Source organism: Nerophis lumbriciformis, linkage group LG11 (genome assembly GCF_033978685.3).
Source record: "Nerophis lumbriciformis linkage group LG11, RoL_Nlum_v2.1, whole genome shotgun sequence".
In the NCBI taxonomy this organism is placed as follows: Eukaryota; Metazoa; Chordata; class Actinopteri; order Syngnathiformes; family Syngnathidae; genus Nerophis; species Nerophis lumbriciformis.
The window spans coordinates 50146026-50218114 of NC_084558.2; the positions used below are offsets into that span (position 1 = coordinate 50146026).

General features: G+C 40.7%; 1 protein-coding gene across 3 annotated transcripts; it reads left to right on the top strand.

Annotated features, from left to right (window-relative positions):
• The first annotated feature begins 566 nt into the window (after positions 1-566).
• LOC133610163 (TNF receptor-associated factor 2) lies at positions 567-40196 on the top strand. 3 transcript variants are annotated; one of them, XM_072914165.1, is made up of 11 exons: positions 567-707; positions 20374-20589; positions 20666-20744; positions 23245-23343; positions 27979-28140; positions 28209-28283; positions 28348-28422; positions 31638-32192; positions 32255-32432; positions 38866-39014; positions 39077-40196. In XM_072914165.1, the coding sequence occupies exons 2-11, from the start codon at positions 20402-20404 to the stop codon at positions 39293-39295; spliced, it is 1779 nt and encodes a 592-aa protein (XP_072770266.1). In that variant the 5' UTR covers positions 567-707; positions 20374-20401; the 3' UTR covers positions 39296-40196. The 3 variants fall into 3 exon arrangements, with proteins under 3 accessions (XP_072770266.1, XP_072770267.1, XP_072770268.1); XM_072914166.1 differs by having other exon boundaries at positions 28221-28283; XM_072914167.1 differs by having other exon boundaries at positions 28033-28140.
• The last annotated feature ends 31893 nt before the right edge of the window (positions 40197-72089 follow it).

The window sequence follows — 72089 nt, forward strand, 5'->3', positions numbered from 1 at the left end:
AAGATCCTTTATGTGACAAGAACATTCTGCTGTTTTTAAGTAACAAAAAAGCAACTTTAATCAAAGATCATATGTGTGGCAAGAACATGCTGCTGTTTTTAAGGACCTATGTCAAAAATGTAACTTTAGTCAAAGATCCTTTATGTAACAAGAACATGTTGTTTTTAAGGATCTATGTCAAAAATGTAACTTTAGTCAAAGATCCTATGTGTGGCAAGAACATGCTGCTGTTTTTAAGAACTTTGCTATCTGCCAAGTTTTAATCTGAACTCTCGTTCCTTTACGTTCCAGTTGAATGACGTAAAAGCACTTTTCGTGAGCAACACCACCATCTGGTGGACAATAAAGATAACTGCATGTGAGCAACGCCATTTCCGCCACATTCTCCACGTCAGCTGCAAAGAATCGCTCTTAAAAACATGCAAATGAGCCCGTTAAAGTAGGCGGGGCTTAAAAGTGTCAAATGATGCCTTTTGTGTGCGCGCCCCCGCCCGTGCGTGCGCGCTTGCCGAGCGGCGTGCGGGTCCCGCCCATCCCGTGACGTCACGGCCCCGTCGGCGAGAGAGAGAGCGAGCAATGGCGATGCTGGACAACAACAGGAGAGCCCGTCCGTGTCGTGTGGCGGGGGACTCTCCGTCCACGCACATGTGAATCTCCCCGTCTCCGCGCTGACAATGACGGCTCGGCGCCGCGCGAACTAGGACCGGGTAAGTCGCGACTCGTCGTGGCGCCTTTTTTTTTTCTTTTTTCCCCCTCCTCGCGATGATCGCTCTCGGGCTTCTTGTGCTGGATGATGGAAAAAGGGGCGTGGCCTTGGTAGCACTTCTGACTCCGAGGATGCTGATGGCTTAGCAACAAGGAGACAATGGCTGCGCGCGAGGAACCAGCGGCTCCGGATGTAAACAAAAGGCTGCGGGGCCTCAAGCCGGCCCACCCGAGGACGGGACGCGAGGTGGGGGTCACGCCCGGATGCAGGGCGCCCGCTTTCAAAAAGAAAGAAGGAAGACGCTTCCTCCATCTTTATTTTGAATTTACACACCACACTAGGGGGGGGGGGGGTCCAGCCTTATGGACTCTCCGACGTTCTAATGAAGGATCAGGTTTACTAGTGTTCTTAATTGTCACGCAGGTGTAAAAAGAAGTGAACCAGCAAGAAAAATAGTTTTGAGTCTGCTTACCTCGCCTATAGTTTCTGTCTTCACATTCCACCAGAAAAAATGACAACAAGCGAAGCTTTAATTGTGAAAAGTGCTTCGAATGATTGTGAACCAGATTTGGTGTCACGACCTGGGTCTTAAGTCATGTTTTTGTTATGTTCCGTCCTTTGTTTACATTCTGGAATGTTAGTCAAAGATCCTTTATATGACAAGGACATGCTGCCTGACTTTTTTCAAAATTGGAATCTTCGTCAAAGATCCTTTATGTGACAAGAACATGCTGCTGTTTTTAGGGACCTATTTCAAAAATGTAATGTGAGTCAAAGATCCTTTATATGACAAGAACATGCTGCTGTTTTAAGGACCTGTTTAAAAGATGTGATGTCAGTCAAAGATCCTTTATGTGACAAGAACATGTTGTTTTTAAGGACCTATGTCAAAAATTTAACTTTAGTCAAAGATCCTTTGTGTAAGAAGATGTTTTTAAGGACCTATGTCAAAAATTTAACTTTAGTCAAAGATTCTTTATGTAACAAGAACATGTTGTTTTTAAGGACCTATTTAAAAAATGGAACTTTGGTCAAAGATCCTTTAAGTGACAAGAACATGTTTTTAAGGATCTATGTCAAACATGTAACTTTAGATAAAGATCCTTTATGTGACAAGAACGTGTTGTTTTTAAGGACCTATGTCAAAAATGTAACTTTAGTCAAAGATCCTATGTGTGGCAAGAACATGCTGTCCTAAGGACCTATGTCAAAAATTTAACTTTAGTCAAAGATCCTTTGTGTAACAAGAACATGTTGTTTTTACGGACCTATGTCAAAAATGTAACTTTAGTCAAAGATTCTTTATGTAACAAGAACATGTTGTTTTTAAGGATCTATGTCAAAAATGGAACTTTGGTCAAATATCCTTTAAGTGACAAGAACATGTTTTTAAGGATCTATGTCAAACATGTAACTTTAGTCAAAGATCCTTTATGTGACAAGAACATGTTGTTTTTAAGGACCTATGTCAAAAATGTAACTTTAGTCAAAGATCCTATGTGTGGCAAGAACATGCTGTCCTAAGGACCTATGTCAAAAATTTAACTTTAGTCAAAGATCCTTTGTGTAACAAGAACATGTTGTTTTTACGGACCTATGTCAAAAATGTAACTTTAGTCAAAGATTCTTTATGTAACAAGAACATGTTGTTTTTAAGGATCTATGTCAAAAATGGAACTTTGGTCAAAGATCCTTTAAGTGACAAGAACATGTTTTTAAGGATCTATGTCAAACATGTAACTTTAGTCAAAGATCCTTTATGTGACAAGAACATGTTGTTTTTAAGGACCTATGTCAAAAATGTAACTTTAGTCAAAGATCCTTTATGTAACAAGAACATGTTGTTTTTAAGGACCTATGTCAAAAATGTAACTTTAGTCAAATTTTGGTTGCTAGGTGTGCTGATCATACACACCGGTTTCTGTTTATTGGTTAGTGTCCCCACCTGCTGCAGCCACTAATCACGCCCCCTTTTTGTACACGTCTCATTCTCGGCGACTGTTGATTTACTCCATGGTATGCTTTATTTTGAATTTACACACCACACTAGGGGGGGGGGGGGGCTTTGGATCGGTCCAGCCTTATGGACTCTCCGACGTCCTAACGAAGGATCAGGTTTACTAGTGTTCTTAATTGTCACGCAGGTGTAAAAAGAAGTGAACCAGCAAAAAAAAATAGTTTTGAGTCTGCTTACCTCGCCTATAGTTTCTGTCTTCACATTCCACCAAAAAAAATGACAACAAGCGAAGCTTTAATTGTGAAAAGTGCTTCGAATGATTGTGAACCAGATTTGGTGTCACGACCTGGGTCTTAAGTCATGTTTTTGTTATGTTCCGTCCTTTGTTTACATTCTGGAATGTTAGTCAAAGATCCTTTATATGACAAGGACATGCTGCTGTTTTTAAGGACCTGCTTAAAAATGGAATGTTAGTCAAAGATCCTTTATATGACAAGGACATGCTGCCTGACTTTTTTCAAAATTGGAATCTTCGTCAAAGATCTTTTTAGGGACCTATTTCAAAAATTTAATGTGAGTCAAAGATCCTTTATATGACAAGAACATGCTGCTGTTTTAAGGACCTGTTTAAAAAATGTGATGTCAGTCAAAGATCCTTTATAAGACAAAAACATGTTGTTTTTAAGGACCTATGTCAAAAATGGAACTTTAGTCAAAGATCCTTTATGTAACAAGAACATGTTGTTTTTAAGGACCTATGTCAAAAATGTAACTTTAGTCAAAGATCCTTTATGTGACAATAACATGCTGTCCTAAGGACGTATGTCAAAAATTTAACTTTAGTCAAAGATCCTTTATGTAACAAGAACATGTTTTTAAGGACCTATGTCAAAAATGTAACTTTAGTCAAAGATCCTTTATGTGACAAGAACATGCTGTTTTTAAGGACCTATGTCCAAAATGTAACTTTAATCAAAGATCCTTTATGTAACAAGAACATGTTGTTTTTAAGGACCTATGTCAAAAATGTAAACTTTAGTCAAAGATCCTTTATGTAACAAGAACATGTTGTTTTTAAGGTCCTATGTCAAAAATGTAACTTTAGTCAAAGATCCTTTATGTGACAAGAACATGCTGTCCTAAGGACCTATGTCAAAAATGTAACTTTAGTCAAAGATCCTATGTGCAGCAAGAACATGCTGTTTTTAAGGACCTATGTCAAAAATGTAACTTTAGTCAAAGATCCTATCTGTGACAAGAACATGTTGTTTTTAAGGACCTATGTCAAAAATGTAACTTTAGTCAAAGATCCTTTATGTGACAAGAACATGCTGTCCTAAGGACCTATGTCAAAAATGTAACTTTAGTCAAAGATCCTATATGTGACAAGAACATGTTGTTTTTAAGGACCTATGTCAAAAATGTAACTTTAGTCAAAGATCCTTTGTGTAACAAGAACATGTTGTTTTTAAGGACCTATGTCAAAAATGTAACTTTAGTCAAAGATCCTTTATGTGACAATAACATGCTGTCCTAAGGAACTATGTCAAAAATGTAACTTTAGTCAAAGATCCTTTATGTAACAAGAACATGTTGTTTTTAAGGACCTATGTCAAAAATGGAACTTTAGTCAAAGATCCTTTATGTGACAAGAACATGCTGCCCGAAGGACCTATGTCAAAAATGTAACTTTATTCAAAGATCCTATGTGCAGCAAGAACATGTTGTTTTTAAGGACCTATGTCAAAAATGTAACTTTAGTCAAAGATCCTTTATATGACAAGAACATGTTGCTGTTTTAAGGACCTGTTTAAAAGATGTAATGTCAGTCAAAGATCCTTTATGTGACAAAAACATGTTGTTTTTAAGGACCTATTTCAAAAAATGCAACTTTAGTCAAAGATCCTTTATGTAACAAGAACATGTTGTTTTTAAGGACCTATGTCAAAAATGTAAATTTAGTCAAAGATCCTTTATATGACAAGAACATGCTGCTGTTTTAAGGACCTGTTTAAAAGATGTAATGTCAGTCAAAGATCCTTTATGTGACAAAAACATCTTGTTTTTAAGGACCTATTTCAAAAAATGCAACTTTAGTCAAAGATCCTTTATGTAACAAGAACATGTTGTTTTTAAGGACCTATGTCAAAAATGTAACTTTAGTCAAAGATCCTTTATATGACAAGAACATGCTGCTGTTTTAAGGACCTGTTTAAAAGATGTAATGTCAGTCAAAGATCCTTTATGTGACAAAAACATCTTGTTTTTAAGGACCTATTTCAAAAAATGCAACTTTAGTCAAAGATCCTTTATGTAACAAGAACATGTTGTTTTTAAGAACCAATGTCAAAAATGTAACTTTAGTCAAAGATCCTTTATATGACAAGAACATGCTGCTGTTTTAAGGACCTGTTTAAAAGATGTAATGTCAGTCAAAGATCCTTTATGTGACAAAAACATGTTGTTTTTAAGGACCTATTTCAAAAAATGCAACTTTAGTCAAAGATCCTTTATGTAACAAGAACATGTTGTTTTTAAGAACCTTTGTCAAAAATGTAACTTTAGTCAAAGATTCTTTATGTAACAAGAACATGTTGTTTTTAAGGACCTATGTCAAAAATGTAAATTTAGTCAAAGATCCTATGTGTGACAAGAACATGCTGTCCAGCCTTATGGACTCTCTGACGTTCTAACGAAGGATCAGGTTTACTAGTGTTCTTAATTGTCACGCAGGTGTAAAAAGAAATGAACCAGCAAAAAAAATAGTTTTGAGTCTGCTTACCTCGCCTATAGTTTCTGTCTTCACATTCCACCAAAAAAAATGACAACAAGCGAAGCTTTAATTGTGAAAAGTGCTTCGAATGATTGTGAACCAGATTTGGTGTCACGACCTGGGTCTTAAGTCATGTTTTTGTTCTGTTCCGTCCTTTGTTTACATTCTGGAATGTTAGTCAAAGATCCTTTATGCTACTGTTTTTAAGGACCTGATTAAAAATGGAATGTTAGTCAAAGATCCTTTATATGACAAGGACATGCTGCCTGACTTTTTTCAAAATTGGAATCTTCGTCAAAGATCTTTTATATGGCAAGAACATGCTGCTGTTTTTAGGGACCTATTTCAAAAATGGAATGTTAGTCAAAGATCCTTTATATGACAAGAACATGCTGCTGTTTTTAAGGACCTGTTTAAAAAATGTAATGTCAGTCAAAGATCCTTTATGTGACAAAAACATGTTGTTTTTAAGGACCTATGTCAAAAATGTAACTTTAGTCAAAGATCCTTTATGTGGCAAGAACATGCTGTCCTAAGGACCTATGTCAAAAATGTAACTTTAGTCAAAGATCCTTTATGTGACAAGAACATGTTGTTTTTAAGGACCTATGTCAAAAATGTAACTTTAGTCAAAGATCCTTTATGTGACAAGAACATGCTGCTGTTTTAAGGACCTGTTTAAAAGATGTAATGTCAGTCAAAGATCCTTTATATGACAAAAACATCTTGTTTTTAAGGACCTATTTCAAAAAATGCAACTTTAGTCAAAGATCCTTTATGTAACAAGAACATGTTGTTTTTAAGGACCTATGTCAAAAATGTAAATTTAGTTAAAGATCCTATGTGTGACAAGAACATGCTGTCCTAAGGACCTATGTCAAAAATTTTACTTTAGTCAAAGATCCTATGTGCAGCAAGAACATGTTGTTTTTAAGGACCTATGTCAAAAGTGTAACTTTAGTCAAAGATCCTTGATGTGACAATAACATGCTGTCCTAAGGACCTATGTCAAAAATGTAACTTTAATCAAAGATCCTTTATGTAACAAGAACATGTTGTTTTTAAGGACCTATGTCAAAAATGTAAACTTTAGTCAAAGATCCTTTATGTAACAAGAACATGTTGTTTTTAAGGTCCTATGTCAAAAATGTAACTTTAGTCAAAGATCCTTTATGTGACAATAACATGCTGTCCTAAGGACCTATGTCAAAAAATGTAACTTTAGTCAAAGATCCTTTATGTGACAAGAACATGTTGTTTTTAAGGACCTATGTCAAAAATGTAACTTTAGTCAAAGATCCTTTATGTAACAAGAACATGTTGTTTTTAAGGACCTATGTCAAAAATGTAACTTTAGTCAAAGATCCTATATGTGACAAGAACATGTTGTTTTTAAGGACCTATGTCAAAAATGTAACTTTAGTCAAAGATCCTTTATGTGACAACAACATGTTGTTTTTAAGGACCTATGTCAAAAATGTAACTTTAGTCAAAGATCCTATGTGTGGCAAGAACATGCTGTCCTAAGGACCTATGTCAAAAATGTAACTTTAGTCAAAGATCCTTTGTGTAAGAAGAACATGTTTTTAAGGACCTATGTCAAAAATGTAACTTTAGTCAAAGATTCTTTATGTAACTAGAACATGTTGTTTTTAGGGACCTATTTAAAAAATGTAACTTTAGTCAAAGATCCTTTATGTGACAAGAACATGTTGTTTTTAAGGACCTATGTCAAAAATGTAACTTTAGTCAAAGATCCTTTATGTGACAACAACATGTTGTTTTTAAGGACCTATGTCAAAAATGTAACTTTAGTCAAAGATCCTATGTGTAAGAAGAACATGTTTTTAAGGACCTATGTCAAAAATGTAACTTTAGTCAAAGATTCTTTATGTAACTAGAACATGTTGTTTTTAGGGACCTATTTAAAAAATGTAACTTTAGTCAAAGATCCTTTATGTGACAAGAACATGTTGTTTTTAAGGACCTATGTCAAAAATGTAACTTTAGTCAAAGATCCTTTATGTGACAACAACATGTTGTTTTTAAGGACCTATGTCAAAAATGTAACTTTAGTCAAAGATCCTATGTGTGGCAAGAACATGCTGTCCTAAGGACCTATGTCAAAAATTTAACTTTAGTCAAAGATCCTTTGTGTAAGAAGAACATGTTTTTAAGGACCTATGTCAAAAATGTAACTTTAGTCAAAGATTCTTTATGTAACAAGAACATGTTGTTTTTAGGGACCTATTTAAAAAATGTAACTTTAGTCAAAGATCCTTTAAGTGACAAGAACATCTTTTTTAAGGACGTATTTCAAAAATGTAACTTTAGTCAAAGATCCTTTATGTGACAAGAACATGCTGTCCTAAGGTCCTATGTCAAAAATGTAACTTTAGTCAAAGATCCTATGTGCAGCAAGAACATGCTGTTTTTAAGGACCTATGTCAAAAATGTAACTTTAGTCAAAGATCCTATCTGTGACAAGAACATGTTGTTTTTAAGGACCTATGTCAAAAATGTAACTTTAGTCAAAGATCCTTTATGTGACAAGAACATGCTGTCCTAAGGACCTATGTCAAAAATGTAACTTTAGTCAAAGATCCTATATGTGACAAGAACATGTTGTTTTTAAGGACCTATGTCAAAAATGTAACTTTAGTCAAAGATCCTTTGTGTAACAAGAACATGTTTTTTTTAAGGACCTATGTCAAAAATGTAACTTTAGTCAAAGATCCTTTATGTGACAATAACATGCTGTCCTAAGGACCTATGTCAAAAATGTAACTTTAGTCAAAGATCCTTTATGTAACAAGAACATGTTGTTTTTAAGGACCTATGTCAAAAATGTAACTTTAGTCAAAGATCCTTTATGTGACAAAAACATCTTGTTTTTAAGGACCTATTTCAAAAAATGCAACTTTAGTCAAAGATCCTTTATGTAACAAGAACATGTTGTTTTTAAGAACCTATGTCAAAAATGTAACTTTAGTCAAAGATTCTTTATGTAAAAAGAACATGTTGTTTTTAAGGACCTATGTCAAAAATGTAAATTTAGTCAAAGATCCTATGTGTGACAAGAACATGCTGTCCTAAGGACCTATGTCAAAAATTTTACTTTAGTCAAAGATCCTTTATGTAACAAGAACATGTTGTTTTTAAGGACCTATGTCAAAAGTGTAACTTTAGTCAAAGATCCTTGATGTGACAATAACATGCTGTCCTAAGGACCTATGTCAAAAATGTAACTTTAGTCAAAGATCCTATGTGTGGCAAGAACATGTTTTTAAGGACCTATGTCAAAAATGTAACTTTAGTCAAATTTTGGTTGCTAGGTGTGCTGATCATACACACCGGTTTCTGTTTATTGGTTAGTGTCCCCACCTGCTGCAGCCACTAATCACGCCCCCTTTTTGTACACGTCTCATTCTCGGCGACTGTTGATTTACTCCATGGTATGCTTTATTTTGAATTTACACACCACACTAGGGGGGGGGGGGGGGGGGGGGGGTTTTTGGATCCGTCCAGCCTTATGGACTCTCTGACGTTCTAACGAAGGATCAGGTTTACTAGTGTTCTTAATTGTCACGCAGGTGTAAAAAGAAGTGAACCAGCAAAAAAAAATAGTTTTGAGTCTGCTTACCTCGCCTATAGTTTCTGTCTTCACATTCCACCAACAAAAATGACAACAAGCGAAGCTTTAATTGTGAAAAGTGCTTCGAATGATTGTGAACCAGATTTGGTGTCACGACCTGGGTCTTAAGTCATGTTTTTGTTCTGTTCCGTCCTTTGTTTACATTCTGGAATGTTAGTCAAAGATCCTTTATATGACAAGGACATGCTGCCTGACTTTTTTTCAAAATTGGAATCTTCGTCAAAGATCTTTTATATGACAAGAACATGCTGCTGTTTTAAGGACCTGTTTAAAAGATGTAATGTCAGTCAAAGATCCTTTATGTGACAAAAACATGTTGTTTTTAAGGACCTATGTCAAAAATGTAACTTTAGTCAAAGATCCTATGTGTGGCAAGAACATGCTGTCCTAAGGACCTATGTCAAAAATGTAACTTTAGTCAAAGATCCTTTGTGTAAGAAGAACATGTTTTTAAGGACCTATGTCAAAAATGTAACTTTAGTCAAAGATTCTTTATGTAACAAGAACATGTTGTTTTTAGGGACCTATTTAAAAAATGTAACTTTAGTCAAAGATCCTTTAAGTGACAAGAACATCTTTTTTAAGGACGTATTTCAAAAATGTAACTTTAGTCAAAGATCCTTTATGTGACAAGAACATGCTGTCCTAAGGTCCTATGTCAAAAATGTAACTTTAGTCAAAGATCCTATGTGCAGCAAGAACATGCTGTTTTTAAGGACCTATGTCAAAAATGTAACTTTAGTCAAAGATCCTATCTGTGACAAGAACATGTTGTTTTTAAGGACCTATGTCAAAAATGTAACTTTAGTCAAAGATCCTTTATGTAACAAGAACATGTTGTTTTTAAGGACCTATGTCAAAAATGTAACTTTAGTCAAAGATCCTTTATATGACAAGAACATGCTGCTGTTTTAAGGACCTGTTTAAAAAATGTAATGTCAGTCAAAGATCCTTTATAAGACAAAAACATGTTGTTTTTAAGGACCTATGTCAAAAATGTAACTTTAGTCAAAGATCCTTTATGTAACAAGAACATGTTGTTTTTAAGGACCTATGTCAAAAATGTAACTTTAGTCAAAGATCCTTTAAGTGACAAGAACATGTTTTTTAAGGACCTATGTCAAAAATGTAACTTTAGTCAAAGATCCTTTGTGTAAGAAGAACATGTTTTTAAGGACCTATGTCAAAAATGTAACTTTAGTCAAAGATAATTTATGTGACAATAACATGCTGTCCGAAGGATCTATGTCAAAATTTTAACTTTAGTCAAAGATCCTATGTGCAGCAAGAACATGTTGTTTTTAAGGACCTATGTCAAAAGTGTATCTTTAGTCAAAGATCCTTTATGTAACAAGAACATGTTGTTTTTAATGACCTATGTCAAAAATGTAACTTTAGTCAAAGATCATTTATGTGACAATAACATGCTGTCCTAAGGACCTATGTCAAAAATGTAACTTGAGTCAAAGATTCTTTATGTAACAAGAACGTGTTGTTTTTAATGACCTATGTCAAAAATGTAACTTTAGTCAAAGATCCTTTAAGTGACAAGAACATGTTTTTTAAGGACCTATGTCAAAAATGTAACTTTAGTCAAATTTTGGTTGCTAGGTGCGCTGATCATACACACCGGTTTCTGTTTATTGGTTAGTGTCCCCACCTGCTGCAGCCACTAATCACGCCCCCTTTTTGTACACGTCTCATTCTCGGCGACTGTTGATTTAGTCCATGGTATGCTTTAATTTGAATTTACACACCACACTGGGGGGGGGCTTTGGATCCGTCCAGCCTTATGGACTCTCCGACGTTCTAACGAAGGATCAGGTTTACTAGTGTTCTTAATTGTCACGCAGGTGTAAAAAGAAGTGAACCAGCAAAAAAAAAATAGTTTTGAGTCTGCTTACCTCGCCTATAGTTTCTGTCTTCACATTCCACCAACAAAAATGACAACAAGCGAAGCTTTAATTGTGAAAAGTGCTTCGAATGATTGTGAACCAGATTTGGTGTCACGACCTGGGTCTTAAGTCATGTTTTTGTTATGTTCCGTCCTTTGTTTACATTCTGGAATGTTAGTCAAAGATCCTTTATGTGACAAGAACATGCTGCTGTTTTAAGGACCTGTTTAAAAGATGTAATGTCAGTCAAAGATCCTTTATGTGACAAAAACATGTTGTTTTTAAGGAGCTATTTCAAAAAATGCAACTTTAGTCAAAGATCCTTTATGTGACAAGAACATGCTGTTTTTAAGGACCTATGTCAAAAATTTAACTTTAGTCAAAGATCCTAAATGCGGCAAGAACATGTTGTTTTTAAGGACCTATGTCAAAAATGTAACTTTAGTCAAAGATCCTTTATGTGACAATAACATGCTGTCTTAAGGACCTATGTCAAAAATTTAACTTTAGTCAAAGATCCTTTATGTGACAAGAACATGCTGTCCTAAGGACCTATGTCAAAAATGTAACTTTAGTCAAAGATCCTTTATGTGACAAGAACATGTTGTTTTTAAGGACCTATGTCAAAAATGTAACTTTAGTCAAAGATCCTATGTGTGGCAAGAACATGCTGTCCTAAGGACCTATGTCAAAAATTTAACTTTAGTCAAAGATCCTTTGTGTAAGAAGAACATGTTTTTAAGGACCTATGTCAAAAATGTAACTTTAGTCAAAGATTCTTTATGTAACAAGAACATGTTGTTTTTAGGGACCTATTTAAAAAATGTAACTTTAGTCAAAGATCCTTTAAGTGACAAGAACATCTTTTTTAAGGACGTATTTCAAAAATGTAACTTTAGTCAAAGATCCTTTATGTGACAAGAACATGTTGTTTTTAAGGACCTATGTCAAAAATGTAACTTTAGTCAAAGATCCTTTATGTGACAACATGTTGTTTTTAAGGACCTATGTCAAAAATGTAACTTTAGTCAAAGATCCTATGTGTGGCAAGAACATGCTGTCCTAAGGACCTATGTCAAAAATGTAACTTTAGTCAAAGATCCTTTGTGTAAGAAGAACATGTTTTTAAGGACCTATGTCAAAAATGTAACTTTAGTCAAAGATCCTTTATGTGACAAGAACATGTTGTTTTTAAGGACCTATGTCAAAAATGTAACTTTAGTCAAAGATCCTTTATGTGGCAAGAACATGCTGTCCTAAGGACCTATGTCAAAAATGTAACTTTAGTCAAAGATCCTTTATGTGGCAAGAACATGTTGTTTTTAAGGACCTTTGTCAAAAATGTAACTTTAGTCAAAAATCCTTTATGTGACAAGAACATGCTGTTTTTAAGGACCTATTTCAAAAAATGCAACTTTAGTCAAAGATCCTTTATGTAACAAGAACATGTTGTTTTTAAGGACCTATGTCAAAAATGTAACTTTAGTCAAAGATCCTTTATGTGACAATAACATGCTGTCCTAAGGACGTATGTCAAAAATTTAACTTTAGTCAAAGATCCTTTATGTAACAAGAACATGTTTTTAAGGACCTATGTCAAAAATGTAACTTTAGTCAAAGATCCTTTATGTGACAAGAACATGTTGTTTTTAAGGACCTATGTCAAAAATGTAACTTTAGTCAAAGATCCTTTATGTGACAATAACATGCTGTCCTAAGGACCTATGTCAAAAATGTAACTTTAGTCAAAGATCCTTTATGTGACAATAACATGCTGTCCTAAGGACCTATGTCAAAAATGTAACTTTAGTCAAAGATCCTTTATGTGGCAAGAACATGCTGTCCTAAGGACCTATGTCAAAAATGTAACTTTAGTCAAAGATCCTTTATGTGGCAAGAACATGCTGTCCTAAGGACCTATGTCAAAAATGTAACTTTAGTCAAAGATCCTTTATGTGGCAAGAACATGTTGTTTTTAAGGACCTTTGTCAAAAATGTAACTTTAGTCAAAAATCCTTTATGTGACAAGAACATGCTGTTTTTAAGGACCTATTTCAAAAAATGCAACTTTAGTCAAAGATCCTTTATGTAACAAGAACATGTTGTTTTTAAGGACCTATGTCAAAAATGTAACTTTAGTCAAAGATCCTTTATGTGACAATAACATGCTGTCCTAAGGACGTATGTCAAAAATTTAACTTTAGTCAAAGATCCTTTATGTAACAAGAACATGTTTTTAAGGACCTATGTCAAAAATGTAACTTTAGTCAAAGATCCTTTATGTGACAAGAACATGTTGTTTTTAAGGACCTATGTCAAAAATGTAACTTTAGTCAAAGATCCTTTATGTGACAATAACATGCTGTCCTAAGGACCTATGTCAAAAATGTAACTTTAGTCAAAGATCCTTTATGTGGCAAGAACATGCTGTCCTAAGGACCTATGTCAAAAATGTTACTTTAGTCAAAGATCCTTTATGTGGCAAGAACATGTTGTTTTTAAGGACCTATGTCAAAAATTTAACTTTAGTCAAAGATCCTATATGTGACAAGAACATGTTGTTTTTAAGGACCTATGTCAAAAATGTAACTTTAGTCAAAGATCCTTTATGTGACAAGAACATGTTGTTTTTAAGGACCTATGTCAAAAATGTAACTTTAGTCAAAGATCCTTTATGTGACAAGAACATGTTGTTTTTAAGGACCTATGTCAAAAATGTAACTTTAGTCAAAGATCCTTTATGTAACAAGAACATGTTGTTTTTAAGGACCTATGTCAAAAATGTAACTTTAGTCAAAGATCCTTTATGTGACAATAACATGCTGTCCTAAGGACCTATATCAAAAATGTAACTTTAGTCAAAGATCCTTTATGTAACAAGAACATGTTGTTTTTAAGGACCTATGTCAAAAATTGAACTTTAGTCAAAGATCCTATGTGTGGCAAGAACATGTTGTTTTTAAGGACCTATGTCAAAAATTGAACTTTAGTCAAAGATCCTTTGTGTAACAAGAACATGTTGTTTTTAAGGACCTATGTCAAAAATGTAACTTTAGTCAAAGATCCTATGTGTGGCAAGAACATGTTGTTTTTAAGGACCTATGTAGTCAAAGATCCTATGTGTGACAAGAACATGTTGTTTTTAAGGACCTATGTCAAAAATGTAACTTTAGTCAAAGATCCTTTATGTGGCAAGAACATGCTGTCCTAAGGACCTATGTCAAAAATTTAACTTTAGTCAAAGATCCTTTGTGTAACAAGAACATGTTGTTTTTAAGGACCTATGTCAAAAATGTAACTTTAGTCAAAGATCCTTTATGTAACAAGAACATGTTGTTTTTAAGGACCTATGTCAAAAATGTAACTTTAGTCAAAGATCCTATATGTGACAAGAACATGTTGTTTTTAAGGACCTATGTCAAAAATGTAACTTTAGTCAAAGATCCTTTATGTAACAAGAACATGTTGTTTTTAAGGACCTATGTCAAAAATGGAACTTTAGTCAAAGATCCTATGTGTGGCAAGAACATGTTGTTTTTAAGGACCTATGTCAAAAATGTAACTTTAGTCAAAGATCCTTTATGTAACAAGAACATGTTGTTTTTAAGGACCTATGTCAAAAATGTAACTTTAGTCAAAGATCCTATATGTGACAAGAACATGTTGTTTTTAAGGACCTATGTCAAAAATTTAACTTTAGTCAAAGATCCTTTGTGTAACAAGAACATGTTGTTTTTAAGGACCTATGTCAAAAGTGTAACTTTAGTCAAAGATCCTATGTGTGGCAAGAACATGCTGTCCTAAGGACCTATGTCAAAAATGTAACTTTAGTCAAAGATCCTTTAAGTGACAAGAACATGTTTTTTAAGGACCTATGTCAAAAATGTAACTTTAGTCAAAGATCCTTTATGTAACAAGAACATGTTGTTTTTAAGGACCTATGTCAAAAATGGAACTTTAGTCAAAGATCCTATATGTGACAAGAACATGTTGTTTTTAAGGACCTATGTCAAAAATGTAACTTTAGTCAAAGATCCTTTAAGTGACAAGAACATGTTGTTTTTAAGGATCTATGTCAAAAATGTAACTTTAGTCAAAGATCCTTTATGTAACAAGAACATGTTGTTTTTAAGGACCTATGTCAAAAATGTAACTTTAGTCAAAGATCCTTTAAGTGACAAGAACATGTTTTTTAAGGACCTATGTCAAAAATGTAACTTTAGTCAAAGATCCTTTATGTGACAAGAACATGTTGTTTTTAAGGACTTATGTCAAAAATGTAACTTTAGTCAAAGATCCTATATGTGACAAGAACATGTTGTTTTTAAGGACCTATGTCAAAAATGTAACTTTAGTCAAAGATCCTATGTGTGGCAAGAACATGCTGTCCTAAGGACCTATGTCAAAAATTTTACTTTAGTCAAAGATCCTATGTGCAAGAACATGTTGTTTTTAAGAACCTATGTCAAAAATGTAACTTTAGTCAAAGATCCTTTATGTAACTAGAACATGTTGTTTTTAAGGACCTATGTCAAAAATGTAACTTTAGTCAAAGATCCTTTAAGTGACAAGAACATGTTTTTTAAGGATGTATGTCAAAAATTTAACTTTAGTCAAAGATCCTATGTGTGGCAAGAACATGCTGTCCTAAGGACCTATGTCAAAAATTTAACTTTAGTCAAAGATCCTTTGTGTAACAAGAACATGTTGTTTTTAAGGACCTATGTCAAAAATGTAACTTTAGTCAAAGATCCTTTGTGTAACAAGAACATGTTGTTTTTAAGGACCTATGTCAAAAATGTAACTTTAGTCAAATATCCTTTAAGTGACAAGAACATGTTGTTTTTAAGGATGTATGTCAAAAATTTAACTTTAGTCAAAGATCCTATGTGTGGCAAGAACATGCTGTCCTAAGGACCTATGTCAAAAATTTAACTTTAGTCAAAGATCCTTTGTGTAACAAGAACATGTTGTTTTTAAGGACCTATGTCAAAAATGTATCTTTAGTCAAAGATCCTATATGTGACAAGAACATGTTGTTTTTAAGGACCTATGTCAAAAATGTAACTTTAGTCAAAGATCCTTTATGTGACAAGAACATGTTGTTTTTAAGGACCTATGTCAAAAATGTAACTTTAGTCAAAGATCCTTTATGTAACAAGAACATGTTGTTTTTAAGGACCTATGTCAAAAATGTAACTTTAGTCAAAGATCCTTTATGTGACAATAACATGCTGTCCTAAGGACCTATATCAAAAATGTAACTTTAGTCAAAGATCCTTTATGTAACAAGAACATGTTGTTTTTAAGGACCTATGTCAAAAATTGAACTTTAGTCAAAGATCCTATGTGTGGCAAGAACATGTTGTTTTTAAGGACCTATGTCAAAAATTGAACTTTAGTCAAAGATCCTTTGTGTAACAAGAACATGTTGTTTTTAAGGACCTATGTCAAAAATGTAACTTTAGTCAAAGATCCTATGTGTGGCAAGAACATGTTGTTTTTAAGGACCTATGTAGTCAAAGATCCTATGTGTGACAAGAACATGTTGTTTTTAAGGACCTATGTCAAAAATGTAACTTTAGTCAAAGATCCTTTATGTGACAATAACATGCTGTCCTAAGGAACTATGTCAAAAATGTGACTTTAGTCAAAGATCCTATGTGCGGCAAGAACATGTTGTTTTTAAGAACTTATGTCAAAAATGTAACTTTAGTCAAATTTTGGTTGCTAGGTGCGCTGATCATACACACCGGTTTCTGTTTATTGATTAGTGTCCCCACCTGCTGCCGCCACTAATCACACCCCCTTTTTGTACACGTCTTATTCTCGGCGACTGTTGATTTACTCCATGGTATGCTAAGAGCGCTATGTTTGCTGCGCTTCACGTGCGCTCTTCAGCTGCACGCTCCTTTGTGTTTTGTGCCGTGGTTTTGGACTGGAAAAAATCATCTTACCTGCACGCTGCCTGCTGTCCTTCACAAACTCTTCTTGGTTTGATGCCTAACCGCAACATTTGCTTTGGTTCAGCATCAAAATGGAAAATGTACATGTTTTTTTATCTTTCCATGCAGTTTTTTTTTCTGCTTGCATAACCAACTAGCTACTTAGTTTTAGTTGTTTCATAGCAACTGACGCTAAGTACACGCCAAAAATGTTTGGTTTAAATGCTGCTAAAATCTGTGCGTGTAAAAAAGGACTCTGCATGCATGTGGTCTTTGTTTGCACTCGCACCGACGTCAACTTTGTTTGCACCCGCACTGACTTTGTTGCGCCAACGCAGACTTTGTTTGCGTCCACACAGCCTCTGTTTGCGCCCGCCCAGACTCTGTTTGCGCCCGCTTGGACTTTGTTTGCACCCACACTGACTTTATTGCGCCCATGCAGACTTTGTTTGCGCCCGCCCCGACTCTGTTTTCACCCAGACTGACTGTGTTTGCACCACGCTGACTGTGTTTGCACCCGCACTGACTTTGTTGCGCACACGCAGACTTTGTTTGCGCCCACCCCGACTCTGTTTACGCCCGTCCAGACTCTGTTTGCGCCTGCGTTGACTTTGTTTGCACCCACACTGACTTTGTTGTGCCCACGCAGACTTTGTTTGCGCCCACCCCGACTCTGTTTGCGCCCGCCCAGACTCTGTTTGCGCCCGCCCAGACTCTGTTTGCGCCCGCTTGGACTTTGTTTGCACCCGCACTGACTTTGTTGCTCCAACGCAGACTTTGTTTGCACCCACACAGCCTCTGTTTGCGCCCGCTCCGACTCGGTTTGCACCCGCCCAGACTCTGTTTGCGCCCGCTTGGACTTTGTTTGCACCCGCACTGACTTTATTGCGCCCATGCAGACTTTTTTTGCACTCGCCCCGACTCTGTTTGCGCCCGCCCCGACTCTGTTTGCGCCCGTCCAGACTCAGTTTGCGCCCGTCCAGACTCTGTTTGCGCCCGTCCAGACTCTGTTTGCGCTCGTCCAGACTCTGTTTCCGCCCGTCCAGACTCTGTTTGCGCCCGTCCAGACTCTGTTTCCGCCCGTCCAGACTCTGTTTGCGCCCGTCCAGACTCTGTTTCCGCCTGCCCAGACTCTGTTTGCGCCCATGCAGACTTTGTTTGCGCTCGCCCCGACTCTGTTTGCGCCCGTCCAGACTCTGTTTGCGCCCATCCAGACTCTTGTTTCCGCCTGCCCAGACTCTGTTTGCGCCGGCTTGGACTTTGTTTGTACCCGCACTGACTTTGTTGCTCCAACGCAGACTTTGTTTCCGTCCACACAGCCTCTGTTTGCGCCCGCTCCGACTCGGTTTGCGCCCGCCCAGACTCTGTTTGCGCCCGCTTGGACTTTGTTTGCACCCGCACTGACTTTATTGCGCCCATGCAGACTTTTTTTGCGCTCGCCCCGACTCTGTTTGCGCCCGTCCAGACTCTGTTTCCGCCTGCCCAGACTATGTTTGCGCCGGCTTGGACTTTGTTTTCACCCGCACTGACTTTGTTGCTCCAACGCAGACTTTGTTTGCGCCCACACAGCCTCTGTTTGCGCCCGCCCCGACTCGGTTTGCGCCCGCCCAGACTCTGTTTGCGCCCGCTTGGACTTTGTTTGCACCCGCACTGACTTTATTGCGCCTATGCAGACTTAGTTTGCGCCCGCCCCGACTATGTTTTCACCTGTCCAGACTCTGTTTGCGCCCGTGTTGACTTTGTTTGCACCCGCACTGACTTTGTTGCGCCCACCCCGACTCTGTTTACGCCCGTCCAGACTCTGTTTGCGCCTGCGTTGACTTTGTTTGCACCCACACTGACTTTGTTGCGCCCACGCAGACTTTGTTTGCGCCCACCCCGACTCTGTTTGCGCCCGCCCAGACTCTGTTTGCGCCCGCCCAGACTCTGTTTGCGCCCGCTTGGACTTTGTTTGCACCCGCACTGACTTTGTTGCTCCAACGCAGACTTTGTTTGCACCCACACAGCCTCTGTTTGCGCCCGCCCAGACTCTGTTTGCGCCCGCCCAGACTCTGTCTCCGCCTGCCCAGACTCTGTTTCCGCCTGCCCAGACTCTGTTTGCGTCGGCTTGGACTTTGTTTGCACCCGCACTGACTTTGTTGCTCCAACGCAGACTTTGTTTGCGCCCACACAGCCTCTGTTTGCGCCCGCCCCGACTCGGTTTGCATCCGCCCGGACTCTGTTTGCGCCCGCACTGACTTTAATGCGCCTATGCAGACTTAGTTTGCGCCCGCCCCGACTATGTTTGCACCTGTCCAGACTCTGTTTGCGCTCGCGTTGACTTTGTTTGCACCCGCACTGACTTTGTTGCGCCCACGCAGACTTTGTTTGCGCCCACCCCGACTCTGTTTGCGCCTGCCCAGACTCTGTTTGCGCCCGCCCAGACTCTGTTTGCGCCCGCCCAGACTCTGTTTGCGCCCGCCCAGACTCTGTTTGCGCCCGCCCAGACTCTGCGCCCGCTTGGACTTTGTTTGCACCCGCACTGACTTTGTTGCTCCAACGCAGACTTTGTTTGCACCCACACAGCCTCTGTTTGCGCCCGCCCAGACTCTGTTTGCGCCCGCCCAGACTCTGTTTGCGCCCGCCCAGACTCTGCGCCCGCTTGGACTTTGTTTGCACCCGCACTGACTTTGTTGCTCCAACGCAGACTTTGTTTGCACCCACACAGCCTCTGTTTGCGCCCGCCCAGACTCTGTTTGCGCCCGCCCAGACTCTGTTTGCGCCCGCCCAGACTCTGTTTGCGCCCACCCCGACTCTGTTTGCGCCCGCTTGGACTTTGTTTGCACCCGCACTGACTTTGTTGCTCCAACGCAGACTTTGTTTGCACCCACACAGCCTCAGTTTGCGCCCGCCCAGACTCTGTTTGCGCCCACCCAGACTCTGTTTGCGCCCGCCCAGACTCTGCTTGTACCCGCACTGACTTTATTGCGCCCACGCAGACTTTGTTTGTGCCCACACAGTCTGTGTTTGCGCCCGGCCCGTCCAGACTCTGTTTGCGCCCGCTTGGACTTCGTTTGCGCCCGTCCAGACTCTGTTTGTGCCTGCTTGGACTTTGTTTGGACTCGCACCGTCTCTGCTTATACCCGCGCTGACTATCTTTGCACCTGCCCCGACTTTGTTTGTGCGCGCCACGACTCTGTTTTGCGCCCACACAGCCTCTGTTTGCGCCCACCCAGACTCTGTTTGCGCCTGCTTGGACTTTGTTTGTGTTCCGGTTGCTAAGTGTGCTCGTCGTACACACAAGTTTGTGTTTACTGATTAGTGTCCCCACCTGCTGCTGCCACCAATCTCTGTTGCGCTCGCTATGACTCCATTGTTTCTTCATTGTTTCTCCACGTGTGCGGAAAAACGTAATGTGACAAGACTGTAGAGTCACCTATATGACCGGCGGGTCCTCTTCCAGGTGTGACCGGGACGTGTGATCGGACAGCATGGCCGCTCAGGAGCCGTCGCCGCCGTCGTCCATGGAGAGCAACAAGCCGGGCTTCCCCAAGAAGATCCTGGGCAACAAGCTGGAGGACAAGCACCTGTGCAACTGCTGCCACAACATCCTGCGGCGGCCCGTCCAGGCGCAGTGCGGCCATCGCTTCTGCTCGTACTGCTTCAACCTGGCCGTCAGGTGAGCCCCACACCAGGCTACACCTTCTCGTTCCACGCGGAGCCTTGCTATCTTTGCGCCTGGTGTTGTGTTGCAGTAACGGGCCGCACAAGTGCAGCGCTTGCATCAAGGAGGACATTTTCGAAGAACCCACGTCTATCCTGAGACAAGGATGCGTGAGTACCCGCGACGTGATGAAACTAGCATCCTACGCTATCAAATCGGCACTAGCGCGTTGTCCCAAATGTCAGAAAACCATCTGAAAGTATGTTGGGTTTATACATGCAAACCACCGGGTGGCACCAAACAAGCGAGTCTGAGCTTTTCTTCTTGTCACTCACACACAGAGGCCTATGTCATGATGCCAATTTGAAGAAAACTTGTGTGAAGTTGGCCCCCTTAGTTAGTCATTGCAAATATTACAACTGTTTGTGTTACGTTTGTGCCGTTCCGGTTTTTAAGTTCTTCTAAAATAACATTTCTGACTAGAGATGTCATCCAGTTATTAACTATTATAGTTTTTATGTTAGTTAACAATCTTAGTGCCTATTGTAGTTTTTATGTTGTTAACAATTATACTTTTTATGTTAGTAACTATTATAGTTTTTATGTTATCAACTATTATAGTTTTTATGTTCAATCAATCAATCAATCAATCAATCAATGTTTATTTATATAGCCCTAAATCACAAGTGTCTCAAAGGGCTGCACAAGCCACAACGACATCCTCGGTACAAAGCCCACATAAGGGCAAGGAAAAACTCACCCCAGTGGGACGTCGATGTGAATGACTATGAGAAACTATGTTATCAACTATTATAGTTTTTAAGTTATTAACTATTATAATGTTCATGTTATTAACTATTATAGTTTTTATGTTAGTAACTATTGTATATCTTATGTTATTAACTATTGTAGTTTTTTGTTGTTAACAATTATACTTTTTTATGTTAGTAACTCTTATATTTATTTTTATGTCAGTAACTATTATAGTTTTTATGTTATCAACTATTATAGTTTTTAAGTGATTAACTATTATAGTTATGTTATTAACTATTATAATGTTCATGTTATTAACTATTATAGTTTTTATGTTATTAACTATTATAGTTTTTATGTTATTAACTATTATAGTTTTTATGTTAGTAACTATTGTATTTCTTATGTTATTGCCTATTGTAGTTTTTATGTTGTTAACAATTATACTTTTTATGTTAGTAACTATTATAGTTTTTAAGTGATTAACTATTATAGTTTTTAAGTGATTAACTATTATAGTTGTTATGTTATTAACTATTATAATGTAAATGTTATTAACTATTATAGTTGTTATGTTATTAACTATTATAATGTTCATCTTATTAACTATTATAGTTTTTATGTTAGTAATTATTGTATTTCTTATGTTATTAACTATTATAGTTGTTATGTTATTAACTATTATAATGTTCATCTTATTAACTATTATAGTTTTTATGTTAGTAATTATTATATTTCTTATGTTATTGCCTATTGTAGTTTTTATGTTGTTAACAATTATAGTTTTTAGGTTAGTAACTATTATAGTTTTATGTTATTAACTATTATAATGTTCATGTTATTAACTATTATAGTTTTTATGTTAGTAACTATTGTATATCTTATGTTATTAACTATTGTAGTTTTTTGTTGTTAACAATTATACTTTTTTATGTTAGTAACTCTTATATTTATTTTTATGTCAGTAACTATTATAGTTTTTATGTTATCAACTATTATAGTTTTTATGTTATTAACTATTATAGTTTTTAAGTTATTAACTATTATAGTTGTTATGTTATTAACTATTATAATGTAAATGTTATTAACTATTATAGTTGTTATGTTATTAACTATTATAATGTTCATGTTATTAACTATTATAGTTTTTATGTTAGTAATTATTGTATTTCTTATGTTATTGCCTATTGTAGTTTTTATGTTGTTAACAATTATACTTTTTATGTTATCAACTATTGTAGTTTTTCTGTTATTAACTATTATATTGTTCATGTTATTAACTATCATAGTTTTTATGTTATTAACTATTATAATTTTTATGTTAGTAACTATTATAGTTTTTATGTTAGTAACTATTATAGTTTTTATGTTAGTAACTATTATAGTTTTTATGTTATTAACTATTATAGTTTTTATGTTATTGAGCCGTTATTATTCATAACCAGCCTCCCCACCACCTTGTCAAAATCTCCACAAATGTCTGTTTTAATGTTATTAACATTTTATAGTTTTTATGTTATTACTGTTTTATTATTCATAACCAGACCACCTTGTCAAAATCTCTCCAAACTTGTCCCCAAAAGTTTGTGCTGCAAAACATTTTCATCTAGTAAAAACTATAATAGTTGAACAAAAAATTGTAAAAAATTGGAGCATAAACATTTGGGACAAGTTTGGGAAATGTTCACGGCACAAATGTAGCACAAATATTTGAATGTTTGCAATGATAACGGGGGCCAATTCCGCATAGATTCACAATTCGGCAAACTAGCCAACATCTACAAAATATGGCCAATTCAATCTGATATTGACGACATCAACAATCTTGCTTGTGTTTCATCATTTTTGCGATAAAATGTCTGTTTTGCTGTCACTCACCCAAGAGTTACTTTCCTTCTCCTCTTCTTGTTCCAAAAGGCTTTTCCCGACAACGCAGTTCGCAGGGAGGTGGAGAACCTCTCGGCGCTCTGCATCAACGAAAGCTGCACCTGGAGAGGAACCATCAAGGAGTACGAGGTGAGTTGATTTGATCTTTATGCTGCAAGTCATTTGTTCTTTTAACTATAGTGTGTACTAGAGATGCGCGGTTTGCGGACACAACCGCGGAGTCCGCGGATTATCCGCGGATCGGGCGGATGAAATAAAAAAAAAAAAGATTTTATCCGCTCGCGGGTCGGGTCGGGCGGATTAATTAGATTTTTTTTTTTTTTTTTTTTTTTTTTTTTTTTTTTTGCGGGTGGCAGTTAAACCAATTGGGAAATATATATACATAGTTAAATGTTGTTACCCACATACGAAAAACGAGCAGGCACCTGCTGCATATGCCACAACAGAAGAAAAAAAAAGAAAAGAGATGGACACTTTTACGGAGCGGAGAAGGGACGCCTCGCCGGGGTCCGGGACCGAGGCCCCTTCCCCCGAGAGGGCCCCACCGGGAGCCGTAGCTGAGGTGATCCGCGAGAAGGGCCCGACGCACGTCCAGGGTCACTACCGGGCCCACCGCACCGACACCCCGCCTCGTCCGCTTTCGCCGCGGCCGGCGTCACGCGCAGCAGGTAAGCAGCTTACCTGCCCGCCACCCCCGTGGCCGGGGGCTCGTAACATGGGTCACTCCGCGCGCTCCGCCCGCGCAGCTTACCTGCTTGCCACCCCTGTTGCCGGGGGCGCGTAACAGGGGTCACTCCACACGCAGTGCGCTCACGAAAGGGGTGGGGCTCACCCTGGTTGATATAGAGAGCAGGACGGTGGCCATGGAATTTCATTTAAGGTTTGTGATAAACCATCAAACTCATTCGTTAAAAGGACTCTATAGTAATATAAAGCGAAATTTTCTGGACATTATCATGCAAGAAAAGTTTATTTTTGGGATCGCGATCACCGCGTAATGATTTTTAAAGGTTGCATTACATTATTAACTGTCCCATGTGATCAGCCAGTGCGATTGGAAGTCCATGCTCAATTATTGCCTCCGTAAATAAAACTTTGGCATTTATCACATCCAAAGAATCTGTTTGGGCGACGAAAAACGTTGAAAGTTTTCCACTTGTATCGCTAGCAACGGCATTAGACTTGTGTTTTTTTGTCCCAACGTGGTCTTTTACATCGCTAATTCCTCCGTGTCCGATCGAAAAATCTTGTCTGCACAAGGTGCAATTCGCGTAGTTTTCACCCTTTTTTTTTTATTTTTATTAATATTAGATATATAACAACGGGCGGATGGCGGGCGGATGCAGTTCTGATCAAACGTTACATGGCGGATGAATGACGACTTTCTGACGCGGTTGCGGATGAGATAAATTGCCTATCCGCGCATCTCTAGTGTGTACTGATTTTTTGTGGTTTTATGCATTTATGAAACCCGTTTTTGCTGCACTCTTGCAAAAAAGATTTTCATCTCAATGAGTTTTTACCTGGTTAAACAAAGGAAAATTAATAATATACATTGGCTTTGCCGTTGACATGCTACTGATTAGCATTAGCGATTTTAAATGGCGATTACGACACCTCCAAACTACAACTAAGATGCACGTTACAATGTGCATCTGGTGCGTAATAAGTACGATACTTTAAGTATTGCATGTTTAAAATCACTTTTAAATTGTCTTGAGGACATAAAAGCATGGTTGGCGGCAAACTTTCTAGACTTAAACGAGAACAAGACGGAAATCAATTTATCTGAATCAAAAGTATAACAGAATGCTCCCCCCAGTGACCTGGACCCCCCCAGATGCCTTATTTAAAACTCAGTCAGAAATCTGGCAGCACGGTGGGACAGGGTTTAGTGCACGTGCCTCACAATACAAATGTCCCGAGTTCAATCCCGGGTTCGGGATCTTTCTGTGTGGAGTTTGCATGTTCTCCCCATGACTACGCGGCTTCCTCCCACCTCCAAAAACATGCACCTGGGGATAAGTCAGGGGTCGGCAACCTTTACCAGTCAAAGAGCCATTTTGACCAGTTTCACAAATTAAAGAAAACAATGGGAGCCACAAAAATCTTTTGAAATTGAAAATGAATTAACACTGCATACAAAGATTTTTTTTTGCTTTGTGTTATGTATAAACCAAGGGTCTCAGACACGCGGCCCACACCTTAATATGAAAATTGAATGTTAGTGCGGCCCGCGGGATTGACAGCGTCATACTTGGCACCCCTCCCGATTTTTCCGGCAGACTACGAATTTCAGGGCAACTGTTCTCTCGAACGTGCCGTGATGGTACAGCCTTTAGCGCCCACTACAACCAGCGTGCCGGACCAGCCGCACGTTGTATGGGGCTTCTGCTTGCCCACGCTAGTGACAGCAAGGCATACTTGGTCAACAACCACACAGGTTACACTGACGGTGGCGGTATAAAAAACTTTAACACTCTTACTAATAATGCGCCACACTGTGAACCCACACCAAACAAGAATGACAAACACATTTCGGGAGAACATCCGCACCGTAACACAACATAAACACAACAGAACAAATACCCAGAATCCCATGCAGCCCTAACTCTTCCGGGCTACATTATACACCCCCGCTACCAAACCCCGCCCACTAGAGATGCGCGGATAGGCAATTATTTCACCCGCAACCGCATCACAAAAGTCGTCAACCATCCGCATCCACCCGAACTAACATTTAATCAAAACCGCACCCGCCCGTTGTTATATATCTAATATAGACGATGCAAGGCATTAGTGAGGTTATAAAGCTTTTGCCTGTTAAAGAAAGGAGACTGATCCAATGCGTGCCACGCTGTCACGGCCCAGACGCACACCAGTGCGCAATCATCTGGGAGCCGCGCTGAGCGCACCTCCAAGCGCGTGGAGGTGCGATGTCCCTCGCACCCGCGCGCCCGAGGCTTCAGCGCGCACCGCGGCGGCCATCCTACTCGTCGCGGCCTAGCCCTCGCGGCTCTCGCTGCCGGCGACAACCGGGTATGGGCCCGACGCTCCAGCGCCATCCATTTTCAGGGCTAGTTGATTCGGCAGGTGGGTTGTTACACACTCCTTAGCGGGTTCAGACTTCCATGGCCACCGTCCTGCTGTCTATATCAACAAACACCTTTTCTGGGGTCTGATGAGCATCGGCATCGGGCGCCTTAACCCGGCGTTCGGTTCATCCCGCAGCGCCAGTTCTGCTTACCAAAAGTGGCCCACTCGGCTCACCAGGGTGAGCCCCACCCCTTTCGTGAGCGCACTGCGCGTGGAGTGACCCCTGTTACGCGCCCCCGGCAACGGGGGTGGCGGGCAGGTAAGCTGCGCGGGCGGAGCGCGCGGAGTGACCCCTGTTACGAGCCCCCGGCCACAGGGGGGGCGGGCAGGTAAGCTGCTTACCTGCTGCGCGTGACGCCGGCCGCGGCGAAGGCGGACGAGGCGGGGTGTCGGTGCGGTGGGCGCGGTGGTGACCCTGGACGTGCGTCGGGCCCTTCTCGCGGATCACCTCAGCTACGGCTCCCGGTGGGGCCCTCTCGGGGGAAGGGGCCTCGGTCCCGGACCCCGGCGAGGCGTCCCTTCTCCGCTCCGTAAAAGTGTCCATCTCTTTTTTTTCTTCTTCTTCTGTTGTGGCATATGCTGCAGGTGCCTGCTCGTTTTTCGTATGTGGGTAACAACATTTAACTATGTATATATATTTCCGAATTGGTTTAACTGCCACCCGCCTGAATCTATTTAAAATCTATTTTTTTTAAATTTCAACCGCCCGACCCGACCCGCGGATAAAATCTAATTTTTTTTTATTTCAACCGCCCGACCCGCGGATAATCCGCGGACTGCGCGGTTGTGTCCGCAAACCGCGCATCTCTACCGCCCACCTAAACCGACGCACAGAGGGGGCGGGGGGTTGATGTGTGAGGGAGCAGGGTTGGGGTGGGGGCGGGGTTTGGTGGTAGCAGGGGTGTATAATGTAGCCCGGAAGAGTCAGGGCTGCATGGGATTCTGGGTATTTGTTCTGTTGTGTTTATGCTGTGTTAAGGTGCAGATGTTCTCCCGAAATGTGTTTGTCATTCTTGTTTGGTTTTGGTCGCATCAGAGTGATCAAAGAGTTGTGCGGCTCCGGAGCCGCGGGTTGCCGAACCCTGGGATAGGTTGATTGGCAACACTAGATGGGCCCTAGTGTGTGAATGTGAGTGTGAATGTTGTCTATCTATCTGTGTTGGCCCTGTGATGAGGTGGCGACTTGTCCAGAGTATACACTGCCTTCCGCCCGACTGCAGCTGAGATAGGCTCCAGCACCCCTCGTGACCCCGAAAGGGACAAGCGGTAGAAAATGGATGGATGGATGAAATGAACAGTCAGAAATCTTGTTTTGTTGGAACAGCAGATTAACGTCGCTGTATGGTCTAGTTTTTATCATCTAAGACTTTTAGCAAAAATTAAATCAGTTTTATCGTCCATGTTTCTATTTCTCCACGTTTGGACTACTGCAACTCCTTCTACGTTGGAATGAAGCAGGCCTCAATCGCTCGATTGCTATTAGTCCAAAATGCCGCTATTCGTCTTTTAACTGCCAGTAAAAAACATGAACACAACTTAGCATCCCTTCACACACCTGACAGTGGAAACACAAACCAGATGCGAACCGAACTCAAGCGTCGCATCGTATCTATAGAGTTCCCGCCGTGTCGCTAGCCTGTGTGTGTCTCTCTGCTCTGCATGGCGCAGCTGAACCACGAAGGCAAGTGCGAGTTCATGGTCGTCCCGTGCCCGTCCTGCAAGGAGCGGATTCGCTTCAGCGAGCAGGAGCGCCACAGCGAGCGCGAGTGCCCGGAGAGGACGCTCAACTGCAAGTACTGCAAGGAACCCTTTCACTTCAAAAACATCAAGGTGGGCTAAAGCGCCGAGCCCTCGGCAAGTTTGTTTGGTTCGACCGTATCAGAGTGTTTGATTCCCAGGCACACGATGAGATCTGTCCCAAGTACCCGATGATCTGCGAGGGCTGCGCCAAGAAGAAGATACCCAGGGAGAAGGTGAAGAAGAGTTCAAATATCTTCCTGGTCCCACAATTGATGCTTTCTTTGTCATGTCTTCCAGTATGTGGACCACATCAAGTTCTGCAGCAAATTCAGGACGCCGTGTCGCTTTCACGTCGTGGGATGCGACATGTCTGTGAGTGACCTCGTTCTCCTTGTGGAAATTTTGTCCAATCCTGTTAACCCTGAAGACTGTTAGTCATGCGGGGGAGTCAGTCAGAATCAGAGCGTTCAAATTCCGTTGAAGGTTTTTCTTTGCTTTGGTCACCAAAGTGCTTTCTCAGGAGTAGGTGGTCTTCATGCTCAAGTCGCTCCCGACTAAAGTGAGGGTTGTACTCCACCAGGGCTGCTTCTTGTCACCGATTCTGTTCATAACATCTATCGACAGAATTTCTTGGCGCAGTCATGGCATTGAAGGGATCCGGTTCGGTGGCTGCAAGATTCGGTCTCTGCTGGCTTCACTTGGCCGTGATCTTCAACTCTCACTGGATCGGTTGGCAGCGACTGGGATGAAAATCAGCACCTTGTAGCACAAGTCCATGGTCTTCGCCCGTAAAAGGGGGTAGTTTCACGGGTTGGGGACGAGATCCTGCCCCAAGTGGAAGAGTTCAGGTACCTTGGGGTCTTGTTCCCGGGCGAGGGAAGAGTGGGTCGTGAGATTGACAGGCGGATCGGTGCGGCATCTGCCGACCTGTGTCGGTCGGTCATAGCAAAGAAAGTGCTCTCTCAATTTACCAGTTGATCTACGTTCCTATCCTCACCTATGGTCATGAGCTCTACATCAAGAGGAGCCAGATGAGGTGGTTTGGACATCTGGTCAGGATTTCCACCCAGACGCCTCCGCCCAAGTGGAAGAGTTCAGGTACCTTGGGGTCTTGTTCCCGGGGTAGGGAAGAGTGGGTCGTGAGATTGACAGGCGGATCGGTGCGGCATCTGCAGTGATGCAGACCCTGTGTCGGTCGGTCATAGCGAAGAAAGTGCTCTCTCAATTGACCAGTTGATCTACGTCCCTATCCTCACCTATGGTCATGAGCTTTGGGTTGTGACCGAAAGGACAAGATCTTTGGTGCAAGCGGCCGAAATGAGTGTCCTCTGTCGGGTGGCGGGGCTCTCCCTTAGAGATAGGGTGAGAAGCTCTGTCATTCGGAAGTAGCTCGGAGTAAAGCCGCTGCTCCTCTACATCAAGAGGAGCCAGATGAGGTGGTTTGGACATCTGGTCAGGATTTCCACCCAGACGCCTCCGCCCAAGTGGAAGAGTTCAGGTACCTTGGGGTCTTGTTCCCGGGGGAGGGAAGAGTGGGTCGTGAGATTGACAGGCGGATCAATGCGGCATCTGCAGTGATGCAGACCCTGTGTCAGTCGGTCATAGCGAAGAAAGTGCTCTCTCAATTTACCAGTTGATCTACGTTCCTATCTTCACCTATGGTCATGAGCTTTGGGTTGTGACCGAAAGGACAAGATCTTTGGTACAAGCGGCCGAAATGAGTGTCCTCTGTCGGGTGGCGGGGCTCTCCCTTAGAGATAGGGTGAGAAGCTCTGTCATTCGGAAGTAGCTCGGAGTAAAGCCGCTGCTCCTCTACATCAAGAGGAGCCAGATGAGGTGGTTTGGACATCTGGTCAGGATTTCCGCCCAGACGCCTCCGCCCAAGTGGAAGAGTTCAGGTACCTTGGGGTCTTGTTCCCGGGGTAGGGAAGAGTGGGTCGTGAGATTGACAGGCGGATCGGTGCGGCATCTGCAGTGATGCAGACCATGTGTCGGTCGGTCATAGCGAAGAAAGTGCTCTCTCAATTGACCAGTTGATCTACGTTCCTATCCTCACCTATGGTCATGAGCTTTGGGTTGTGACCGAAAGGACAAGATCTTTGGTACAAGCGGCCGAAATGAGTGTCCTCTGTCGGGTGGCGGGGCTCTCCCTTAGAGATAGGGTGAGAAGCTCTGTCATTCGGAAGTAGCTCGGAGTAAAGCCGCTGCTCCTCTACATCAAGAGGAGCCAGATGAGGTGGTTTGGACATCTGGTCAGGATTGCCGCCCAGACGCCTCCGCCCAAGTGGAAGAGTTCAGGTACCTTGGGGTCTTGTTCCCGGGGTAGGGAAGAGTGGGTCGTGAGATTGACAGGCGGATCGGTGCGGCATCTGCAGTGATGCAGACCCTGTGTCGGTCGGTCATAGCGAAGAAAGTGCTCTCTCAATTTACCAGTTGATCTACGTTCCTATCCTCACCTATGGTCATGAGCTTTGGGTTGTGACCGAAAGGACAAGATCTTTGGTGCAAGCGGCCGAAATGAGTGTCCTCTGTCGGGTGGCGGGGCTCTCCCTTAGAGATAGGGTGAGAAGCTCTGTCATTCGGAAGTAGCTCGGAGTAAAGCCGCTGCTCCTCTACATCAAGAGGAGCCAGATGAGGTGGTTTGGACATCTGGTCAGGATTTCCGCCCAGACGCCTCCGCCCAAGTGGAAGAGTTCAGGTACCTTGGGGTCTTGTTCCCGGGGGAGGGAAGAGTGGGTCGTGAGATTGACAGGCGGATCAATGCAGCATCTGCAGTGATGCAGACCCTGTGTCGGTCGGTCATAGCGAAGAAAGTGCTCTCTCAATTTACCAGTTGATCTACGTTCCTATCCTCACCTATGGTCATGAGCTTTGGGTTGTGACCGAAAGGACAAGATCTTTGGTACAAGCGGCCGAAATGAGTGTCCTCTGTCGGGTAGCGGGGCTCTCCCTTAGAGATAGGGTGAAAAGCTCTGTCATTCGGAAGGAGCTCGGAGTAAAGCCGCTGCTCCTTTACATCAAGAGGAGCCAGATGAGGTGGTTTGGACATCTGGTCAGGATTCCCGCCCAGACGCCTCCCTGGGGAGGTATTTAAGGCACGCCCGACCGGTAGGGGGCTACAGGGAAGACCCAGGACACGTTGGAGAGACAAGTTCTCCCAGCTGGCTTGGGAACGCCTCGGAACTGCCAAGGGGGAACTGGACAAATTGTCTGGGGAAAGGGAATTCTGGGCTTCTCTACTTAGACTGCTGCCACCTCAACCCGACCTCGGATAAGCGAAAGAAGAGGACATTTAGATGTTAACTGTTTGTCCAATATTTAGGTAAACATGCTGCAAGACGGTTTGTATCGGACATTTTACATGCAAACTGAAATAATCCAAGACAAAAGCACGGAGTACAACAACACTGCCATTGCCCATTCTCTTTATGTCTCTGGCTAAAGTCACAAGTAAATATGCAAGCAGTGACTGGTTTGATTTTTGATGATGTCAACAACAAGATGAGTATGAGGAGGGGCGGTTCCATCTTTAAGTTTCTTTGGATAACTATTGTAAATATTGACTTTACCCAGCATCTTGCCTGCAGGTGGAGAAAGAGAAGACTCACGACCACGAGCGTGCGTTTGCCTACGAGCACCTCAACCTGCTGCTGCACTACATCATGGGCATGAAGGTGAGCATGGAGGGGCTGCAGCCGCAGGGTCTGGAGGTGGCGGGACACAAACTGGTGGAACTGCAGCAGTCCCTCAGGGAACTGGAGGCCCGAGTCTCCCAGCTCAGCACCACCTCCCCCTGGCCTCCCGTGCAGGGAGCCGCCGCCTCCTCGTCCTCCGGCTCGGGCCCGTCCGCCTCGGCGCCCCTGCCGCCGCCACCCACCCTGGCGCCCACCCTCTCCGTGTCTACCTCCTTCACGCCGCTGCCCAGCTCGGTGGGCGCGGCGCTGGAGCTGCAGCTCCACAGCGAGAAGACCAAGGTGGCCGAGCTGGGCCGCCGGTGCACCGAGTTGGAGGTGAAGTCCGGCACCTTTGAAAACGTGGTGTGCGTCCTCAACAGAGAAGTGGAGCGCTTCGCCACCACCATGGAGGCCAGCAACCGCCAGCACAAGCTGGACCAGGACAAGATTGAGGCTTTGAGTAACAAGGTAGGCCGCTCGGCGCTCTTGAAATCTTTGCAACAGACTAAACTGAGAGGTGGTTCTCACAGGTGCGGCAGCTGGAGAGGACGGTGGGGCTGAAGGACCTGACGGTGGCAGAGATGGAGGGTCGGCTGAGGGAGATGTCTGCCACCACCTTTGATGGCGTCTTTGTCTGGAGGATCTCAGATTTTGCCAAAAAGAGACAGGACGCTATCGCGGGTCGAGCCCCCGCCATGTTCTCGCCAGGTACCACCCTTTTTGAATTATACAGTCTCACACATTTCACTACGCATTTTATTCTTGTGCTAAAGACGATTTTATTTCTACATTTAAAAGACTTCATTGTGGTCTACATAAAATGGAATGGTGGTTCTTTGTTGAAAAAAACTGCATAGATTTTGTTTTACAGACCAATTTTCAAGCCATTTTTTTCTCCCTTTTAAAACGGTTGTGGCGGAGTTGTTGGATGCAAATCAACCCCTCCTCGTCCCGCTCCCTCACGCTGAGTAAGCATTGGCACCCGCCCCGCAGAAATGTTTTGTAGGGTTTTTTTTTTAGCTTTCTTGCTTTTATCGTGCACTTTGGACATCGGTAACCGCCAGCAGCCATTTGTCTTGAGTGACTTCCACCACAACACAACATCCCGGATGATACAGCGAGACCAGCGGCTCACCGTGTTTTATTGCCGGCACAAAGGAAGGACGCGGTGCGGGGGACGGGAGAGGGGAACGAATCCCGGCTGACGCACAGGTCCGTAACTACGGGCTGGCTAAGGTTAAACTTCTACCGAGTATGTAACTATCTAATGCTAGACCCTGGACGTACAAAAAAAAGTGAGAAACAGGTAAACGTTGGGGAGGGGTGGGGGGAGAGTAAAAAATATTCAGTCAAAGGCTGGACTCCAGGGAGCCTTTTAACGGCGGGCTCTGTGACTACAATTAATGGCAACGGAATGAAAGAGTTAGAGTACTTTAGCATTGCTAGCTCGATTTGTTGTGTAGCTACCTTAGCCTTTTACTGTAAGAAAATAGCGTCGTCGTCCTCCGGCAAAATAAAGAATGATTTCCCTAAAAAACTACTTTTAATTTGATCAGCGTCTACCGTGCTTGGCGATGAACGAGTAAGTTATACGGTCCGTTTTTACGTTTGCCTGACTGAGGCCAAGGGAAAAACCCTCATAGCCATAGCACACATAAACAAGTTACATAGAATCAACAAAACTTGCAACAGAGGGGAGGGAGTGGGAGCTACGGAGGCCGGCTGCTGCTGTATAAGCTCTAGTCAGCCGTCAATCGCCCCTAAGGGGAATCAAGCTGTGGTGAAGGCGTGGGGTAGGGGTCGGGGGCTGTGGGATGCATATGCCCATTGTCCAGGGTGTAGTGTTGTTGTGTCTGTAGGCCTGGAGCCGCTCTGCAGGCAGTGCAAGCAAAGTTCAACTCCCAGGTGTTGTTGAGGAGGGAGGGAGGTCAGAGCGTCCATCACGGAGGCGTCCTCGGGAAACAATGGAGGCTCGAGGCTATGAACTAACCTACGAGCTACATGGCAAACGTAACAACGGACCGTATAACTTACTCGTTCATCGCCAAGCACGGTAGACGCTGATCAAATTAAAAGTCGTTTTTTTAGGGAAATCATTCTTTATTTTGCCGGAGGACGATGACGCTATTTTCTTACAGTAGAAGGCTAAGCTAGCTACACAACAAATCGAGCTAACAATGCTAAAGTACTCTAACTCTTTCATTCCGTTGCCATTAATTGTAGTCACAGAGCCCGCCGTTAAAAGTAGTTTATTGGAAAAAACATCCTCATACTGGCGCAGGTGTCTGACCCAGGACTCTTGGAAGTGTGCTCACACGAAGAAATACTTCTTGAGGCACATTGCCACTAATTATAAAAACTCAAAGTAAATCACTTTTTACTTTGGATGAGGAGCATTTTCCTTCCAAAATAAGTCATACTTTTTTTTTTATACTTTTATCGCTTAAATCTCTAGATCAACTTCAGATCAATACGTCTATTGTAAGTTTTTATCATTTTTTTAATGGTTTTTTTATGGCTCTTTTTTTCAAAGAAAAACACAAAATATGCAATATTTTCCCCAGAAAATATGTCAAAGTGGAATATTTGACGTGAAGTAATTGGAGCCATAAATATGTCAATAATTCATAACATTGATTATAACTTATTATTTTTTTTTTTTAGTAATGTTAGTTTTAAAAAAATGGTGAGGGATCCAAAAGGGCCCCACTCATATAAGTGTTAAAAATAAGTGATACATTTTTTTTTTTTTTACTTTTATTGTTTAAATCTCTACATCTATTGTAAGTTTTTATGATTTTTTTTTATGTTTTTTGTTTTGTTTTGTTTTAATGGCTCTTTTTGTCAAAGAAAAACACAAAATATGCAATATTTTCCCCAGATGTCAAACATGTCAAAGTGGATAATTTGATGTGAAGTCATTGGATATGTCAATAATTCATAACATTGATTACAAACGTACAATAATATATATATATATATTTTTTTTAGCAATGACAGTTTACATTTTTTCTTCTTCTCAGTGATCCAAAAAGGCCACACTCATATAAGTGTTAAAAATAAGTCATAATTTTATTTTTTTTTTTACATATTTTTACATAAATCTCTAGATCAACTTCAGATCAATCCATCTATTGTAAGTTTTTATGATTTTTTTAAATGTTTTTTTATGGCTCTTTTTGTCAAAGAAAAACTCAAACTATGCAATATTCTTCCCAGAAAATATGTCAAAGTGGAATATTTGATCTGAAGTAATTGGAGCCCTAAATATGTCAATAATTCATAACATTGATTATAATGAATTATTATTTTAATTTTTTTTTATCAATGAAAGTAGATCCAAAAGAGCCCCACTCATATAAGTGTTAAAAATAAGTCATACATTATTTTTATTTTTACTTTTATCACTTAAATCATTTTATTGTTTAAATCTCTATGTCTATTGTAAGTTTTTATGATTTAGTTTTAATGTTTTTTTGGTTTTTTGGTTTTTATGGCTCTTTTTGTCAAACAAAAACACGAAATATGCAATATTTTTCCCAGAAACATGTCAAAGTGGAATATTTGTGAAGTCATTGGAGCCCTAAATATGTCAATAATTCATAACATTGATTATAAAGGGATAAGTGGTAGAAAATGGGTGAATGGATGGATTATAATAATAATAATCTTTTTTTTTAGCAATGACATTTAAAAAAAAAAATTCTCTGAGTGATCCAAAAGGGCCCCACTCATATAAGTGTTAAAAATAAGTCATTATTATTATTATTATTATTTATTTATTTTTACATATTTTTACTTAAATATCTAGATCAACTTCAGATCAATCCTTCTATTGTACATTTTTATGATTTTTTAAAATGTTTTTTGTGGCTCTTTTTGTCAAAGAAAAACCAAAAATATGCAATATTTTTCCCAGAAAATATGTCAAAGTGGAATATTTGTGAAGTCATTGGAGCCCTAAATATGTCAATAATTCATAACATTGATTATAAAGGGATAAGCGGTAGAAAATGGGTGGATGGATGGATTACAATAATAATAATATATTTTTTTTTAGCATTGACATAAAAATAAAAATAAATATCTGAGTGATCCAAAAGGGCCCCACTCATATAAGTGTTTAAAATAAGTCATTATTATTATTATTATTTTTTACATATTTTTACTTAAATATCTAGATCAACTTCAGATCAATCCTTTTATTGTACATTTTTATGATTTTTTAAAATGTTTTTTTTATGGCTCTTTTTGTCATGGAAAAAGTCAAAATATGCAATATTATTCCCAGAAATATGTCAAAGTGGAATATTTGATGTGAAGTCATTGGAGCCCTAAATATGTCAATAATTCATAACATTGATTATAAAGGGATAAGCGGTAGAAAATGGGTGGATGGATGGATTACAATAATAATAATAATTTTTTTTTTAGCAATGACATAAAAAAAAAAAAAAATTCTGAGTGATCCAAAAGGGCCCCACTCATATAAGTGTTAAAAATAAGTAATTATTATTATTATTATTATTATTATTATTTATTTTTTTTTTTACATATTTTTACTTAAATATCTAGATCAACTTCAGATCAATCCGTCTATTGTACGTTTTTATGATTTTTTTAAAATGTTTTTTTTATGGCTCTGTTCATCAAAGAAAAACACAAAATATGCAATATTTTTCCCAGAAAATATGTCAAAGTGGAATATTTGATGTGAAGTCATTGGAGCCCTAAATATGTCAATAATTCATAACATTGATTATAAAGGGATAAGTGGTAGAAAATGGGTGGATGGATGGATTACAATAATAATAATATTTTTTTTTTAGCAATGACATAAAAAAAAAAATCTCTGAGTGATCCAAAAGGGCCCCACTCATATAAGTGTTAAAAATAAGTCATTATTATTATTATTATTTTATTTTTATTTTTTTTACATATTTTTACTTAAATATCTAGATCAACTTCAGATCAATCCTTCTATTGTACATTTTTATGATTTTTTAAAATGTTTTTTTGTGGCTCTTTTTGTCAAAGAAAAACAAAAAATATGCAATATTTTTCCCAGAAAATATGTCAAAGTGGAATATTTGTGAAGTCATCGGAGCCCTAAATATGTCAATAATTCATAACATTGATTATAAAGGGATAAGCGGTAGAAAATGGCTGGATGGATGGATTACAATAATAATAATATTTTTTTTCTAGCAATGACATAAAAAAAATAAAAAATCTCTGAGTGATCCAAAAGGGCCCCACTCATATAAGTGTTAAAAATAAGTCATTATTATTATTATTATTTTTTTTTACATATTTTTACTTAAATATCTCGATCAACTTCAGATCAATCCGTCTATTGTACATTTTTATGATTTTTTAAAATGTTTTTTGTGGCTCTTTTTGTCAAAGAAAAACAAAAAATATGCAATATTTTTCCCAGAAAATATGTCAAAGTGGAATATTTGTGAAGTCATTGGAGCCCTAAATATGTCAATAATTCATAACATTGATTATAAAGGGATAAGCGGTAGAAAATGGCTGGATGGATGGATTATAATAATAATAATAATTTTTTTTTAGCAATGACATTTAAAAAAAAAAATTCTCTGAGTGATCCAAAAGGGCCCCACTCATATCAGTGTTAAAAATAAGTCATTATTATTATTATTATTTTTTTTTTTAACATATTTTTACTTAAATATCTAGATCAACTTCAGATCAATCCTTTTATTGTACATTTTTATGATTTTTTAAAATGTTTTTGTGGCTCGTTTTGTCAAAGAAAAACAAAAAATATGCAATATTTTTCCCAGAAAATATGTCAAAGTGGAATATTTGTGAAGTCATTGGAGCCCTAAATATGTCAATAATTCATAACATTGATTATAAAGGGATAAGCGGTAGAAAATGGCTGGATGGATGGATTATAATAATAATAATATTTTTTTTTAGCAATGACATTTAAAAAAAAAATTCTCTGAGTGATCCGAAAGGGCCCCACTCATATAAGTGTTAAAAATAAGTCATTATTATTATTATTATTATTATTTTTTTTTTTTTTATACATATTTTTACTTAAATATCTAGATCAACTTCAGATCAATCCTTCTATTGTACATTTTTATGATTTTTTAAAATGTTTTTTGTGGCTCTTTTTGTCAAAGAAAAACAAAAAATATGCAATATTTTTCCCAGAAAATATGTCAAAGTGGAATATTTGTGAAGTCATTGGAGCCCTAAATATGTCAATAATTCATAACATTGATTATAAAGGGATAAGCGGTAGAAAATGGCTGGATGGATGGATTATAATAATAATAATAATTTTTTTTTAGCAATGACATTCAAAAAAAAAATTCTCTGAGTGATCCAAAAGGGCCCCACTCATATCAGTGTTAAAAATAAGTCATTATTATTATTATTATTATTATTTTATTTTATTTTTTACATATTTTTACTTAAATATCTAGATCAACTTCAGATCAATCCGTCTATTGTACGTTTTTATGATTTTTTTTAAATGTTTTTTTTATGGCTCTTTTCATCAAAGAAAAACACAAAATATGCAATATTTTTCCCAGAAAATATGTCAAAGTGGAATATTTGATGTGAAGTCATTGGAGCCCTAAATATGTCAATAATTCATAACATTGATTATAATAATAATCTTTTTTTTTTTTTTTAGCAATGACAGTTAAAAATTTTTTTTTTCATTTAAGTGTTAAAAATAAGTCCACATTTTTTATTTATTTTTTATTTTTACTTAAATATCTCGATCAACTTCAGATCAATCCGTCTATTGTAAGTTTTTATAATTTTTTTAAATGTTTTTTTTTATGGCTCTTTTAGTCAAAGAAAAAGTCAAAATATGCAATATATATTCCCAGAAAATATGTCAAAGTGGAATATTTGTATATTTGTAATTGGAGCCAATAATTCATAACCGAATTGATTTTGATTCATTATTATTTTTGGACCCTGCATGTTTTTTTCTGGTCACATTTCACCTGTTTGCTCTTTTATTCCAATTCTTTGGGGTTATTTTGTACTAGTATTTGTAGAATGTGCCAAAAAACGAGATGCACTTTGGACAGCCGTTGACATGACGGGTGTTGTGATTGTCTGACTTCCTGTCCGCCAGCGTTCTACACCAGCAAGTACGGCTACAAGATGTGTCTGCGGATCTACCTGAACGGCGACGGGACGGGCCGAGGCAGCCACCTGTCCTTGTTCTTCGTGGTCATGCGAGGACTCAGCGACGCCCTGCTCAAATGGCCCTTCAACCAAAAGGTAACAACTTCCGAAGGCGCCCGGGAACGAGTCGGTTGACGCCGCCTGGTCCCACCCCGCAGGTGACGCTGATGTTGCTGGACCAGAGCAACCGCGAGCACATCATCGACGCCTTCCGCCCCGACGTCACCTCCTCCTCCTTCCAGCGGCCCGTCAGCGAGATGAACATCGCCAGCGGCTGCCCGCTCTTCTGCCCGCTCTCCAAGCTGGACGCCAAAAACTCCTACATCCGCGACGACACCATCTTCATCAAGGCCATCGTGGACCTCACCGGCCTCTAGCGGGGGGGGGGGGAGCTCGGCTTCCATTGCGAGGGCGTCTCCTTGAACCGGGGCTTCGTTTTGGCGATCCCCGTAGGACGGCGTTAAGCGTCCCCTTTGCGGCTTTGGGGAGACGAAACGGTCGGCCCCGCCGGGGCGTTGTCGTCGTCGGCGGCGAGAGCGTCCGCCATCACTGTTTGTGTCGGGCGCCGCACTTCCCCAGGTTTTCTTTCCTCACCTTGGTTTTTGTCTCGCGGGACACCAGAGCGACGGGTTCGGGAGCGGCGTTGAGCAGACGCGGGGACGTCTGGGCGTCGTCGGCGCAGAATTGGGCCGACAGACGGTTACGAGGCGGTGGCGTTTTTAGCTTCTTCTTCTTCTTCTTCTTCTTCAGATTGTCGGTATCGTGATGCCCTCTCCGTTCTAATGTTGAGTACTTTTTTGCATAGACAAACGTGGAGTTATGTGATCAACCAGGCTTTTCTTTTTCTTTCAATATGGGTGACGTGCATGCCGAGTGTCAAAGTGCGCCTTAGCTTCATGAAGCGGCCATCTCGCCCGCACGTCAGGTTTAGGGTTCCAAGCAGGGTTCGGGTTCAGAAGCAGGGTTTCGAGGGTTGTCCCCCGTCCGTTTGGCGTCCGTCGCTCGTTCCGACTCGGGGTTGTGACCGGTGCTTTGGTACATCTGTGGAAGATACAGTGGAGTTAGCGAGGTGTCGACGAGCGTTTTTTTTGTCCCCCGTGACGGACGCACACAGCTGGAGTTGTCCCAAACCCCCCATTTGGAAGTGTTATTGCAGCTGAACTACAAACCCCAAAAGCAGTGAAGTTGTCACGTTGTGTAAATGGTAAATAAAAAGAGAATACATCCATCCATCCATCCATCTTCTTCCGCTTATCCGAGGTCGGGTCGCGGGGACAGCAGCCTAAGCAGGGAAGCCCAGACTTCAATCTCCCCAGCCACTTCGTCCAGCTCATCTCGGGGGATCCCGAGGCGTTCCCAGGCCAGCCGGGAGAGATAGTCTTCTCAGCGTGTCCTGGGTCTTCCCCGTGGCCTCCTACCGGTCGGACGTGCCCGAAACACCTTCCTAGGGAGGCGTTCGGGTGGCATCCTGACCAGATGCCCGAACCACCTCATCTGGCTCCTCTCGATGTGGAGGAGCAGCGGCTTTACTTTGAGCTCCCCCCGAATGACAGAGCTTCTCACCCTATCTCTAAGGGAGAGCCCCGCCACTCGGCGGAGGAAACTCATTTCGGCCGCTTGTACCCGTGATCTTGTCCTTTCGGTCATGACCCAAAGCTCATGACCATAGGTGAGGATGGGAACGTAGATCGACCGGTAAATCGAGAGCTTTGCCTTCCGGCTCAGCTCCTTCTTCACCACAACGGATCGATACAGCGTCCGCATTACTGAAGACGCCGCACCGATCCGCCTGTCGATCTCACCATCCACTCTTCCCCCACTCGTGAACAAGACTCCGAGGTACTTGAACTCCTCCACTTGGGGCAAGATCTCCTCCCCAACCCGGAGATGGCACTCCACCCTTTTCCCGTGATCTTGTCCTTTCGGTCATGACCCAAAGCTCATGACCATAGGTGAGGATGGGAACGTAGATCGACCGGTAAATCGAGAGCTTTGCCTTCCGGCTCAGCTCCTTCTTCACCACAACGGATCGATACAGTGTCCGCATTACTGAAGACGCCGCACCGATCCGCCTGTCGATCTCACCATCCACTCTTCCCCCACTCGTGAACAAGACTCCGAGGTACTTGAACTCCTCCACTTGGGGCAAGATCTCCTCCCCAACCCGGAGATGGCACTCCACCCTTTCCCGGGCGAGAACCATGGACTCGGACTTGGAGGTGCTGATTCCCATCCCAGCCGCTTCACACTCGGCTGCGAACCGATCCAGTGAGAGCTGAAGATCTTGGCCGGAGGAAGCCATCAGGACCACATCATCTGCAAATAGCAGTGACCTAATCCTGCAGCCACCAAACCAGATCCCCTCAACGCCCTGACTGCGCCTAGAAATTCTGTCCATAAAGGTTATGAACAGAATGGGTGACAAAGGGCAGCCTTGGCGGAGTCCAACCCTCACTGGAAACGTGTCCGACTTACTGCCGGCAATGCGGGCCAAGCTCTGACACTGATCATACAGGGAGCGAACTGCCACAATCAGACAGTCCGATACCCCATACTCTCTGAGCACGCCCCACAGGACTTCCCTGTGGTCGAATGCCTTCTCCAAGTCCACAAAGCACATGTAGACTGGTTGGGCAAACTCCCATGCACCCTCAAGGACCCTGCCGAGAGTATAGAGCTGGTCCACAGTTCCACGACCAGGACGAAAACCACACTGTTCCTCCTGAATCCGAGGTTGGACTATCCGGCGTAGCCTCCTCTCCAGTACACCTGAATAGACCTTACCGGGAAGGCTGAGGAGTGTGATCCCACGATAGTTAGAACACACCCTCCGGTTCCCCTTCTTAAAGAGAGGAACCACCACCCCGGTCTGCCAATCCAGAGGTACCGCCCCCGATGTCCACGCGATGTTGCAGAGTCTTGTCAACCAAGACAGCCCCACAGCATCCAGAGCCTTAAGGAACTCTGGGCGGATCTCATCCACCCCCGGGGCCTTGCCACCGAGGAGCTTTTTAACTACCTCGGCAACCTCAGCCCCAGAAATAGGAGAGCCCACCACAGATTCCCCAGGCCCTGCTTCCTCATAGGAAGACGTGCTGGTGGGATTGAGGAGGTCTTCGAAGTATTCTCCCCACCGATCCACAACATCCGCAGTCGAGGTCAGCAGAACACCATCCCCACCATACACGGTGTTGACACTGCACTGCTTCCCCTTCCTGAGGCGGCGGATGGTGGTCCAGAATTGCTTCGAAGCCGTCCGGAAGTCTTTTTCCATGGCCTCCCCGAACTCCTCCCATGTCCGAGTTTTTGCCTCCGCTACCGCTGAAGCCGCACACCGCTTGGCCTGTCGGTACCTGTCTGTTGCCTCAGGAGTCCCATGAGCCAAAAGAACCCGATAGGACTCCTTCTTCAGCCTGACGGCATCCCTCACCGCCGGTGATACAATACAATGATTTGCAAATCCTTTTCAACTTATATTCAATTGAATAGACCAGTGTTTTTCAACCACTGTGCCGATAGTCTTGAGCCGTGAGATACAGTCCGGTGTGCCGTGGGAGATTAAGTAATTTCACCTATTTGGATTAAAAATATTTTTTGACAACCAGTAATTATAATCTGCAAATTATGTGGCGTTGTTGTGTGTCGGTGGTGTCCAGAGCTCGGCAGCGTAACCGTGTAATGCTCTTCCATATCAGTAGGTGGCAGCCGGTAGCTAATTGCTTTGTAGATGTCGGAAACAGCGGGAGGCAGAGTGCAGGTAAAAAGGTGTCTAATGCTTAAACCAAAAATAAAGAAAAGGTGAGTGCCCTTAAGACAGGGGTCGGCAACCCGCGGCTCTAGAGCCGCATGCGGCTCTTTAGCGCCGCCCTAGTGGCTCTCTGGAGCTTTTTCAAAAATGTATGAAAAATGGAAAAAGTTGAGGGGAAAAAAAATATATTTTTTGTTTTAATATGGTTTCTGTAGGAGGACAAACATGACACAAACCTCCCTAATTGTTATAAAGCACACTGTTTATATCATACTTGCCAACCTTGAGACCTCCGATTTCGGGAGGTGGGGGGTGGGGGGCGGGGCGTGGTCGGGGGTGGGGCGGGGGGCGTGGTTGGGGGCGTGGTTAATATATATATATATATATAAGAAATACTTGACTTTCAGTGAATTCTAGTTATATATATATATATATATATATATGTATGTGTGGGGAAAAAAAATCACAAGACTATTTCATCTCTACAGGCCTGTTTCATGAGGGGGGGTACCCTCAATCGTCAGGAGATTTTAATGGGAGCATTCGCATACCATGGTTTATATAGGGCACAGAGTGGGTGGGTACAGGTTGGCCTAGGGGCGTGGTGATTGGTTCATGTGTTACCTAGGAGGTGTTTCCGTCTATGGCGGCATGTTGTTACAATTTCGCTGCGCTTGTTGAGGGATGACAGGTCTGGACGGTAGATAATAAACAGTTTCTCTTTCAAGCATAGGTTGCATCTTTTATTACCACTATTGTAAGGTGTGCTGGATGCAAGAATTTGCCATGTTATTGAATATTCAACATTATTGTCTTTGAGGTCCCAAATGTGTTTGCTGAGTTCTGTGGTATTTCGCAGGTTTTTGTTCCTGAAAGAAGCCTTGTGGTTGTTCCATCTGGTTTTGAATTCACCCTCGGTTAATCCTACATATGTGTCGGATGTGTTAATGTCCTTGCGTATTACCTTAGATTGGTAGACAACTGATGTTTGTAAGCATCCCCCGTTGAGGGGGCAATCAGGTTTCTTTCGACAGTTACATGCTTTGTTGGTTTTGGAGTCGTTCTGACTGGGGGTCGACGGCTCATTTGCAATTGTTTTGTTGTGGTTTGAGATGATTTGTCGTATATAACTGTTTATTATCTACCGTCCAGACCTGTCATCCCTCAACAAGCGCAGCGAAATTGTAACAACATGCCGCCATAGACGGAAACACCTCCTAGGTAACACATGAACCAATCACCACGCCCCTAGGCCAGCCTGTACCCACCCACTCTGTGCCCTATATAAACCATGGTATGCGAATGCTCCCATTAAAATCTCCTGACGATTGAGGGTACACCCCTCATGAAACAGGCCTGTAGAGATGAAATAGTCTTGTGATTTTTTTTCCCCACACATACATATATTGCGCTCTACTACGGTATCGAGCACTATTTTTTGGATAACCTTATTAAGACATATATATATATATATATATATATATATATATATATATATATATATATATATATATATATATATATATATATATATATATACCGAGGATGTCGTTGTGGCTTGTGCAGCCCTTTGAGACACTTGTGATTTAGGGCTATATAAATAAACATTGATTGATTGATTGATATATATATAAATAAAAATAAATACTTGAATTTCAGTGTTCATTTACAAACTACAACTCACAAACACTTTAGAGTTAGGCTCCACCATCGGAATGTGTACTTAAACTTATAAAGATCACATGGATATTATTCGGTGAGTTGATTCACCAAAACTAACCTGTTATACAGGAGGAAAAAGCACACAGGACGTTTCAATTGTTCACAGACTGGTCGCGCTCATCAGAATGACAAGACACTTCCGGTCTGCAGGCGATAGCATTCAATTGGGAAGAAACGCCCTACTGCCCCCCTACTGACCAATGTGAATACTGATAAATGTGTAATGACAGCTCCAAAAACGAATTCAAACCACAAAATAAAATAAATCAATCAACACAAAAATGTGACACATTATGGGTGGGTCACATATGCATGTACAGTAGATGGCAGTATTGTCCTGTTTAAAAGTGTCACAACATTGCTGTTTACGGCAGACGAACTGCTTTACGGTAGACACTGTTGTTGTGTGTTGTCAACACGTCACTCAGGTCCGCCTGAATTTCGGGAGTTTTTCGGGAGAAAATTTGTCCCGGGAGGTTTTCGGGAGAGGCGCTGAATTTCGGGAGTCTCCCGGAAAATCAGGGAGGGTTGGCAAGTATGGTTTATATTAAACATGCTTCACTGATTCGAGTATTTGGCGAGCGCCGTTTTGTCCTACTAATTTTGGCAGTCCTTGAACTCACCTTAGTTTGTTTACATGTATATCTTTCTGCGACTTTCTAGGACGTGATTTATGCCACTTCTTTTTCCGTCTCATTTTGTCCACAAAACTTTTAACGTTGTGCACGAATCCACAAAGGTGAGTTTTGTTGATGTTATTGACTTGTGTGGAGTGCTAATCAGACATATTTGGTCACTGCATGACTGTGAGCTAATCGATGCTAACATGCTATTTAGGCTAGCTATATGTACATATTGCATCATTATGCCTCATTTGTAGCTATATTTGAGCTCATTTAGTTTTCTTTAAGTCATATTAATTCAATTTATATCTCATGACACACTATCTGTATGTAATATGGCTTTTACTTTTTTGCGGCTCCAGACAGATTTGTTTTTGTATTTTTGGTCCAATATGGCTCTTTCAACTTTTTGGGTTGCCGACCCCTGCCCTAAGAAAAGGTATTGAAGCTTAGGGAAGACTATGCAGAACGAAACTCAAACTGAACTGGCTACAAAGTAAACAAAAACAAAATGCTGGACGACAGCAAAGACTTACTGTGGAGCAAAGACAGCATCCACAAAGTACATCGGAACATGACATGACAATCAACAATGTCCCCACAAAGAAGGATGAAAATCACTTAAATAGTCTTGATTGCTAAAACAAAGTAGATGCGGGGAAATATCACTCAAAGGAAGACATGAAACTGCTACAGGAAGATACCAAAAAAAGAGAAAAAGCCACCAAAATAGGACTGAAACACTACACACAGGAAAACAGCAAAAAACTAAAAATAAGTCACGGCGTGTTGTGACAGGTGGTGACAGTACACCTACTTTGAGACAAGAGCTATATTGATGCATGCTTGGTTATGCTTTAAAGTCATATCCAACAATTGCGACGACGACTTTTTGCTGTCAACTGTGAGTTTCGTTTTTTAAATGATTTCTGGTGGCGGTGTGCCTCCGCATTTTTTCAATGGAAAAAATGTGCCTCGGCTCAAAAAAGGTTGAAAAACACTGGAATAGACTGCAAAGACAAGATACTTCATGTTCGAACTGGCAAACAAATAACCATTAACTTAGAACACATAAACATAGAATCAACAAGACTTGCAACAGAGGGAAGGGAGTGGGAGATACTTAATATTTAACTCCATTTTAAAAAGGTTGGTATTGTTTGAGAGCTTGGTAAACAAAGAAAATAAAAAAATAGGATTGACAATTATGATGTATTTTTTTAATTGATCAAATTAATGCAATTAGCAGACGGAAAATCTAAATAAACCTGATTGGTCCGACTCGACTTTTGACGCGAGTCACATCACAGCGACCAGGAAGAGGAAGTCGGCGCCTCTAAAAAAATCTATGTGCGAATTAATGGCAGCAACACAGGGGCATTTTTACCACTGTGTTACATGGCCTTTCCTTTTAACAACACTCAGTAAAGGTTTGGGAACGGAGGAGACACATTTTTGAAGTGGAATTCTTTCCCATTCTTGCTTGATGTACAGATTAAGTTGTTCAACAGTCTCCCTTCTCATATTTTAGGCTTCAACATTTTCAATGGGAGACAGGTCTGGACTACAGGCAAGGCCAGTCTAGTATCTGCACTCTTTTACTACAAAGCTTGGCATTGTCTTGCTGAAATAAGCAGGGGCGTCCATGATAACGTTGCTTGGATTGTTCCAAAACCTGTATGTACCTTTCAGCATTAATGGTGCCTTCACAGATGTGTAAGTTACCCATGCCTTGGGCACTAATACACCCCCATACCATCACACATGCTGCCTTTTACACTTTGCGCCTAGAACAATACGGATGGTTCTTTTCCTATTTGTTCCGGAGGACACGACGTGCACAATTTCCCAAAAAAATGTGGACTCGGGCCCAGCGAAGATGGCGGCGTTTCTGGGTGTTGTTGATAAATGCATAGTAGAGTTTTAACTTGCACTTACAGATGTAGCGACCAACTGTAGTTACTGACAGGGGGTTTCTGAAGTGTTCCTGAGCCCATGTGGTGATATCCTTTACACACTGATGTTGCTTTTTGCTGCAGTACAGACTGAGTGATCAAAGGTCCGTAATATCATGGCTTACGTGCAGTGATTTCTCCCGATTCTCTGAACCTTTTGATGATATTACGGAGCGTAGATGGTGAAATCCCTAAATTCCTTGCAATAGCTGGTTGAGAAATGTTGTTCTTTAACAATTTGCTCAGGCATTTGTTGACAAAGTGGTGACCCTCGCCCCGTCCTTGTTTGTGAACGACTGAGCATTTCATGGAAGCTGCTTTTATACCCAATCATGGCACCCACCTGTTCCCAATTAGCCTGTTCACCTGTGGGATGTTCCAAATACGTGTTTGATGAGCATTCCTCAACTTTCTCAGTCTTTTTTGCAACTTGTGCCAGCTTTTTTAAAAACATGTTGCCGGCATCAAATTTCAAATGAGCTAATATTGCAAAAAATAACAACGTTTACCAGTTAGAACATTTAGTATCTTGTCTTTGCAGTCTATTCAATTGAATATAGGTTGAAAAGGATTTACAAATCATGAAATGTGGACTCGTCAGACCACAGAACACTTTTCCACTTTGCATCAGTCCATCTTAGATGAGCTCAGGCCCAGCGAAGCCGGCGGCGTGTCTGGGTGTTGTTGATAAATGACGTTCGCTTTGCATAGTGGAGTTTTAACTTGCACTTACAGATGTAGCGACCAACTGTAGTTACCGACAGGGGTTTTCTGAAGTGTTCCTGAGCCCAGGTGGTGATATCCTTTACACACCGATGTCGCTTTTTGATGCAGTACCGCCTGAGGGATCAAAGGTCCGTAATATCACGGCTTACGTGCAGTGATTTCTCCAGATTCTCTGAACCTTTTGATGATATCACAGAGTGTAGATGGTGAAATCCCTAAATTCCTTGCAATAGCTGGTTGAGAAATGTTGTTCTCAAACAATTTGCTCACGCATTTGTTGACAAAGTGGTGACCCTCGTTTCATGGACGCTGCTTTTATACCCAATCATGGCACCCACCTGTTCCCAATTAGCCTGTTCACCTGTGGGATGTTCCAAATAAGTGTTTGATGAGCATTCCTCAACTTTCTCAGTCTTTTTTGCCACTTGTGCTAGCTGTTTTAAAAAATATGTTGCCATCAAATTTCAAATGAGCTAATATTTGCAAAAAATAACAAAGTTTTCCAGTTGGAACGTTAAATATCTTGTCTTTGCAGTCTATTCAATTGAATATAGGTTGAAAAGGATTTACAAATCATGAAATGTGGACTCGTCAGACCACAGAACACTTTTCCACTTTGCATCAGTCCATCTTAGATGAGCTCAGGCCCAGCGAAGCCGGCGGCGTTTCTGGGTGTTGTTGATAAATGACGTTTGCTTTGCATAGTAGAGTTTTAACTTGCACTTGCAGATGTAGCGACCAACTGTAGTTACTGACAGTGGTTTTTCTGAAGTGTTCCTGAGCCCATGTGGTGATATCCTTTACACACTGATGTCGCTTTTTGCTGCAGTACCGCCTGAGGGATTGAAGGTCACGGGCCTTGCCGCTTACGTGCAGTGATTTCTCCAGATTCTCTGAACCTTTTGATGATATTACGGAGCGTAGATGGTGAAATCCCTAAATTCCTTGCAATAGCTGGTTGAGAAATGTTGTTCTTAAACAATTTGCTCAGGCATTTGTTGACAAAGTGGTGACCCTCGCCCCGTCCTTGTTTGTGAACGACTGAGCATTTCATGGAAGCTGCTTTTATACCCAATCATGGCACCCACCTGTTCCCAATTAGCCTGTTCACCTGTGGGATGTTCCAAATACGTGTTTGATGAGCATTCCTCAACTTTCTCAGTCTTTTTTGCAACTTATGCCAGCTTTTTTAAAAACTTGTTGCCGGCATCAAATTTCAAATGAGCTAATATTGCAACAAATAACAACGTTTACCAGTTAGAACGTTAAATATCTTGTCTTTGCAGTCTATTCAATTGAATATAGGTTGAAAAGGATTTACAAATCATGAAATGTGGACTCGTCAGACCACAGAACACTTTTCCACTTTGCATCAGTCCATCTTAGATGAGCTCGGGCCCAGCGAAGCCGGCGGAGTTTCTGGGTGTTGTTGATAAATGACGTTCGCTTTGCATAGTAGAGTTTTAACTTGCACTTGCATATGTAGCGACCAACTGTAGTTACCGACAGGGGTTTTCTGAAGTGTTCCTGAGCCCATGTGGTGATATCCTTTACACGCTGATGTCGCTTTTTGATGCAGTACCGCCTGAGGGATCAAAAGTCTGTAATATCATGGCTTACGTGCAGTGATTTCTCCAGATTCTCTGAACCTTTTGATGATATCACAGAGCGTAGATGGTGAAATCCCTAAATTCCTTGCAATAGCTGGTTGAGAAATGTTGTTCTTAAACAATTTGCTCACGCATTTGTTGACAAAGTGGTGACCCTCGCCCCGTCCTTGTTTGTGAACGACTGAGCATTTCATGGAAGCTGCTTTTATACCCAATCATGGCACCCACCTGTTCCCAATTAGCCTGTTCACCTGTGGGATGTTCCAAATACGTGTTTGATGAGCATTTCTCAACTTTCTCAGTCTTTTTTGCCACTTGTGCTAGCTGTTTTAAAAAATATGTTGCCATCAAATTTCAAATGAGCTAATATTTGCAAAAAATAACAAAGTTTACCAGTTGGAACGTTAAATATCTTGTCTTTGCAGTCTATTCAATTGAATATAGGTTGAAAAAGATTTACAAATCATGAAATGTGGACTCGTCAGACCACAGAACACTTTTCCACTTTACATCAGTCCATCTTAGATGAGCTCGGGCCCAGCGAAGCCGGCGGCGTTTCTGGGTGTTGTTGATAAATGACGTTCGCTTTGCATAGTAGAGTTTTAACTTGCACTTACAGATGTAGCGACAAACTGTAGTTACCGACAGTGGGTTTTCTGAAGTGTTCCTGAGCCCAGGTGGTGATATCCTTTACACACTGATGTCGCTTTTTGATGCAGTACCGCCTAATATTTGCCAAAAATAACAACGTTTACCAGTTCGAACGTTAAATATCTTGTCTTTGCAGTCTATTCAATTGAATATAAGTTGAAAAGGATTTACAAATCATGAAATGTGGACTCGTCAGACCACAGAACACTTTTCCACTTTGCATCAGTCCATCTTAGATGAGCTCGGGCCCAGCGAAGCCGGCGGCGTTTCTGGGTGTTGTTGATAAATGACGTTCGCTTTGCATAGTAGAGTTTTAACTTGCACTTGCAGATGTAGCGACCAACTGTAGTTACCGACAGGGGTTTTCTGAAGTGTTCCTGAGGCCATGTGGTGATATCCTTTACACACCGATGTCGCTTTTTGCTGCAGTACAGCCTGAGGGATTGAAGGTCACGGGCCTTGCCGCTTACGTGCAGTGATTTCTCCAGATTCTCTGAACCTTTTGATGATATTACGGAGCGTAGATGGTGAAATCCCTAAATTCCTTGCAATAGCTGGTTGAGAAATGTTGTTCTTAAACAATTTGCTCACGCATTTGTTGACAAAGTGGTGACCCTCGCCCCGTCCTTGTTTGTGAATGACTGAGCATTTCATAGACTCTACTTTTATTCCCAATCATGGCACCCACCTGTTCCCAATTAGCCTGTTCACCTGTGGGATGTTCCAAATAAGTGTTTGATGAGCATTTCTCAACTTTCTCAGTCTTTTTTGCAACTTGTGCCAGCTTTTTTTAAAACATGTTGCCGGCATCAAATTCCAAGTGAGCTAATATTTGCCAAAAATAACAAAGTTTACCAGTTTGAACGTTAAATATCTTGTCTTTGCAGTCTATTCAATTGAATATAGGTTGAAAAGGATTTACAAATCATGAAATGTGGACTCGTCAGACCACAGAACACTTTTCCACTTTGCATCAGTCCATCTTAGATGAGCTCGGGCCCAGCGAAGCCGGCGGCGTTTCTGGGTGTTGTTGATAAATGACGTTCGCTTTGCATAGTAGAGTTTTAACTTGCACTTGCAGATGTAGCGACCAACTGTAGTTACCGACAGGGGTTTTCTGAAGTGTTCCTGAGCCCATGTGGTGATATCCTTTACACGCCGATGTCGCTTTTTGATGCAGTACCGCCTAATATTTGCCAAAAATAACAAAGTTTACCAGTTCGAACATAAATATCTTGTCTTTGCAGTCTATTCAATTGAATATAGGTTGAAAAGGATTTACAAATCATGCAATGTGGACTCGTCAGACCACAGAACACTTTTCCACTTTGCATCAGTCCATCTTAGATGAGCTCAGGCCCAGCGAAGCCGGCGGAGTTTCTGGGTGTTGTTGATAAATGACGTTCGCTTTGCATAGTAGAGTTTTAACTTGCACTTACAGATGTAGCGACGAACTGTAGTTACCGACAGTGGTTTTCTGAAGTGTTCCTGAGCCCATGTGGTGATATCCTTTACACACTGATGTCGCTTTTTGCTGCAGTACAGCCTGAGGGATTGAAGGTCACGGGCCTTGCCGCTTACGTGCAGTGATTTCTCCAGATTCTCTGAACCTTTTGATGATATTACGGAGCATAGATGATGAAATCCCTAAATTCCTTGCAATAGCTGGTTGAGAAATGTTGTTCTTAAACAATTTGCTCACGCATTTGTTGACAAAGTGGTGACCCTCGTTTCATGGACGCTGCTTTTATACCCAATCATGGCACCCACCTGTTCCCAATTCGCCTGTTCACCTGTGGGATGTTCCAAATAAGTGTTTGATGAGCATTCCTCAACTTTCTCAGTCTTTTTTGCCACTTGTGCTAGCTGTTTAAAAAAATATGTTGCCATCAAATTTCAAATGAGCTAATATTTGCAAAAAATAACAAAGTTTTCCAGTTGGAACGTTAAATATCTTGTCTTTGCAGTCTATTCAATTGAATATAAGTTGAAAAGGATTTACAAATCATGAAATGTGGACTCGTTAGACCACAGAACACTTTTCCACTTTGCATCAGTCCATCTTAGATGAGCTCAGGCCCAGCGAAGCCGGCGGAGTTTCTGGGTGTTGTTGATAAATGACGTTCGCTTTGCATAGTAGAGTTTTAACTTGCACTTGCAGATGTAGCGACCAACTGTAGTTACCGACAGGGGTTTTCTGAAGTGTTCCTGAGCCCATGTGGTGATATCCTTTACACGCCGATGTCGCTTTTTGATGCAGTACCGCCTGAGGGATCAAAGGTCTGTAATATCATGGCTTACGTGCAGTGGTTTCTCCAGATTCTTTGAACCTTTTGATGATATTACGGAGCGTAGATGGTGAAATCCCTAAATTCCTTGCAATAGCTGGTTGAGAAATGTTGTTCTTAAACAATTTGTTCAGGCATTTGTTGACAAAGTGGTGACCCTTTGCCCCGTCCTTGTTTGTGAACGACTGAGCATTTCACGGAAGCTGCTTTTATACCCAATCATGGCACCCACCTGTTCCCAATTAGCCTGTTCACCTGTGGGATGTTCCAAATAAGTGTTTGATGAGCATTTCTCAACTTTCTCAGTCTTTTTTGCCACTTGTGCTAGCTGTTTTAAAAAATATGTTGCCATCAAATTTCAAATGAGCTAATATTTGCAAAAAATAACAAAGTTTTCCAGTTGGAACGTTAAATATCTTGTCTTTGCAGTCTATTCAATTGAATATAGGTTGAAAAGGATTTACAAATCATGAAATGTGGACTCGTCAGACCACAGAACACTTTTCCACTTTGCATCAGTCCATCTTAGATGAGCTCGGGCCCAGCGAAGCCGGCGGCGTGTCTGGGTGTTGTTGATAAATGACGTTCGCTTTGCATAGTAGAGTTTTAACTTGCACTTGCAGATGTAGCGACCAACTGTAGTTACCGACAGGGGTTTTCTGAAGTGTTCCTGAGCCCATGTGGTGATATCCTTTACACACTGATGTCGCTTTTTGATGCAGTACCGCCTGAGGGATCAAAGGTCCGTAATATCATGGCTTACGTGCAGTGATTTCTCCAGATTCTCTGAACCTTTTGATGATATCACAGAGTGTAGATGGTGAAATCCCTAAATTCCTTGCAATAGCTGGTTGAGAAATGTTGTTCTTAAACAATTTGTTCAGGCATTTGTTGACAAAGTGGTGACCCTCGTTTCATGGACGCTGCTTTTATACCCAATCATGGCACCCACCTGTTCCCAATTAGCCTGTTCACCTGTGGGATGTTCCAAATAAGTGTTTGATGAGCATTTCTCAACTTTCTCAGTCTTTTTTGCCACTTGTGCTAGCTGTTTTAAAAAATATGTTGCCATCAAATTTCAAATGAGCTAATATTTGCAAAAAATAACAAAGTTTACCAGTTAGAACGTTAAATATCTTGTCTTTGCAGTCTATTCAATTGAATATAGGTTGAAAAGGATTTACAAATCATGAAATGTGGACTCGTCAGACCACAGAACACTTTTCCACTTTGCATCAGTCCATCTTAGATGAGCCCGGGCCCAGCGAAGCTGGCGGCGTTTCTGGGTGTTGTTGATAAATGACGTTCGCTTTGCATAGTAGAGTTTTAACTTGCACTTGCAGATGTAGCGACCAACTGTAGTTACTGACAGTGGGTTTTCTGAAGTGTTCCTGAGCCCATGTGGTGATATCCTTTACACACTGATGTCGCTTTTTGATGCAGTACCGCCTGAGGGATCAAAGGTCTGTAATATCATGGCTTACGTGCAGTGATTTCTCCAGATTCTCTGAACCTTTTGATGATATCACAGAGTGCAGATGGTGAAATCCCTAAATTCCTTGCAATAGCTGGTTGAGAAATGTTGTTCTTAAACAATTTGCTCACGCATTTGTTGACAAAGTGGTGACCCTCGTTTCATGGACGCTGCTTTTATACCCAATCATGGCACCCACCTGTTCCCAATTCGCCTGTTCACCTGTGGGATGTTCCAAATACGTGTTTGATGAGCATTCCTCAACTTTCTCAGTCTTTTTTGCAACTTGTGCCAGCTTTTTTAAAAACATGTTGCCGGCATCAAATTTCAAATGAGCTAATATTGCAAAAAATAACAACGTTTACCAGTTAGAACGTTAAATATGTTGTCTTTGCAGTCTATTCAATTGAATATAGGTTGAAAAGGATTTACAAATCATGCAATGTGGACTCGTCAGACCACAGAACACTTTTCCACTTTGCATCAGTCCATCTTAGATGAGCTCGGGCCCAGCGAAGCCGGCGGCGTGTCTGGGTGTTGTTGATAAATGACGTTCGCTTTGCATAGTGGAGTTTTAACTTGCACTTACAGATGTAGCGACGAACTGTAGTTACTGACAGGGGTTTTCTGAAGTGTTCCTGAGGCCATGTGGTGATATCCTTTACACACCGATGTCGCTTTTTGATGCAGTACCGCCTAATATTTGCCAAAAATAACAAAGTTTACCAGTTCGAACATAAATATCTTGTCTTTGCAGTCTATTCAATTGAATATAAGTTGAAAAGGATTTACAAATCATGAAATGTGGACTCGTCAGACCACAGAACACTTTTCCACTTTGCATCAGTCCATCTTAGATGAGCTCAGGCCCAGCGAAGCCGGCGGAGTTTCTGGGTGTTGTTGATAAATGACGTTCGCTTTGCATAGTAGAGTTTTAACTTGCACTTGCAGATGTAGCGACCAACTGTAGTTACTGACAGTGGGTTTTCTGAAGTGTTCCTGAGCCCATGTGGTGATATCCTTTACACACTGATGTCGCTTTTTGATGCAGTACCGCCTAATATTTGCCAAAAATAACAACGTTTACCAGTTCGAACGTTAAATATCTTGTCTTTGCAGTCTATTCAATTGAATATAAGTTGAAAAGGATTTACAAATCATGAACTGTGGACTCGTCAGACCACAGAACACTTTTCCACTTTGCATCAGTCCATCTTAGATGAGCCCGGGCCCAGCGAAGCCGGCGGCGTTTCTGGGTGTTGTTGATAAATGACGTTCGCTTTGCATAGTAGAGTTTTAACTTGCACTTACAGATGTAGCGACGAACTGTAGTTACTGACAGTGGGTTTTCTGAAGTGTTCCTGAGCCCAGGTGGTGATATCCTTTACACACTGATGTCGCTTTTTGATGCAGTACCGCCTGAGGGATCAAAGGTCTGTAATATCATGGCTTACGTGCAGTGATTTCTCCAGATTCTCTGAACCTTTTGATGATATCACAGAGTGTAGATGGTGAAATCCCTAAATTCCTTGCAATAGCTGGTTGAGAAATGTTGTTCTTAAACAATTTGCTCACGCATTTGTTGACAAAGTGGTGACCCTCGTTTCATGGACGCTGCTTTTATACCCAATCATGGCACCCACCTGTTCCCAATTCGCCTGTTCACATGTGGGATGTTCCAAATAAGTGTTTGATGAGCATTTCTCAACTTTCTCAGTCTTTTTTGCAACTTATGCCAGCTTTTTTAAAAACTTGTTGCCGGCATCAAATTCCAAGTGAGCTAATATTTGCCAAAAATAACAAAGTTTACCAGTTCGAACGTTAAATATCTTGTCTTTGCAGTCTATTCAATTGAATATAAGTTGAAAAGGATTTACAAATCATGAAATGTGGACTCGTCAGACCACAGAACACTTTTCCACTTTGCATCAGTCCATCTTAGATGAGCTCGGGCCCAGCGAAGCCGGCGGCGTTTCTGGGTGTTGTTGATAAATGACGTTCGCTTTGCATAGTAGAGTTTTAACTTGCACTTGCAGATGTAGCGACCAACTGTAGTTACCGACAGGGGTTTTCTGAAGTGTTCCTGAGCCCATGTGGTGATATCCTTTACACACTGATGTTGCTTTTTGCTGCAGTACAGACTGAGTGATCAAAGGTCCGTAATATCATGGCTTACGTGCAGTGATTTCTCCAGATTCTTTGAACCTTTTGATGATATTACGGAGCGTAGATGGTGAAATCCCTAAATTCCTTGCAATAGCTGGTTGAGAAATGTTGTTCTTAAACAATTTGCTCACGCATTTGTTGACAAAGTGGTGACCCCTCGTTTCATGGACGCTGCTTTTATACCCAATCATGGCACCCACCTGTTCCCAATTAGCCTGTTCACCTGTGGGATGTTCCAAATAAGTGTTTGATGAGCATTCCTCAACTTTCTCAGTCTTTTTTGCCACTTGTGCTAGCTGTTTTAAAAAATATGTTGCCATCAAATTTCAAATGAGCTAATATTTGCAAAAAATAACAAAGTTTTCCAGTTGGAACGTTAAATATGTTGTCTTTGCAGTCTATTCAATTGAATATAAGTTGAAAAGGATTTACAAATCATGAAATGTGGACTCGTCAGACCACAGAACACTTTTCCACTTTGCATCAGTCCATCTTAGATGAGCTCGGGCCCAGCGAAGCCGGCGGCGTTTCTGGGTGTTGTTGATAAATGACGTTCGCTTTGCATAGTAGAGTTTTAACTTGCACTTACAGATGTAGCGACGAACTGTAGTTACTGACAGTGGGTTTTCTGAAGTGTTCCTGAGCCCATGTGGTGATATCCTTTACACACTGATGTTGCTTTTTGCTGCAGTACAGACTGAGTGATCAAAGGTCCGTAATATCATGGCTTACGTGCAGTGATTTCTCCAGATTCTCTGAACCTTTTGATGATATCACAGAGTGTAGATGGTGAAATCCCTAAATTCCTTGCAATAGCTGGTTGAGAAATGTTGTTCTCAAACAATTTGCTCACGCATTTGTTGACAAAGTGGTGACCCTCGTTTCATGGACGCTGCTTTTATACCCAATCATGGCACCCACCTGTTCCCAATTAGCCTGTTCACCTGTGGGATGTTCCAAATAAGTGTTTGATGAGCATTCCTCAACTTTCTCAGTCTTTTTTGCCACTTGTGCTAGCTGTTTTAAAAAATATGTTGCCATCAAATTTCAAATGAGCTAATATTTGCCAAAAATAACAAAGTTTTCCAGTTGGAACGTTAAATATCTTGTCTTTGCAGTCTATTCAATTGAATATAGGTTGAAAAAGATTTACAAATCATGAAATGTGGACTCGTCAGACACTTTTCCACTTTGCATCAGTCCATCTTAGATGAGCTCGGGCCCAGCGAAGCCGGCGGCGTGTCTGGGTGTTGTTGATAAATGACGTTCGCTTTGCATAGTAGAGTTTTAACTTGCACTTGCAGATGTAGCGACCAACTGTAGTTACCGACAGGGGTTTTCTGAAGTGTTCCTGAGCCCATGTGGTGATATCCTTTACACACCGATGTCGCTTTTTGCTGCAGTACAGCCTGAGGGATTGAAGGTCACGGGCCTTGCCGCTTATGTGCAGTGATTTCTCCAGATTCTCTGAACCTTTTGATGATATTACGGAGCGTAGATGATGAAATCCCTAAATTCCTTGCAATAGCTGGTTGAGAAATGTTGTTCTTAAACAATTTGTTCAGGCATTTGTTGACAAAGTGGTGACCCTCGCCCCGTCCTTGTTTGTGAATGACTGAGCATTTCATGGACTCTACTTTTATTCCCAATCATGGCACCCACCTGTTCCCAATTCGCCTGTTCACCTGTGGGATGTTCCAAATAAGTGTTTGATGAGCATTCCTCAACTTTCTCAGTCTTTTTTGCAACTTGTGCCAGCTTTTTAAAAAACATGTTGCCGGCATCAAATTTCAAATGAGCTAATATTGCAAAAAATAACAACGTTTACCAGTTAGAACGTTAAATATCTTGTCTTTGCAGTCTATTCAATTGAATATAGGTTGAAAAGGATTTACAAATCATGAAATGTGGACTCGTCAGACCACAGAACACTTTTCCACTTTGCATGAGTCCATCTTAGATGAACTCGGGCTGGGTGTTGTTGATAAATGACGTTCGCTTTGCATAGTGGAGTTTTAACTTGCACTTACAGATGTAGCGACCAACTGTAGTTACCGACAGGGGTTTTCTGAAGTGTTCCTGAGGCCATGTGGTGATATCCTTTACACACCGATGTCGCTTTTTGCTGCAGTACCGCCTGAGGGATCAAAGGTCTGTAATATCATGGCTTACGTGCAGTGATTTCTCCAGATTCTTTGAACCTTTTGATGATATTACGGAGCGTAGATGGTGAAATCCCTAAATTCCTTGCAAAAGCTGGTTGAGAAATGTTGTTCTTAAACAATTTGGTCACGCATTTGTTGACAAAGTGGTGACCCTCGCCCCGTCCTTGTTTGTGAATGACTGAGCATTTCATGGAAGCTGCTTTTATACCCAATCATGGCACCCACCTGTTCCCAATTAGCCTGTTCACCTGTGGGATGTTCCAAATACGTGTTTGATGAGCATTCCTCAACTTTCTCAGTCTTTTTTGCAACTTGTGCCAGCTTTTTTAAAAACATGTTGCCGGCATCAAATTTCAAATGAGCTAATATTGCAAAAAATAACAACGTTTACCAGTTAGAACGTTAAATATGTTGTCTTTGCAGTCTATTCAATTGAATATAGGTTGAAAAGGATTTACAAATCATGCAATGTGGACTCGTCAGACCACAGAACACTTTTCCACTTTGCATCAGTCCATCTTAGATGAGCCCGGGCCCAGCGAAGCCGGCGGCGTTTCTGGGTGTTGTTGATAAATGACGTTCGCTTTGCATAGTAGAGTTTTAACTTGCACTTACAGATGTAGCGACCAACTGTAGTTACCGACAGGGGTTTTCTGAAGTGTTCCTGAGCCCATGTGGTGATATCCTTTACACACTGATGTCGCTTTTTGCTGCAGTACAGCCTGAGGGATTGAAGGTCACGGGCCTTGCCGCTTACGTGCAGTGATTTCTCCAGATTCTTTGAACCTTTTGATGATATCACAGAGTGTAGATGGTGAAATCCCTAAATTCCTTGCAATAGCTGGTTGAGAAATGTTGTTCTTAAACAATTTGCTCAGGCATTTGTTGACAAAGTGGTGACCCTCGCCCCGTCCTTGTTTGTGAACGACTGAGCATTTCATGGAAGCTGCTTTTATACCCAATCATGGCACCCACCTGTTCCCAATTAGCCTGTTCACCTGTGGGATGTTCCAAATACGTGTTTGATGAGCATTCCTCAACTTTCTCAGTCTTTTTTGCAACTTGTGCCAGCTTTTTTAAAAACTTGTTGCCGGCATCAAATTTCAAATGAGCTAATATTGCAAAAAATAACAACGTTTACCAGTTAGAACGTTAAATATGTTGTCTTTGCAGTCTATTCAATTGAATATAGGTTGAAAAGGATTTACAAATCATGAAATGTGGACTCGTCAGACCACAGAACACTTTTCCACTTTGCATCAGTCCATCTTAGATGAGCTCAGGCCCAGCGAAGCCGGCGGAGTTTCTGGGTGTTGTTGATAAATGACGTTTGCTTTGCATAGTAGAGTTTTAACTTGCACTTGCAGATGTAGCGACCAACTGTAGTTACTGACAGTGGGTTTTCTGAAGTGTTCCTGAGCCCAGGTGGTGATATCCTTTACACACTGATGTCGCTTTTTGCTGCAGTACAGCCTGAGGGATTGAAGGTCACGGGCCTTGCCGCTTACGTGCAGTGATTTCTCCAGATTCTCTGAACCTTTTGATGATATTACGGAGCGTAGATGATGAAATTCCTTGCAATAGCTGGTTGAGAAATGTTGTTCTTAAACAATTTGCTCAGGCATTTGTTGACAAAGTGGTGACCCTCGCCCCCATCCTTGTTTGTGAATGACTGAGCATTTCATGGACTCTACTTTTATTCCCAATCATGGCACCCACCTGTTCCCAATTCGCCTGTTCACCTGTGGGATGTTCCAAATAAGTGTTTGATGAGCATTTCTCAACTTTCTCAGTCTTTTTTGCAACTTATGCCAGCTTTTTTAAAAACTTGTTGCCGGCATCAAATTCCAAGTGAGCTAATATTTGCCAAAAATAACAAAGTTTACCAGTTCGAACGTTAAATATCTTGTCTTTGCAGTCTATTCAATTGAATATAGGTTGAAAAGGATTTACAAATCATGAAATGTGGACTCGTCAGACCACAGAACACTTTTCCACTTTGCATCAGTCCATCTTAGATGAGCTCGGGCCCAGCGAAGCCGGCGGCGTGTCTGGGTGTTGTTGATAAATGACGTTCGCTTTGCATAGTAGAGTTTTAACTTGCACTTGCAGATGTAGCGACCAACTGTAGTTACCGACAGGGGTTTTCTGAAGTGTTCCTGAGCCCATGTGGTGATATCCTTTACACGCCGATGTCGCTTTTTGATGCAGTACCGCCTAATATTTGCCAAAAATAACAACGTTTACCAGTTAGAACGTTAAATATCTTGTCTTTGCAGTCTATTCAATTGAATATAGGTTGAAAAGGATTAGAAAATAATTGTATTCTGTTTTTATTTACCATTTACACAACGTGACAACTCGAGTGGTTTTTGGGGTTTGCATTTGCAAATGCGTATCTCAATCTGTGCGTGTGTAACCTGATATTTGTGCGTCTGTATCTCAATTTGTGTGTGTAAAAAAAAAAAAAATGTCCGTATTTCAATCTGGCTTCGCTAGAAAGTCAGCTGGGTTGAGTACTTGTCGGACTTCCTGTTTGGCCGGTCCAGCGCACGCAGAGTTCCGGGATGCAATGTCGTGAATGACATAAATAACCTGCTCAGTTGGTCTGCAGACAACATGTCGTTGAACCGTCAAAAGCGTTCAATAAAGCGTCCGAAGGCTCACGCGTATCGTGCGATGTGGCGTCTAACAGCGGTCAACAAGGACGGCTACCCAGCTCAACGGTCTCCTCTCGCCACACCGGATGTAGGTGGCCACGCCCCTTTTGTAGCGCCCGCCTCCGATGTCATGTGGCGCATGTGAATGCACACCACGTGACCTGGTATACACGTGTCTGTGTATTTAGATTTGTGTGGCGCAGGGACCCTGATTGGCTGTCTTTTTGCACCTGAGGTGTAAAAAGACTCGCCACTAGTCTGCGCCGTGCGCCCACTCAGGTTGTTCTGTGTTGACGCCACCACATCAGACCCTCTATGGCAGGCCTGGGCAATTATTTTGTCTCGGGGGGGGGGACAAATTTAGAGGACAAAAATGTATCTGGGGGCCGGTTTATCTGATTTTTAGGAACACTAACACAAAACCTCACCATAATGCCTGATTGAAAGCTAAAAACGTTATGACAGACCGCCTTAAAAAAACGGAATGGAATTGTACGTTTTTTAACTGAGACAGCCAGAATGTACATGAAAATAAAGATTACAATATTAACTATGAAGGGTAAAACACTGAATATTGACAACATATGAACGTCACACCCACTCTCAAACAACATATTTTACAATCAAGCGAAACACAACATAAATGTAACAAACAGCCAAATTTGAACGCTAAGGGTAAACAAAAAAAACTATTATTTGATATATCACTAAGCTTTAGGGACAAGCGGTAGAAAATGGATGGATAGAACTTTGTTGTGAAAATCTCCTCCCGCGTCTGTCCCTGACACCCGCATTTCAGGCTCTGTGGAAACGCTCCCCACCCACATTGCTTGGTGCCTTGTCTGAGCTGCTGTGACTTAATTACCATAGTAACTAATTAGATGACCATAGTAACTAATTACATTACCATAGTAACTAATTAGATGACCATAGACACTAATTAGATGACCATAGTAACTAATTAAGATTACCATGGTAACTAATTAGATGGCCATAGTAACTCATTAGATGACCATAGTGACTAATTAGATGACATAGTAACTAGATGACCATAGTAACTCATTAGATGACCATAGTAACTAATTAGGTGACCATAGTAACTCATTAGATGACCATAGTAACTAGATGACCCTAGTAACTCATTAGATGACCATAGTAACTAATTAGATGACCATAGCAATTTATTAGATGACCATAGTAACTCATTAGATGATCATAGTAACTCATTAAATGACCATAGTAACTACTTAGATGACCATAGTAACTCATTAGATGACCATAGTAACTCATAAGATGACCATAGTAACTCATAAGATGACCATAGTAACTACTTAGATGACCATAGTAACTCATTAGATTACCATAGTAACTCATTAAATGACCATAGTAACTCATTAGATGACCATAGTAACTCATTAGATGACCAAAGTAACTCATTAGATGACCATAGTAACTCATTAGATGACCATAGTAACTACTTAGATGACCATAGTAACTCATTAGATGACCATAGTAACTACTTAGATGACCATAGTAACTCATTAGATGACCAAAGTAACTCATTAGATGACCATAGTAACTACTTAGATGACCATAGTAACTCATTAAATGACCATAGTAACTCATAAGATGACCATAGTAACTACTTAGATGACCATAGTAACTCATTAGATTACCATAGTAACTCATTAAATGACCATAGTAACTCATTAGATGACCATAGTAACTCATTAGATGACCATAGTAACTAATTAGATGACCATAGTAACTCATTAGATGACCATAGTAACTACTTAGATGACCATAGTAACTCATTAAATGACCATAGTAACTCATTAGATGACCATAGTAACTCATTAGATGACCATAGTAACTCATTAGATGACCATAGTAACTCATTAAATGACCATAGTAACTCATTAGATGACCATAGTAACTCATTAGATGACCATAGTAACTCATTAGATGGCCATAGTAACTCATTAGATGACCATAGTAACTACTTAGATGACCATAGTAACTCATTAGATGACCAAAGTAACTCATTAGATGACCATAGTAACTACTTAGATGACCATAGTAACTCATTAAATGACCATAGTAACTCATAAGATGACCATAGTAACTACTTAGATGACCATAGTAACTCATTAGATTACCATAGTAACTCATTAAATGACCATAGTAACTCATTAGATGACCATAGTAACTCATTAGATGACCATAGTAACTAATTAGATGACCATAGTAACTCATTAGATGACCATAGTAACTACTTAGATGACCATAGTAACTCATTAGATGACCATAGTAACTCATTAGATGACCAAAGTAACTCATTAGATGACCATAGTAACTAATTAGATGACCATAGTAACTAATTAGATGACCATAGTAACTCATTAAATGACCATAGTAACTCATTAGATGACCATAGTAACTACTTAGATGACCATAGTAACTCATTAGATGACCATAGTAACTCATTAAATGACCATAGTAACTCATTAGATGACCATAGTAACTCATTAGATGACCATAGTAACTCATTAGATGGCCATAGTAACTCATTAGATGATCATAGTAACTAATTAGATGACCATAGTAACTCATTAGATGACCATAGTAACTCATTAGATGACCATGGTAACTAATTAGATTACCATGGTAACTAATGAGATGACCATAGTAACTAATTAGATGACCATAGTCACTCATTAGATGACCATAGTAACTCATTAGAAGACCATAGTAACTAATTAGATGACCATAGCAACTAATTACATTACCATAGTAACTAGTATATCATGCATAAGTGCAGATTGCAGACTTACGGTCATTAGAAAACATGAGTGCACATCATAATGGCAGCTACACTTTACATCTTAAAAATCTAAAAAATGATTTGGGAATGTCCGGGGGGCCAGATTGAAAAGATTAACCTGGGCCGCTTAATTTACTCAGGTCTGCTCTGTGGCCCCCGTTTACGCTGCACACCAGATCTGTAAAAATAAGAATTAGCATGTCACTAAACATGAAGTACACGTTTGTGTACTTATGGACTAAGTACATCATATCAAAAGATTATTCTTAGTTTTTATTCTAATTAGGGTCCAATAAGCCCAAATAGCAAAGAGAAATTAAAAAAAGCATGTAAAAAAAACAGCTTAGGTTATCGGTAATCCGGTTGTTTTAGCTCATAATCATGCTGCAAGGTCTAGCATGTTGCATTCAATGTTAATTCCCATTAATTCCCATGGAAAGTTTCCAACTTTGAATATTCCCGGAATTTTGAAACCCTAGGTGTGACGTTCATATATTGTCAATATTCAGTGTTTTATCCTTCATAGTTAATATTGTAAATCCAACATTCTTTACTTTCATGTACATTCTGGCTGTCTCATTCAGTAAAAAAACCCATAAAATTCCATTCCGTTTTTTTAAGGCGGACTGTCATAACGTTTTTAGCATTCAATCAGACATTATTGTGAGGTTTTGTATTAGTGTTCCTAAACATCAGATATAACGGCCCCCAGACACATTTTTTTTTCCTCTAAATTTGGCTCCTCGAGGCAAAATAATTGCCCAGGCCTGGTGTAGGGAAAGGACAGACAAGTACAAAGCAAAAGTCACGTGCAAAAAGACAACCGGTTCCTGTTTCACACAAATCTGAACACAAAGACACACACACACACATACTGGTTATCATTTGGAATGGGGACCAAGTTTTTGATTCTTACTTGTGGGGACCACCCTTTCTACAGGTTGTGGAAGCATAAAAAAATGGTGTAAAATGTCCACTGCCCAGTTAGCTCATACGCGCCTTTAAATCTCTGCATTGATGAAGTAATGTGCTGTTCACTTACTGGGGAAAAAGAGTTCATATGGTTCATGGGGACCAAATTTAAATCATTTTGCATAATTCACACAAATTTGTACTTGACTACTGAGGACCATTAAAAAAAAAAAAAAAAGCTCAAATTAAATATGACATGATCCTCTTATAGGAACTTTCACCACTTAAATCAGGCCTGGGCAATTATTTTGACTCGGGGGGCCAAATTTAGAGGAAAAAAATGTGTCTGGGTGCCGGTATATGGGGATATGAAGAGTATGGGGTATCAGACTGTCTGATTGTGGCAGTCCGCTCCCTGTATGATCAGTGCCAGAGCTTGGTCCGCATTGCCGGCAGTAAGTCGGACACGTTTCCAGTGAGGGTTGAACTCCGCCAAGGCTGCCCTTTGTCACCCATTCTGTCCATAACTTTTATGGACAGAATTTCTCGGCGCAGTCAAGGCGTTGAGAAGATCTGGTTTGGTGGCTGCAGGATTAGGTCTCTGCTTTTTGCAGATGATGTGGTCCTGATGGCTTCATCTGGCCAGGATCTCCAGCTCTCGCTGGATCGGTTCGCAGCCGAGTGTGAAGCGACTGGGATGAGAATCAGCACCTCCAAGTCCGAGTCCATGGTTCTCGCCCGGGAAAAGTTGGGGAGGAGATCTTGCCCCAAGTGGAGGAGTTCAAGTACCTCGGAGTCTTGTTCACGAGTGAGGGAAGAGTGGATCGTGAGATCGACAGGCGGATCGGTGCGGCGTCTTCAGTAATGCGGACGCTGTATCGATCCGTTGTGGTGAAGAAGGAGCTGAGCCGGAAGGCAAAGCTCTCAATTTACCGGTCGATCTACGTTCCCATCCTCACCTATGGTCATGAGCTTTGGGTCATGACCGAAAGGACAAGATCACGGGTACAAGCGGCCGAAATGAGTTTCTTCCGCCGGGTGGCGGGGCTCTCCCTTAGAGATAGGGTGAGAAGCTCTGCCATCCGGGGGGAGCTCAAAGTAAAGCCGCTGCTCCTCCACATCGAGAGGAGCCAGATGAGGTGTTTCGGGCATCTGGTCAGGATGCCACCCGAACGCCTCCCTAGGGAGGTGTTTAGGGCACGTCCGACCGGTAGGATGCCGCGGGGAAGACCCAGGACACGTTGGGAAGACTATGTCTCCCGGCTGGCCTGGGAACGCCTCGGGGTTCTCCAGGAAGAGCTGGACGAAGTGGCTGGGGAGAGGGAAGTCTGGGCTTCCCTGCTTAGGCTGCTGCCCCCGCGACCCGACCTCGGATAAGCGGAAGAAGATGGATGGATGGATGGATAGGTCTGGTGATAATGTTCCCCTTTAACTCAATTTGCCCAGGTCTGACTTAAATGTTAAAGCAAATCCTGCATCTTCTCTGACATGACTGAAAACTGCTATTTAGCAGTAACGAAGTGGTCTGCAACTCCAACTACCATATATAGACGGATGGAAATCACTTAGGCATCTTCAGAATGGATCTGACTATCATTTAAAAAGGTTTCCCTGTTTTTTTTGTCCCCATACCGTCAGAGGTCCCCTAAAGGTGACTGTGTAAACAGAGCCATGTCCCCATTAAGTAAGCATTGCCAGAACACACAGATTGAGATACAGACGCACAAATGAGTACAGGGACACGTGAATCAGGTTCCAGACGCACCGATTGAGGTATGTGCAAATAGTTTTGCTGCGATAATGCTCCCGTACCCCCCCCCGCCAACCACCATGCGAAACTCGCTCGCATCTCGACAGTTGGCGCCGTTCCCCCCCCCACCCACCCCAACCAGAGTACGCCGTGGTCGCTCTCGAGCCGGCGCGTGATTCTAATAGTGTTTGTCGGTGGAAAAACCCCCCATAAGGATTGTCGTACTTTGTCGCGCTGTAGGTTGACTAAATAGCGGCTTGATCGTGTTTATGCTGTTTTTACTCTCTTTGGGGTTTCCCCCCCCCGCTGGCCTGATTTCAAACCAGTCTCGACCTGTATTGAAGCCTCTCTGTGCATGGGAGGCTTTGATTCGTACCGCGAGCATTTATTTGTATTGTTTGGAGGAGAGAATACGCTAGAATAGTTATTATGTTATATCCGGGCCGCTGCCTATATAGTCATAGCAACGTATAAATATGTATATTTCCTATTATAATGCCGAAATAATCTATATATCAGTGTGAATATGTATAATAATAATAGTATTACGGAATACTTTATTAATTCTATACCTATATATCATGTATTTTTGTTTGTGGAGATGGTTTGAACAGGCCAGAGCAGTATGAGTCCTGCTCAGAGTGCAATATGATATTTTTAAGGGTTGACACAGGGGGCGACTTATTCGTGGCTCTTTGTTTACATTGCGGCAACTTTCCCAGTGACCACGTTGCGGATGACGCAAATAGGTTCGAAAATAATTTTAATGTTTTAATAATTACTATGTGTGCTTTTTTGTGTTTTTTTTTTTTTTTTATAAACACGCATGTTACCAGTACAATTAAAGTGCGTCCGGTTTGGCTTTTGCCTCGTTCCTCACTCAACGCCTGAGTGAAGAATGCTGATAAGTCCCAAAAAGAAAGAGATAATGCGGTATTTATCTGCTCACAGATGCCACCTGGTGGTCCCGGATAGTCCCACTTCTTAATGCACAGGTGTCAAACTCGAGGCCCCGGGGGCCACTTCATTTTATTTGGCCCTGTAAAGCCTGGAAATAATATGTATACAAAAAAGTACTGTAACTTTTCTTACTAAATGTATTATTTCTTTCTATTTTGGGAGCAAAAAAAAAAATTACTCCACGCAATCGCAAATTATGTTACTTAAATATTGTCTAGTCATGCAAAAATATATGATTAAACATTCAAACCGTTTTTTAAATAGAAATAAATACTAATAATAATGATTTTAAAGCTAATTGTGCAATGAAAAAGTAGCAATAGATTTCATGGTAAAATTGTGAAATTTATTGTGGTTTCTACAGCATTTTTCTCTAAATGAAAAAAAAAACGGTACTTTTTTTACTGTAAAAAATTGTGGTGCCGTTTTGGCATTTACAGAAATACACCGAAAAATCTACAGTTGTTGATTTGCGGTATAAAAAAAAAAATTAAAAAAATTGACAGCTTAGGTGCCAAAATTTGACTGTAAAATTGCATTTAAAAAAAACATTTACATTAAAAAACGAATGGAAATTTTACAGTAAAATTCTGGCAACTGCGATGAGGTGGCGACTTGTCCAGGGTGTACCCTGCTTTCCGCCTGAATACAGCTGAGATAGGCTCCAGAAACCCCCGCGACCCCAAAAGGGACAAGCGGTAGAAAATGAATGGATGGATAAAAAGAGCAGTAATGTTTTTCCATTTACAGTAATACACCAAAAAAATCTACATTTGTTGATTTGCGGTAAAAAAACAACAACAAAAAAGTGGCAGCTCGGGTGCCAAAATTTGACTGTAAAATTGCACTTTTTTTAAAATTTACATTAAAAAAAACAAATGTAAATTTTACAGTAAAATTTTGGCAACTGAGGACTTTTTTTTTTTTACCATAAAAAGAGCAGTAATGTTTTTCCATTTACAGTAATATACACTACATTTTGAGGTGAAATTATTTCAACTTACCATATTTTTTTTTTACATTTTAGTTAAAAAAAATCTACTAATAAAATGCATTAAAAAAAAAGTGTAATAATAGTATTGACTTGGGCCAAACATAACTGCGATGTGGCCCTCGGTGAAAACGACTTTGACACCTCTGCCCTAATGCGTCAGTCACATGCAGGATTCTCACAGGAATGGGGCAAAAACCCAACTCGACCCACTGTACGCGGTTTAAGAAACATTTCTAACTGTAATGTCGTGCCAAAATCAAGTATTACCTCCATGTTGTGTTTTTCATTTTTCACCTTCTATGCCGACACATGTTGCCAAATACGGTCGTATTTCAACCCGAGCTGCTCTTTGGTTGTTTATTATGTGTGGATGCAGTTGAAATTGATGCATGGGGCCACTGCTGGCACCAGAGGAGTTTGATATCATTTGTACAAAAACAATATCCTCATGTTACAGTTACTCCCATGTAATCTGAATGTAACCCTTTACACTTTTGACAAAAAAAAACAAAAAAAAAACTATTGTGTGATGTGATGCCGTTGACTGGGGTCAACGTTATTTGTGCACTTTGCATTTAGTTCAAACAGGGTAATTTTTTTAATTTACATTTATGTACCTTGAAGTCAGAGCCATATAAATAATCTCATGTTGATATATGTCGATGTGTAACGCTAAACAGGAACTTGCAGTCTGTAATAAAAGTTTGGTGATTTCAACTTTATTCTTCTACATACTCCGATACAGTAGGTGGCGCTACGCGCCTTTAATGTGACAATTACAACCTGCCATGAAACCTAAGAAGAAGATCAGCCAATGGCAGGTATTAACATAGACATCTTATAAGTAGATGCAGCATTGGCTGCTGTGACGCGAGAAATTGGGCCGCCATCTTGAAGTGGTGATGAGCTGGCGAGCAGCCTAAACTGACAGTTGACAGGTAGAAAATAAAGATGGTGTTCAGCGTTTTCCTGCTCAAATGAGCTGACTTGAAAATAGGAATCGGGGGATTACTTTTCACAAGTAAAATTTAACATTAACGTACTATTGGTTGTATTTTGTGAAAAGAATATTAGCACAGAGTCGAGAAGGAGCAAAGATCTTCAATAGTACTGAAATCGTAGCCGCTAGCAAACAAGAGTACGACCATAATAGAATTGCTTGTCAATGACATTAATTACATTTAAAAATGTCATACTTGAATAACATAAAGTTGAAATAAATGATGAAGATAAAGATTGTAAGACAGAATTTGGTTTTATTCTGAATCAAGTGAAACAGATTGTTGGTTTTAGCTGATATAAGGACTTTCAGGTGTTTATATATGTTTATGTTGAAGTATTTGGCTGATGCTTTTATCCAAAGCGACATACATAAAAAATACGTATAAAACAATCACTGTAAACATGATCATTTAAAGGAAGAATGTAATCCAAAATATCAATACAAAGTGTCAAAACATAATAAACTCTCTACTGCTGCAGCAACAGAGATACATTCTATAAGATATATATACATCTAATGTATTCATACATGTTTTATGTAGGATATACACATGTATATATAACCTAATCATATTGTTTCTTCAATTTAAAAATAGCTGACCGTTTTTTTCCCCCCTTCTCTGGGATTATATTCCCAGTTTTGATCTCGGACGTCTGGTCACTTATAGCCAGAGGTGGGTAGAGTAGCCAGAAATTGTACTCAAGTAAGAGTACTGTTACTTTAGGGATTTATTACTCAAGTAAAAGTAAGGAGTAGTCACCCAAATATTTACTTGAGTAAAAGTAAAAAGTATGTTGTGAAAAAACTACTCAAGTACTGAGTAACTGATGAGTAACATACACACTCATATCATATATATATATATACATACATACATACATACATACATACATATACATACATTGATATATACAGTATATAATTTATAAGTATTTATTTTGCTGTTTTTGTTTACATGTTAAAGGTGTTTTAATGAATATACATGCATGTTTAACACATATAGATTCCTTTCTTTCATGAAGACTAGAATATAAGTTGGTGTATTACCTGATTCTGATGACTTGCGTTGATTGTAATCAGACAGTCGTGATGATAACGTCCACGTTTTCAAATGGAGGAGAAGAAAAGTTCCTCCTTTCTGTCTAATACCACATGAAAGTGGTGGGTTTTTGGCATCCTATTTGTCCAGCTTCCATATTCGTTTTTATACACTTTACAAGAAATATATTGGTGTCAAACTCCGTAGCTTGCTAGCTTGTTTGCGCTGGCTTTCGGAGACTCTTGTTTTGAAAGCGCAGGCGCGATGGAGCGGCACTTTTATTGTGAAGACAGGAACGTCCTCATGTGCTGTCAGTCTTGAGGCTTTTGACGGTACGGTTGAAATAAAACAAGTATCTTTTTTCCTTCACACTTTTGATTGATTGATTTGAACTTTTATTATTAGATTGCACAGTACAGTACATATTCCGTACAATTGACCACTAAATGGTAACACCCCAATAAGTTTTTCAACTTGTTTAATTAAGTCAGGTCATGTGACCACCTGGCTCTGTTTGATTGGTCCAACGTCTCCAGTGACTGCATCTGATTGGTGGAACGAAGTGAAACGTCACCAGTAAGGCAGGCACTTTGAAGGTCTGTCTGACAGACCAAAACAAACAAAGCGTGCATTAACAGATCGATAAAAATTAGTAGCGAGTAGCGAGCTGAATGTAGATAAAAGTAGCGGAGTAAAAGTAGCGTTCCTTCTCTATAAATATACTTAAGTAAAAGTAAAAGTATGTTGCATTAAAACTACTCTTAGAAGTACAATTTATCCCAAAAGTTACTCAAGTAGATGTAACGTAGTAAATGTAGCGCGTTACTACCCACCTCTGCTTATAGCATATAATAATATACTATTACTGTTAAGCAAACTATGAATAATAAAACATGTGTCCTTTATCATAGCTACACGTATGACAAAAAAACCGCGTGAAAATCAGTGGTATTCAGTGAGGTAAAATTAATTAAATGCAATGACAGTTCATTGCTCCTGCCAAATGAATTGCACTGAGTGGAGCGGATCACCACTCCAAGATGGCGGCCCTGCGTCTCGTCAGCGCCAGTAGGCAGTAGCGCTCGATGCTGCGTACCCTTAGAAGATGTCTATGCAATAAATCCTAGTATTGATCCGATAATAAATACACCGATACGTTTTGATTGGGACATTTTTTAAAGATAATTGAATGATTTTTTAAAATTATTTTAGCTTTTGTTCGATAATGTAATATTAATATTTGGATCGGACCGCCCACTGGTTAGAGTGTCAGGTGAAGGAAGCCAGAAATTGGTGAGTTTATGACATGGCTAAAATATGGGACAGATAACTACCTCGGTGATTAAGATTGCTCATGTGAAATGTTCAAGTTGAGTGTTTAAAACGAGCTCTACTCTGTAGATATGACAGACTTGTATTTATCCCACAATGAATGCTGTTTACAAATAGCTTAGCGCCATTTTGAACCCGACATGCTAGCTTAGCTGCGGTAGCTCGAACAACATTCACTGCGTAGTGATTTGAACAACTTTGTGACAGAAAACTGCCCTAAAATTGGAGTTATGACAATATATTGCTTCATGGATGTGATATTAGTCACATTATTACCTTTTTTTTTTTCATCGTCTTCCTCGCGCATATGAACGGTGGCGGACTGAACGTTACTGCCGCAGGTGGCGGCGAGTGGTACTACATGTACTAATTGTAACTAAGTATTATTATTATTTTTGCTGCATGCTAACATTAAAGTGCTAGCTTTTTGAGCTAATTTTCTCACCTTACAGTCATATAACTAATATAATATATATAAATATATTGTATGACTTATTTTAACACATTAATGAGTGGGGCCCTTTTGGAACCTTGAGATTTAGCAATATTTGTTTTTGTTTATTTAAAAA

What these genes read in the sequence shown, in the direction of transcription:
- LOC133610163 (XM_072914165.1), top strand. Translation starts at nt 20,402, where the DNA reads ATGGCCGCTCAGGAGCCGTCGCCGCCGTCGTCCATGGAGAGCAACAAG. An exon ending in GAACCATCAAGGAGTACGAG is followed by an intron (nt 23,344 to 27,978) that starts GTGAGTTGATTT and finishes TGCATGGCGCAG; the next exon opens with CTGAACCACGAAGGCAAGTG. An exon ending in AGAAGATACCCAGGGAGAAG is followed by an intron (nt 28,284 to 28,347) that starts GTGAAGAAGAGT and finishes CATGTCTTCCAG; the next exon opens with TATGTGGACCACATCAAGTT.